Source organism: Microtus oregoni, unplaced genomic scaffold, assembly GCF_018167655.1.
Source record: "Microtus oregoni isolate MIOR12 unplaced genomic scaffold, Mior012 000029F_ref0000214, whole genome shotgun sequence".
In the NCBI taxonomy this organism is placed as follows: domain Eukaryota; kingdom Metazoa; phylum Chordata; class Mammalia; order Rodentia; family Cricetidae; genus Microtus; species Microtus oregoni.
In genome coordinates, this window is record NW_024543088.1 from 6,401,765 (window position 1) to 6,473,853 (window position 72,089).

Here is a 72,089-nt window from a genome sequence, read left to right on the forward strand (position 1 = left end):
TTATATATAAGATTTTGGACTCACCAAGATAGAAGAGATATGGAGTATTTTCTGTAAGTTGTTGAAATGCAAATGGATTAGAGATTGTGATTGTATTTATTGACTGTACATATTACATATACTTATTGTACTTCTTGTATATAGTTTTTCTTATATTGGTTATAGACTTCTTTTTTTATTTTAGAAAAAAAGGTAAATATAGTGTTATTTTATTTGTATTCTAATAAATTCTAAAATTCCTGGATGCAAGATCACCATTTTGGACTGAGGTAGAGGGAAGAGCCAGTGGTTGGCTCCTTTACTTTTCTGACCTTCAGCTTGAACCCCAATTACTTTCTCTGAGTTTTATTAATCATGTTTCAGTCAAAAATATTTTTGCCATGCTATCACCTAGGATTAAGGCCTGGCAATTTGGATTGCTGTGCACTCTGAACATATTTCTTTACTGTAACCCACTAAAATCTAAATGGTCAAACTTGTGCTTTAAACTTTAAAACTGCCTTGTAGGCAGCCCAGGTGCCTACCCCTGGTGTTTTAAAGACAAAGCAAGTTTCTCTAAGGGGCCCACAGCATTAGGCTCTGTGGAGAGACATTTCAGCTGCTTTAAAAACCCATGTGATGATTTCTCAACATTGCATAAACTATTCCTACCACTTTTCTTCCTGTTACTAAACTAAATCCTGTCCTTCTCTCTTTCTGAATAAGGATACCTGCTCCAGTCATGTTTCCATAATATAAGTGGCCACATTCAGAAAGTTGCCTTTAGCCAATCCAAGACCAAATTCTAAAGAGAGGATACTCTCTCTGATGATTTGTAAAAAGTCTACAAAATTTTTTTTAGTTCGGTTGGAGACATTCAAGATAACTCAATAAATCTTACTTTATAATGCTTATTAACTCTCTGCATCTGTCTAATTGTCTGCACTCTCCTGCACAGCTGTGTCTCTGCCCCTCCCCCTGCTCTTTCACTGATCCCCCAGCTTATTCAGATGTCAGCAACCTGCCACTCTCCTATGCTCCCGTGCCCTCCAAGCCAGTTAAGAAAAAGACCTGCTGCTGCTTGCTATTTAAATTTTAATTCTACAGTCTTTGTTTAACTCTTAAAAATTTTCATCCTAACACTAGGGACCTATTTCTCCAACTGTGTAATTGTCTTCTTATTAAGTGCCATCTACCTCACAGTTATAGATCAAAATACAGCCACCAAATATTTGTCTCTTTTTAACTAATTTTTAAACTATCTGCACTCACATGTTCTCTTCTTTTTCCTGTTATCTCCATAAGAGTTTAAAATGAACTTTTCCCCCTTATCTACATCCCTAAAGCAGCTATTTTGTTCACTTTATAATTCCTAAATTGTCTCATAATACATTGTAAAGGATGCATAATTAAACATCTTCATATATATGTATGTATATATTATATTTCTGATTAAGAATTTTCATTTCTATATTAAATAAATTCATTGTTATGTCCAGATCTGTGGGTCCCCACTAAAGCCAACAAACACCAAGTCCCATATGTACAAGCAAAGAGCCTTTATTTTAATCAAGTTTGCAAACTCGGTCTCTCCACAAGTCCAACATATTGGAATATCCGGAGAGCCCTGAGCTCAATTAGAATTGGGTTTTTATAGGAGTAAAGGTGGGGGTGAGGGGTCTCTGAGGTTCAGGACACCTGATTGGCTGACATTTGTCTAGGAGTGTCCTGGTGAAGTGCTGGCAAATATTTCTATTTACAGTGCTTGGAATGCCAGGAATTTCCTTTGAATTGTCTGCTCTTGCTGGGGTGGGGGGTCGGGTAATCTGGGCTTGCCAGGCATAGTCTCAGAGTAAACTATAGAGACAATAGAGTCCATTTAAATGTATCAATGGTCAGAGTCCCAGGCGATAATGGTTGGAGCTCGTAAAGAACTTTCTTTCTGCCCAGACTTAGATGATCATGGCTGGCCCTCACATTCATTATCAATTAACATATATAAAGCACAAGTTCCATCTGTATAAGACCAGTAACTTATAAACTTTAAACAGAAACTTTACTTAAATCATTATCTATTAACATAATTAAGAGAAATTAAGAGATACTGTCTAAAGATTAATTTTCTAAGCAATTGTTTGGATAATTTAGTTATTGTAACATTATATATATATATATATATATATATATATAAGTATATAATGTAGTCATACAATATATGATACATATAAATGTACATGGTATATGAAAATATAAATACCATAATGTCACGAGCTATTTTGTTTAGCCACTTCAATCCCTGTAAACTTCCTCAGCTCAAGGTTCTTTTGCCAGTACTGCTATGAGGACTCAATGCCATTCCTTCCAGAGATCGATGAGTAACCAGACCAAGCAAGAGAATTGTCTTTATAATGATTCTTTATTAATAGCTTCTATATCCAATGCATTAAGGGGGTTCACATTCTTAGCACATATGGGAGGACCGACCGTGATAGGCAACACAAAAAACAATTGAATATCACAACTATTAATCCTACTAATCCTAATACATTAAACCAATTCCTAACCTCCATTCAACTTATCAATTATCCATAAAATATCTCTTAACATTTCACACACTAAACATGTGCTTAAGTACAATTGCGCTCTTCTCTTATCATTAGTGCATTCATCTCAGATTTAGGAAGTTCCATACTTGTGTGTAAATAGCGTCATACAACCTGATATCCTCTCTAAGGATTCTTCAGTCCTGAAAAGGACTGTTGGGTTTCTTCAGCCCTAAAAAGGAGTTTTGGGTTTCTTCAGGCTGGATGCCTGACCACACCGGGCGCTTGACCACAAAGCTTATCTCTTGATAATTCAGGTTGTGTGGTCTGGCAATGTTGTGTTCTTCAGAGGCAGGGCATTCAGAGGATCTCCCTACAAGGCCCAGCAGCTGCAGCAGGACTAGCAGCCTGTGATGCCCCTGGGTGTGCGAGGCCATCATGATGGTGAGATGACTGCCTTGCTTCTGCCTCTCCTTTTATTCCCGTTTGAACCTGTCTCCGGTCTGATCCTTCTGATAGCCAGGTGTCCTAGGCTAACGGTATCGACTGGACAGAGAAGGGTGGGGTCCTTCTTGTGTGGCAAGATTATTTTTGTTACCAAGGTTACTCGATGCAGCCTTGGGGATGCAGGGCCTCCAAGTGGGGAAAAAATGTTCTCTTAATATTTCTCCTTAATAATTTTCTACTTTACACAGTTTTCTTACTTAATTTTCTATTTTCTATATTATACTTATACTATAGATTTCCTACTTTACCTACACTGTAGATTCCCCCTTTTTACTCATTCAGAGGGATCTGTTTCCATGCTCATTACACATAATAGTATTATTTTAAACTTTTAAAATAAATACATTTTACTGTAAATTTACAACTGATTAATAAAATTTTTTTACATAACTTATGAGTGAAAATTTGTTTGCATAATTCATAAATATTATTACTTAAAAATACAAGTTTTGACCAATCTAAATTATTCCAATATATTCAAATAATCTTTGAAAATATTATCTCATATATTGAAAACTGTATTTACAAATATATTATTGTTATAAATAATTCCATATAAGCAAAACTATGCATTTTTTTCTAGTGTCTGCTATAGAATTTATTTTAATTATGTATACTTGAAAGTCAAAAAACACCTTTATCTGTTGAAAAGAGAGGATAAATTTTCCAAGTTCCCATTTCAAAAAATAATTTCAAGGAATTTAACATCTATAATCATTGCCTCTTATAAAGCTATAGCTAGGTATACTATTTAGACACAAACTTAGTTTTCTATATTCTCTTTCAATATTTTTTAAAATATAAAACTTAAAAAAATTCTCCTAATCCTGATGGAGACTCTCTTTAATTTACACACATACAAACTTCGGGATAAGAAAGGGGATATTTCTGCCTTTAACCAAAATTATGTTTACAATTCCAAACTCATATTATCACTCAAAAATGTGTCTCTTTGCTTCTTCCACAACATGGATTTTAATATAAAACACAAATAATAATAACCTGATAAATCAAACTTTTTTGCCACTTAGGAAAGGTTCTTTTTTATTATTTTTTCTTGCTTTTATTGAACTATTATTTTTCTCCACCTCTCTCCTATCCTCTTTTCTCCCCCTCTGCCCACTCATATGGTCCCCATGATCCAAATTTACTCAAAAGTTCTTGTCTTTTTTTTACTTCTTGTGTAGATTAGATCCATGTATTTCTCTCTTAGGGTCCTCTTTGTGTTTAAATTCTCTGGGATTGTGAATTATAGGCTAGTTGTTCTTTATATATGTCTAGAAGCCACTTAAGAGAGAGTACATAAGATATTTGTCTTTTTGGGTCTGGGTTACCTCAGTCAATATGTTTTCTAGATCCATCTATTTGCCTGTAACTTTCAGGATGTCATTATCATTTTTTTTTTTTTGCTGTGTAGTACTCCATTGTGACTATGAAACACATTTTATTTATTCATTTTTTTTTCAGCCAAGGAGCATTTAGGTTGTTTCCAGGTCCTGGTTATGAAAAACAGTGGCTCTATAAACACAATTGAGCACATATCCTTGTGGTATGATTGAACACCTTTTGTGCATATATCAAAAAGTGGTATTGCTGGGTCTTAAGGTAGGTTGTTTTCTAATTTTCTGAGAAATTGCCATTCTGATATCCAAAGTGTCTGTACCAGTGTGCACTAGTACAAACAATGGAGGAGTGTTCCTTTTACCCCACTTCCTCTCAAGCATAACTTGTCATTAGTGTTTTTGATCTTGGCCATTCTTACAGGTATAAGATGGTATCTCAGAGTTGTTTTGATTTACATTTCTATGATAGCTAAAAATCTTGAACATTTCCTTAAGTGTCTTTCAGCCATTTTAGATTACTCTACTAGAGTTCTCTGTTTAGATTTGTACTCCATTTTTCATTGGATTATGTGATCTTTGGATGACCAATTTTTTGAATTCTTTTTATATTTTGGAGATCAACTCTGTGCATTGTGGGGTTGGTGAAGATCTTTTTCCATTCTGTAGGCTGCTGTTGTCTTGTTGACCATGTCCTTTGCTTTATAGAAGCTTCTCAGTTTCAGGAGGTTCCATTTATTAATTCATTTTCTCAGTGTCTGTGCTACTGGGCTTATATTTAGGAAGTAGTCTCCTGTGCCAATGAGTTCAAGTGTACTTCCCACTTTCTCTTCTATGAGGTTCAGTGTGCCTGGTTTTAAGTTGAGGACTTTAATCCATTTGAACTTGAGTTTTGTGCATGGTGATAGTTATGGATCTATTTTTATTCATCTACATATTAATATACAGTTATGCCAGCACTGTTTGTTGAATATGCTTTCTTTTTTCCATTTTATAATTTTTGCTTCTTTATCAAAAATTAGGTGTTTGTCAGTGTATGGATTGATATCTGGGTCTTCTATTTGGTTCCATTGGTCCTCCAGTCTGTTTTTATGCCAATGCTATGCTGTTTTCAGTTCTGTAACTCTGTAGTAGAGTTTGAAGTCAGGGATTGTGATGCCTCTAGAACTTTCTTTATTGTTCTTTTATTGTTTTGGCTATAGTGGTTTTTTTTTTTGGTTTTTCTTTTTTGCTTTTCCATATGAATTTCGGGATTGTTCTCTTGAGGTCTGTAAAAAAATTGCTTGTCATACATGATTTCCACTTGTTTTGTTACAGTTTCTCCAAGATATTTTATGTTATTTGTGCCTGTTGCAAAGGGTGTTGCTTCTCTGATTTGGTTCTCAGCCTATTTATCAACTGTGTAAAAAAAGGGGGGCTACTGATTTTTTCAAGATAATTTTGTATCTTGCTCCATTACTGAAAGTGTTTATGAGTTGTAGAAATTCCTTGGTAGAGTTTTTGGGATGGCTTTTGTAAACTATCATATCACCAGGAAATAGTGAGAATTTGGCTTCTTCTTTTCTGATTTGTATCCCTTTCATCTCCTTTTGTTGGTTATTGCTCAAGCTAGAACCTCGTGTACTATATTGAATAGCTATGGAGAGAGTGGACAACCTTGTCTTGTTCCTGATTTCAGTGGGATCGCTGGGAGTTTCTTTCCACTTAGATTGATGTTGGCTTTTGGCTTCCTGTATATTGCAATTATTATGTTTAGATATGTTACTTTATCCCTGCCCTCTTCAAGACCTTTATCATGAAGGAATGTTGTATTTTGTCAATGGCTTTTTCAGTATCTAATGAAATCATCATGTGGGTTTTTTCCTCAGTTTGTTTATATGGTGGACTACATTGACAGATTTTCATATGTTGAACCATCCCTGCATCTCTGGGTTGAAGCTGAATGATCATGCTTGATGGTTTTTCTCATGTGTTCTTGGATTTGGTTTGCCAGTATTCTGTTGAGTAATTTTGCATCAATATTCATGAGTGAATTTAGTGTGTAATTCTCTTTCTTAGTAATGTCTTTGTGTTGTTTGGGTATCAGGGTACTTGTAGTCTCATGAAAAGTGTTTGGTAATGTTCCTTCTATTTCAATTGTGTAACAGGTTGATTGGTTTGGGTATTAGTTCTACTTTGAATGTCTTACAGAATTCTGCACTAAAACCATCTGGTCCTGGGCTTTTTTTTTTTTTGGTTGGAAGACTTTTGATGACCATTTCGATTTCTTTAGCAGTTATAATCTATTTAATTTGCTTTTATGGTCATGATTTAATTTTGGTAAGTTATATTTATCCAGAAAATTGTTCATTTTAAAAAAATTTTTCCAATTTTGTGGAGTACAAGTTTTTGAAATGTGGCCCATGATTCTTTGAATTTCTTCCATGGCTGTTGTTATGTCTCCCTTTTAATTTCTGATTTTATTAATTTGAATATTCTCTCTTTGTCTTTTGGTTAATTTTCAGCTGTTTTGTTAACTCACTAGTGTGGGAGTTTTCCAGCTTCTTTTTGAAGGCTTTTAGAGCTATCAACTTTCTTCTTAACACTGCTTTCATTATGTCCCATAATCAATCACTGGTCATTAAAACCCTTAATATAAATGGACTTAACTCATCTATAAAAAGACACAGGCTCACAGATTAAATATGAAAATAGAATACATCCTCCCACTGCATATAAGAAGCACACCTCAACCTCAAAGACTGATATTGCCTCAGAGAAAAGGGTTGGGAAAAATTTTTAAATCAAGTGGACCTAAGAAACAAGCTGGTGTAGCTATCCTAATATCTAACGGAATAGACTTCAAACTAAAATCAATCAAAAGGGACAAAAAAGGACATTTTATACTGCTCTGAGGAAAAATACATCAAGAGGAAATCTCAATACCGAACATCAACGTCCCAAATACAAAGGCACCATCATAAATAAAAGAAACACTACTAAAGCTTAAATCAAAAATAAACCACACACACTAATAGTGAGATACTTTAACACCTAATCACACCACTAGACAGGTCTTTCAGACAGAAAATGACCAGAGAAATAAGGGAACTAAGAGATGTTATGACTTAAATGGACTTAACAAACATCTATAGAACCTTCTATCCAAACATAAAAGAATATACCTTCTTCTCAGCACCTCATGTATCCTTCTCAAAAATTGACAAAGCAAACCTCAACAGATAAAGAAATTGAAATAACATCAGGCATCTTATCAGATCACGATGGATTATATTAGAATTCAACAGCAACACTAATTATAGAAAGTCCATAGACACGTGGAAATTAAGCAGTGGTCAACTGAATCATCAATGGGTCAAGGAAAAAATAAATTAAGAAATTAAAGATTTTTTAAAATTCAATGAAAATGATCACACAACATACCCAAATTTAAGAAAGATTTTTATGAGCTTCAAGTGGTCAGTTTAGACCCTCCAACATCATCACAGGTAAATATAAACTCAAATACGTATTGTTTATCTTCAGTTTCTTTTCCCACCTCTGTAATTTTTTATTTTATTTATTTTTTTATTTTTTATTTTTTTACAGGGGAGAGAAACTTTCCCTGTCTCCCTGGCCTGGATTGCCTTTCTCTCCTCTCCTAAAATTTCAAGTATGCACATAAGAGAGAGAGTTTCTTCTCTAAGATTCTGTCACTTCATATTCTTCTATTAACATATATTTATTCCACCAGTTTTATAATCATTTGAGGTGTTAGTGTTTGCTCTTGCTCTAGCCAGGCAGTTTCCTCTCCACAGTTGTGTGCTTTGACCTCCAGCTCTCCCTGCAAGAGTCCCTTGTGCATTGTCCTGACACAGACTGCTCCAAAGCAGACTGCTGTCTCACAGAGTCTGAGCCAGCCTGTTTTTCCCTGGTCTCCATGGGTTTTCACTATGTTCCAGCCTTCAAGACAAGACCTACAACTTTGCTCCTTATCATCAGGCAGCAAGCACGAGAGACCTTCACATCCTATGTCACCTTTTACTATGTTGAACTCTAAAGCCCAGAGACTGAACCCCTTTAAAAACTATTCTGTCACTGATTGTACAGATTGTCCCCACAAGCCTGTGTTGTGTATGATATCAGAGAATCTCATTACTGTTCTGCTACAAAGATCTTGCTAAACATTTATTGTAACTCTATTGGAACTCTAGTCTCAGGATTCTTGTCTCTTCTTCAAACTTCTGTAATTACTGTGCACAAAAACATGCAAACAAAGCACACATATAACTAAAAATTTTTCAAAAAAGGTTAGGTTTGATTGCATGCTCATCAAACCTAACCTTTTTAAAAAAAAATTTAGTTATATGTGTGCATTGTTTGCATGGGAGGGGAATGGAAAGAGGGGAGGAAGTGTAAATTTTTGAATGGAAAAATAAATAAATAAATAAATAAATAAAGAAAGAAAGAAAGAAAGAAAGAAAGGTTAGGAAAAGGAAAGCATGGAATTCTCTACAGTGATGTCACAACCCTGAGACAAGAAACTGTCAGGGTTACTCATATGAGCTCCTGGTTTTGCATGGAAGCAGTTGTGGTTTTCTTCTGAGCCAGCATGCTCAGAGACTAAAGCAGTTTTGTTCTCAGGTTAACACAGATTACTAGAGCCATTGATATAATAACAGATTACTGACAGATGATTCTTCCTTGAAGCTTTCTGTGTTTGTGTTCTCTATCCTTTGTATTTGGGGAACTGTGGTATTGGTACAATCAACTTTTAGATTGAACATCATGACTGACAGGTAGAGCGGGCTCCAAAGCTCTCTGCGTTCACAGTGACTTTTACTTCATTTTCAACTAAGAACTTGTAATGCAAGATAAACTTGCAAGAGACATTTTATTATTTTTAAAATTAACAAACATTCCTTCCTGACTTTGAGATAAGAATGTCCCTAAATGTCTATGCTTTTACATTGTGATCATGTTGGTTTTGTTCAGAAGTGGATTTGTTTGCTTAGGAATTAAGAAGAACTCCACAGAAACTTGTCTAGACTCCTTAATTAAAACCCAAATGTTTTACTTGCTTAGGAAAAGCATTGATTTGCAAATAATACCCATGATCTCCTTGTCACTTGAGGTAAGAAATGTTTCTTATTTCTTCTGCATTGGCTGTTGTGATGGCTATTGTAGGTAGTCAAACTGATTACCTCTGGAATTAACTAAAACCCAAAAACTCGGGTATACCTATAAGGGTTTTTTCTTATTAAAGGTTTTATAGTGGGAAGAACCATCTTTAACCATGATTATTTGATGTGATAAGATCCACATTAATCAGCTTAGCGTTGGTACACGTGTTTAATCTGAGCATTCAGCAAGTAGAAGCAGTTTTATTTTCTGAATTTGTGACCATTCTGGTCTAGATAATGTGATCTCAGTATACACAGATAAATGATGACTCAAAAAAAAAAAAAACCAAAAATCAAGAAAACACACAATCAAACAAAAAGATCCACCTATAATCGGGATCACACCTTCTGGTAGCAGTCTACTTATATAAGAATATTGAAGAAGAAAAACCTCTCTCTATTTGCTTGCTTGCCATTCCCTTACTAGCTTTAGAACCTACTTCTTTGGAATTCTTATGTATACTGAAAATCTGTTGAGACATCCGGACTCATGGGCCAAAAAACTACTGAAATCTTTCCATTGGTAGACAGCCATTGTTGGAATAACTGGACCACAGCCTCCGAGGGATTCTCAAAAATCCACTTTCTACAAACACAAAAAGACTTAATCTAATTGTTCTGTTCAGACAGAGAACCTGGAATAATGAAAGGATTTTTTTTTTTTTTCACCTGCCCACTGAGGAAAATGTGCTGGCTCACTATGGAGCTTATAAAAGCATCATTGCTAGCTCCATTCTCTCTAAGTATTCAACTTCCCACGCAGACTACACTTTTATTATTATTCATTTCTCAAGAGTTGACTTGAAATTCAGAAATAAAAATCCTAGTGCAATGGAATCTATCATCCAGTTTTCTGTCTGCAGAAAAATCTATCATTTTGTCTGTGATCTGGTTCCTGGGTTGCTCTCGTGGACGTCTGAAGTGCCTTTGATAACAAGGTAAAAAGTACCCTCGGTTCTCCTGACATCAGACTGAAACCACAGAAATTTTGTGTCCTAAATTCTTTAATTTTAAATATTCTGGGCAGACTTCCTGCCAAGGAGGCAAAGGGGATTGTAGTTGACGCAGGAAGATTGCTGGGTCAACTATTTGAGAGAAGGGTATGCGATATTTAAATGCATATCTCTGCAAATCTGTAAAAGGTCTGGGTTTGAGTTGGAAGCCGGGTCCGAGAAACCTTGTGCTGTGTCTTTAAATACACTGTAAACCTAAGGGAGGTGTTCTTGTCACTCAAGTCTCAATAGCCAATCAGGCCTCCAAGCTGACCTGTCAGTCAAACTAAGGCAGGACATTTCCTGGCGCAAAATTACGGGCTTGATTTTCTAGCAGAGCTGGCCCCGGAGGGTTTTGTTCTGTGCTGTGAGTGCTACTGCAGGGAACTGTGAGGAGAGCATGGGTGAGCCTGGATGCCACGACTTGGTGAGCAAGGGGCTGCTGTCCCTATATGGAGAGAAGAGGATGGCGAGCCATGGGAGATGGGGCCCTCTCTGAGGCTGGGTGGGAACCTGAGGCCACAGTCAGTGTTCTCTGGGGTCCCGTGTGGTCCTTACAAATTCTCAAACCCGGGAACTGGCGTCTGAATAACTTTCTCTGTGGATTGCATCTGGGAGAAGCATTTTGAGCATGGAGCTGTGTGTGGAAACACCTTTTTAGTCAACCTCAATGTGATTTTGATACATATGGAGAACAAGTTGCCAAACTTGGAGAGGCCTTGTTTCCCTACTATCTTCCTGAAGTTCTGTGGTTTGCATTTAACATTTTGGTGTGAAATCCACGTGAGGTTAATTTTGGAGTTTGTAAAGGCGTTCTCTCCTTAGATCCCACTTCACAACCAATGTGTGAAGTAGAAGAGTAAAATTGTTAATATGAAGATTCGCCAGTGCTTAGAAGATATTTAGCTGAGGGAGGGCTACCTCAAAAATTACTCAAAAATAAGTAGTATGCTAGCTAGGCCTGTTAGAGATTTGGATGCCTGGCTACACATTTGTTCACCAGAATCGACCAAACATTTGTCTCTAAACCATGAAAAAGTAGACACCCCTGATTTACAAACAGCCACTAGGCTGATCTCCATATCAAAGAACAGGCCTCTAACAAGCTGCTCAAGGAGGGCACTATCGGGTCACTGTGCACATTAGGGCATGGTGTGACATAAAGTCCCAGTTTTCTTCTATAGAAAATTATAGTCCTGCCAGGTGCACAATATGAGACTAGGTGACAGCTATGTGCAAAGGGAGTGATCAAGCAAGACTTTCCATTTAGGTCCTCACTCATGGAGAAGGAACACAGCTCCTTCTCAAACCTAGGGACATTCATGCCAGAGCCAGGAACAGCCTAGTGTCTAAGCCTTAGGAGTTTTCCCAAGGCCCAGTGTTATGGAGAATAGAATAGAGCTCCTTCATTGAAACCAGGTTTAAGCTTGGGAGAGATGGTGATGGTCTGGAGCCAGGGAATTTGTGGAGAGGGTCTTCAGATCCTGAGAATCCAACTCTTCCCATCTCCTGGAACTACAGTTATCATTTCCAAGGCCACTGTGGGTGTAGTCCATAACATTTTTGAGATATCCTGTGTGCCCCTTGTGCTGCATTATTTGGTTAACCTTCTCCTGGGTTTCTCCCATTGTATAATAATTTCTGCTGATTGCATAGAAGGCTCCTATTTCCTTTGATAGACTCCTGGAAATAGTACACAAGAAGCTATTCCTCGTAGGAAGCTTCCTTGGAAGAAGACATAGCTTATGCAAGACTCCTCTCCCAAGGTTTTTCCTTTCCTTTGTTCTATTTTCCTGTCTTTCTCACCTTCTGGCAGCTCCACATCAGGGCCTCTCAGTAAAGTATGACCTGCTGTTTCAGGTCACTGATGTACTTATGAAATAATTATGGTAATATCTTTACTGTGTTCGTCTCCCATTTGCCTAACTGGGTAGACTTACAGTTTCCTGTCACTATTTAATTCTTCAAAGTGCAAGCTAGAGTCTGAACCTAAAAGAAACCTAAGGGATGTCTGCATATGTGGACTGTGAAATTTGTTCTAGGCTCTTTCCTCTTTGGAATTTTTCCAGAGTTGGTTTCTCTCTATCATTACAGATATTTCTCTTTATTAATCTCATAAGTGTGTGGAATGGATTCTCCCTGGAAAGATTTATCTAGAACAGCTGCACTTCCAGCCTTGTAGAAAAAAGTGTCTGAGACAAGATCTCTAAAGTTTACACAGGTGACCTTAATCCCAGGCCTTCTAGATCAATGACCTTGCTGTCTTCTTGATTACACTTGCAATATTCTTAAATTAAATAACTGTATGATCTCAGACTTTTTAAATTATCCACTTGAGTCATATACTCGAGTATCCATTACAGTTGCAGAAGGATTTGCATGTGTAACATGGTTTGTGCCTTCAAAATAGAGTAGAAAAATAGTTTATTGAGTACATTGCAGGGGGAAATGGGAGAAAATCAGCTGCTGGAGTTACTAGTATGAAACAGGACCTGATTGTGGCAATGTGGAAGTCTGAATGTAATTGGCCTGTATGATTTCATAGGAAGTGGTACTAGTACAAAGTGTGGCTTTGTGGGAATGGGTATGGTCTTGAAAGAAGTGTGTCACTGCGGAAGGCTTGGAGCCTTCCTCTGTTCTGGATACTGCCAAGCATGCCAGTTGAATACCTGTGGCCTGCATATCAAGTTGTAATACATCATCCTACAAACACCTAATGCTGCAAACCATGATGATAATGGATTTAACCTCTGGAACTCTAAATGAGTCACCCTGATTAAATGTTTTATTATAAAGGTTATGATGCTCATGTTGTCTCTTCACATCAGTAAAAATCATAACTAAGTCAGGCAGTTTTAGTAATAATTTTTAGATTCCAGAATGTATTAATTCATGTTATTAGAATGAAGACAGACCTGATTTATGAGTTTAGGAAGGTTAGCTTGAGTCAGTAATACTGAATTTCCAATTAGTTAACTGTCCTGTGCAGATGTGTTCAATCCTGCTTGGCACAGTTAATTCAGCTCTGTGGATTAGAAACAGGCCATTGACTGTAACTCTGGATGTCAGGTTCCAGATCTCAGCAGCCAACAGGGGTGCATGTGAGCAATATCAATCTGTCACTTCTTAGTGGCCTTACAGATAAAAGGGAATGACCTTCTATTTTACTAAGTAAATATCCCTGAGGTCTATCTTATTGTTATTAAAATAAATTACTTTGATATTTTCAAAAAGCTCATTATTTATATCCTTTTTCAAATGTCATCTCTTTAAATCCATTACTGTTCTAATCTCTATTTGGTTCTGTTCCCCACTGTTACCTGTTTATCAAGGATTTCATTCCTTTGTCTTCCAACTGCTCTTGATTTATATATTTCTCTTTAGAGCAATGCATTTTCTAGCTCAGGATTGCCCCCACACTATGTAGTAGAGAATTGCTTTAAACACAGCTAACTACCTCTGCTGCCCAGTCCTGGGTACATACTCCTGCAACTCCTGCCTGGCTGGGCTTTGATTGGTAATTGAGAAGGAAAACAGACCAATTAATGAGTGTCCTCCATGTTCTATATTTGGGTCTGGGTTACCTTACTCAGGATGTTTTTTTCTAGTTCGATCCATTTGCATGCAAATTTCAAGATGACATTTTTTTTTTTAACCGCTAACTAGTGCTCCATTGTGTAAAGGTACATTTTCTTTATCCATTCTTCAGTTTAAGGGCATTGAAGTTCATTCCACTTTCTGTCCCTAAAGATAATTCTGGTATGAACATAGTTGAGCAAATTCCCTTTTGGTATGATTGAGTGTTACAGCGTAAATGAACGGCAGACAGAAATTATGATAAAATATTCAGCTTTAATAAGGAAAAGACTTACAGAACCGAGGTTCCCGTGGAGAACAGGAAAGCAGAAGGGAAGGCAGGGAGCACACTGGCAATATTTATTAGTAAAAAATAACCTTAGGGACCCCGCCCTTCAAGCAAGGTGATTGGCTGGTCTTCCCCTACAACTGAGCATCCTTTGGTATATGCCCAAGAGTGGTATCATTGGGTCTTGAGGTAGGTTGATTCCCAGTTTTATTGAGAAACTGACATACAGATTTACAAAGTGGCTGTAAATGTTTACACTCCCACAGGCAATGGAGGAGTGTTCTCCTTATTGTTCATCTTCTCCAGCATAAGCCAATTTTTGTATTCAGGAAATTTACTATATTTTTATAACTTCCTTGAGGTTTTGATGGTTTGAGTGCTTTCTGTAGAGAGATAGCTTTAGTTTTCTCTTCTTGATTTTAGAGGCTTGTTTTTCATTATTTCTGTGCTATTTTGTGTTTTCCAGTTGTGGCTGTCTTCATGTTTGTGTTTTGGCTCCTTAAGTGATTGATAGGGTTAATACACTACTAGTTTTGGGTTCTTCAAACTTTTTCATATATTATTGTATCTTTGTCTTAATTAGCATCACCTGTCAACATGATGTTGCCTACAATCATCATCTGAGGGAACATCACTTGAGGGCATGCACACTCAGAATCACTGGTTACTATGCCTGTGAGAAATTGTGTTGATTGATGACGGATGTAGGAAGGCTCCTCCACTGAGTGGCAATACTCATTAGCAAGTGTGACTTGACTAGATAAGAGAGCCAGCTGAGACAGTGACCAAGTGAGAGAGAAAGCTAATAAAAACATTTTCCCATGGTTATTTTTACTTCAGCTGCTAACTTTAGTTTCTATCCTAAGCTTCCACGATGATGGATTGTGATGACGGTATCAGTCAAACCCTGAGATGCTTTTGGTTAGAATTTAATAACAGAAGGTAACTAGCAAGCTATAACAAAATATGGTAGATCAGAGTGATGTTATTACTGCAAAGAATCTGGGATTGATGACTTTTGACGGATTGTTGAAGATATTAGGGTTTTAGATGGCAAAATACCTAGAAAATTATACACAGGGCAACAGCGGTAATTCTTATGAAACTGGGAAGATGGGAGGGTTGGGAGTGATGCAGACTGTGAAGGTTGAACTCATCGGAGTTCAGTGGGAAAAACTCCATGAAAAATTAAGCTGGAGATCATTTTTATTATATTTTTGCGCTGAATAATTCTTACTTTCTCCATTATCTGTGAAATTGAATAAGCCAAAACTCAAAACTAAATGGTTGTCTTCTTAGATAAAATATTGGTTCTGTTGGATGATTATTACTGGTGACTCATTCAAGCCTATAGTGAAAAATGAAACAAGTGGGACAGAAAGAAATGAAAAGTCTGTTTGGTAGAGAAAAAAAGCACTGGGTAGTTTCAGATGGCAGCCCTGTGGAGAAACAGGCAGAAACTTTCAAGTAGATTGTCAGCATTAAAGAAAAGCCCATTGCTCTAGAGTGGAAGCCTAGCAAGGTGCTCTCAGAATAAGATTCCATTCTTCCAAATATTCAGATGATGGAAGGAGTAAGGAAAGTGATTCCTAGTTCCAGGAATCAACTTCATAAAAAACCTACTGCAACTTTTGTCCATGCAACTCTGGTAGGGTCCATCCCAACACAGAAGCCAAACTTGGCATGATTGTCCATGTTGTACTGGTTCTGGAAACAATAAAGATGCCAAATGTAAAAGTGATGGATTCTTCCTCTGTGGGTTCAGTTCAGCACTGGTGAACCCATCTGTGTTTGACAGGGTCAGAAACCTAGTGAGGAGCCTTTGAGAGTTGATAGCATGAAGCTGTGAAGATGAAGCTTGTGTTCTGTTGGGAAAATAGTATAGTGACAGACCTAAACTATGAGGCATTTGCCTTGGATAGCTGCATACAGAGAGTGATAATAGCAAATGAGACACATGAACAAAACCTTCCATGGATAGAGCTATCTAAACTCTGAGAGGAAGCCCTGATGTGTCTGAGACAGAACTACAGGATTTGGTTTATGTCCTGCTGGGTTTCAAACTTGCTTTGTTTCAGTCTTCCCCCCTTGTGTCCACATTCTTCTTTCTTTTCTTTTTAAAATTATTCTCTCATACAATACATCTCAACTACAGTTTCCCCTCCTTTTATGCCTATCAGGCTCCTCCCCTGCTCACCTGTCCTCCAGATCCCCTCCTCCTACATTGCCCTTCCTAAAAGAGAAGATCTCCCAGGGATATCAACCAAGCATGCCATATCAAGTTACAATATAACTAAGCACAAATCCTCATATCAAGGCCTGATGAAGTAATCCAATATGTGGAATAGGGTCACACGACCAGACAAAAGAGTCAGAGAGGTACTTCCCACACACAGTGTTAGGAGTTCTACAAAAACATCAAGCTACACAACCATAGCATATATGCAGAGAACATGCCTCACACCCATGCAGGCTACATAATTATTGCTTAGTTGCTGTAGACACCCATGGGGCCTGCTTAGTTGATTCTGTGGTCTGTGTTCCCTGGTGTCCTTCTTTTTGGTAAGAAAATTTTTGGCTATGATTTTTTTTTTTGAAAATATTTTCTGGGTATAAAAGTTGGAATTCTTTTCCTTCTATTCCTAGTATTGCAAGGTTTGATGTATTTATAGTCTTCCAGATTTCCCGGATGTTATGTTTGAGGAGTGTTTTAGGTTTTAAATTTTCTTCTATAATATTCTAAACACCAGAGATTCTCTCCTCTATATCTTCTATAATTTTGGTGAAGCTCGCTTCTGTAATCCCTGTTCGCTTACCTAGATTTCTCATTTCCAGTATTCATTGAGTTTATGCTTTTTCATTGCTTCTATGTCCGTTTTCAGGTCTTGACTGGTTCTGTCCATTTCCTTTGGCTGTTTTATTTCTCCTTGGTATTCTTCAAGGAATTCATCCATTTTCTGCAATATTTTATTTATCTTTTTATTGCCTTCTTTAAGGGATTTATTCACATCCTCTCTCAGGACCATACATTTGTAAAGTTTGTTTGAAGACCTTTTACTTGTGTTTCTGCTGGGTTGGAGTATTGATGGCTTGTTGTAGTAGAATAACTGGGCTCTGGTGGGAATATATTGCCCTGATTTTTGTTTGTCTTCTTAAGTTGACATCTCTGTATCTGGGTTTGGGTTGATTATGAGTCTAGGTTCCTATTTCTCCTTTAGTCTCTTTAGAATGGGTGTTTTATTCTTTGGTTTCTATTTGTTCTTCTCTCTGTTCTTCTGGTCTGTGTGGTTTATGGATCAACAGAGGTCCCCCATAAACATGTTTGGTACTAGAAACCTGGTGTCAGGTATGGCCTTTGTTTTCTCGAGGTGTCTTTGTGTGCAAGTTGGTGGCTGAGAAAATGTGAAGGGGGAATGTGAGGAGTGTAGTATTGGGGACTATGACAGAGGGAATGTCTGTGGGCAGGTAGCCTACATGAACTTCCAGCTGCTGGTGTATCTGTTGTTCAAACAGAGCATCTGCACCCATGTCAGGGGCTAAAACACAGTGATAAGGAGGCAAGTGGGATTTGGATTAGTTTTGGGGGAGGTATCCACAGAGTGGAGGAGATCCATCAGTGGGCAGTCTGCCTGGGTTTACAATAGCTTGTGTGGACTCTGTTTCATCAGGGAGTCTTAGTTTGAGTTTACCTACCTCTTCTTCAGGCTGGTCTGGCCTGTTTCTAAGCAGGGAATTTACACCCAGTTTAGGTGTGGAAATATGGCTACATGGGTGATGGTTGGAGAATTGTTATGGGATTGTGTCTGTGGGAACTGAGGAATGGGGGAGTTTCATGGACTGCTGCCCCAATTTTCTGGCAGATGTGGCCTGTATGTGAGTATGGGATGACTGCCCAAGTTGGGGCTGGAACACAGGCAGTCATGTTTCTCTCTTTCTGGAGGGGAATATATCCTGTGCTCTTGTATGTCTGAGAAGTTTACTTTGTTTGTTGATTTTAACAGATGTCACAAGATAATATTTTGTCTTGAGTATCAGAGGGGACTTTGGATATTTTAACAGTGTTGGGGCTGTTAAACATTGTGAGGATCATGAAGTTAAACTAAAAGCATTTTCATTTCTTTTTGTTTATTCTCTTTATTTATTCTTCCCATACAGTACATTCTGACCACATCCTCAACTTTGACTACCCTTCCTATTCCCCAACCTTTTCACTGCCCCAGATCCACAGTTCCTTTCTTCCCCTTCAGAAATGGGAAGCCTCCCAGGGGTATCAACTGAACATCATGACAAGATACAATGAAACTAGGCACAAACCTTCATATCCATGCAGGATTAGGCAACCCAGAAGGAGGACGAGAGTCCCAAGAGCAGGCAAGAGAGTCAGAAACAATCACACTCTTACTGTTAGGAGCCCCACAAAAGACTAAGCATTAGAACCATAATGTGCAAGGGGAGGATAGGACTCAGACTCTGCTCGATCCATAATTGCTCTGTCAAACTCTTTGAGCCCTTATGATCCTTGCTTGTTGTGTTTTTCTGGTGTCCTTGACGTCTATGGCTTCTAAAAAAAAAAAAAACCCTACAAATTTCTGCATTCTTCCAAGTGCTTCAGCTAGTGTTTGGGTGAAGTTCTGTGCGTCTGCCACAATCATTTGTCAGAGGAAACTTTTATGGTGACAATTAGGCCAGGAAGCAATCTATGATATCAGAGTAATTCTAGGAATCATTATATCGCCCATTATTTTCTTTTTCATTACTTGTATTTTGTTCTGTCTAAATCTCTGAGCCATCCAACTTCTTCTTCCTTGCCCTCCAGGCAGTCTTAGTCATGGGTTGCCTCATTTGGCTTAGGCCTCAAATTAGTCCAGGCACTGGTTTGCCTGCACACTAACTTAAGCCACCAATTCCCTGGTATATCTTCCAGACAGCACAAGTGTGTGTCAAATAAATTGTCGCTGGCTTTCTGTTCTAGTCCCACCACTGAGAGTTATATGTTATTACAGAAAATGACTGGTGCAGACTCCATATTCTTAGTTATTGGGAGCCCACACTAGGGTCACCATCATATTTTGTAGAAAGTTTCTACTACACTATGTTTCTACATCAACCCTGAAAGCTTTCCTATTCCAGTCATTTCTCAGTGTTTTATTTCCCTCTGTCCCTCCATTGCTGCCATAATGCTTCCTTGTAGTATGAGCTACGGGCTGCGTTCCTGCTGCCTGGCTCCTGGCCGCCTGGCTAGCTTATGCCCCGAAATAACAACTCACAAATTGTATTCATTTAAACACTGCTTGGCCCCTTATATCTAGTCTATTCTTGGCTAACTCTCATATCTTGCTTAACTCATATTTAGTAATTTGTGTAGCACCACGTGGTGCGCTTACTGGGAAGATTCTAGCCTACATCCATCCTGGGTCAGAGTTTCATCATGTCTGCCCCGGAGAGGAGCGACATGGCATCTGCCTCACTTCCTCCCAGCATTCTGTTCTGTTTACTCCGCCTACCTAATTTTTTGTCCTATCAAGGGTCAAGGCAGTTTCTTTCTTAACCAATGACCTACCTCCATCACTTCCTGTTGGTGCTTCCAGTCCTCCCATAAAATCTAGTCTATTTCCTCTTCCCATAGGAAATAATTGCATCTTCTGCTACAGCCATCCTTGTTACTTACCCTCTCTGGGTTTGTGGATTGTACTGTGATGATTCTTTATTCAATTGCTAATATGTATTTAAATGTGAGTATATATTATGTTTGTCTATGTGGTTCCAGATTTACTTTCTCATAATAAAGAACACAGGAAAGTAGACATCAATAACTCAAATAATCCAATAATAATGTGATACAGATCAAAACAAAGAATTTTAAATAGCTGAATTTAAAATGGTTTGAAAACACTTAAATAAATGTTTGTCCTTAACCATCAAGGAAATGAAAATCAAAACTACTTTAAGAATTCATTGTATACCTGTCAGAATGGCTAGGATCAAAAACACAAGTGTAAACTCATGCTGACAAGGATGTGGAGCAAAGGGAACACTCCTCCATTGCTGATGGGAATGCAAACTTCTATAGCCACTATGGAAATCAATATGGCAGTACCTCAGATAATTGCAAGTCTATCTACCTCAAAACTCAGCCATACCATGGTAGGAGTTTGAACATAGTTGACATCTATAATCATGTAGTGAGTGGCAGGAGTGGAAGTTGTGGCCATTTTGGTGTGGACGTGGCCTTGTTAATAGGAAGTATGTCAGATACTTCCTGTTGCCTCTGAGTCAACATCAAAGTACTCAAGGCTTCAGCATCACATCTGGGTGCCTGTTTACATGCTCCTAGACGTGCTGATAATTGACTCAACCCCTGAAATTTTAAATGATCCACCTCAATGAAATGTTTTCATTATAGGAGTTTGAATGGTCAGGGTGTCCCTGCATGGAAATTAAAACCTAATTAAAACAGACTTTGTTCCCAGGGAGTATTGTTGAGCTAGGCCTGACCATACTTTTGTTTGGAATTAATATGGACTTTGGGGCTTTGGCTTAGGAATAACATAGAATGCATTAAACACCCCATTCTGGGTCATACTAGGAGGAGCGTGGGTGACAGTGACCTCAATAATTATGTAAAATATCGGGAGCCAGTTCAAGAGATTTCAGAGTAGGATTTTAGTATATTGGTGAGAAATAAATCTTTTAATATTGTGGTGATGGAAGTGCGTGAATTTTGCTTTGTTTTAAAGAACCTCCCTGAGGCTAAAGTGAGGAGTTTTTGATTAATTGCATTGGAAGAAGAAATCTCAAAACAGCCTAGGATAGACTTTGTCATTTAAATATTAGTGGTAACTCTATGAAGATATATAATGTAAGGAGCAGCTGAGCAAGAAAAAATATTTGGGGAAAAGACCCCCCCCCCCAGTAGAATATTGCTAAATTCCCTGTTCAAGGACATAAACAAATTAAGAAATGGAATAAAGGGAGTGGGGACCTGAGGGGGTCAGCCTGGTCTACAAAGCATTGTTCAGGACCGCCGAACTTAGGCAGTGAAAGAAAGAAAGCTAGTGAAGATGTAATTAAATAAGGGACCATGTTCGAGTCCCAGTAAGCAGCAGAACCTGACAGCTTTGGTCTTGTGGTTCTGACTTAAGTCTTAAGGATTGAAGAAATGTGTTTAGATCCTCTGGTTCTGGTTATCTGGGGCTGAAGTATCAGCTGTGATGAGCAAGTTATCAGAAGTATTTAAGCAAAATTTTGCTTGACTCTGGTTGGCTAGCTAAGAAATCAGTGGTAATTAAGGGACCAGCATCACCGATGTGAAAATGTCTGGGAAGTATTTCCTAAGAGCACAGAGAAATGGTCTTTCAGAGGTAGCCAAGATTGTACCTCATGCTGGTAGATGGACTTGGTAATGTGTGTCACCCAAGTGGTACAGGTTTTGAAGGTATGGATGGATGTGAGGCATGGCACTGTGAGAGGCCAGAAAAACCATAAATGAAGGTGCAGTCTCATTGGCAGTTGAATGCCTGCCCAGGACCATAAGGGTCATGCTGGTGTGGGAGAATTGTTTGTATTCTGTCAATCATGTTTTAAATAAATGCTGATTGGCCAGGCAGGAAGTATAGGCAGATCAACCAGACAGGAAGTAGAGGCAAAGTGATGAAAACAGGAAAATTCCAGGAAGGAGGAAGCCCATTCCTCCGAGTTCTGCCCAGAGCACCGAAGAAGCAGGATGTGACCTGCCCAGCTGAAAAATGGTACCAAGCCACGTGGCTAACATATACTAGAATAATGGGTTATATAAGTTACAAGAGCTAATATGAAGCCTGAGCTAATGGGCCAGTTTATAATCTTATGCAGACTCTCTGTGTGATTTTGTCTGGGACTAAACAACTGGGGAACTGGGCAGGACAGCAATCCCGGCCCTAATGTTACATCATGCCAAAAAGTTTAGATGTGGCACCCCGAGGTGACCCTATGAGAGACTACTGTTTAAAGTGCAGCCCAGTTACAACAGAAACCCCCATTGTTTTGGAGATGCCATCACTGTGAGATGATGAGCAAGAGCGGCCGTGGTAGTGGAATTGAGTCAACCAGAGTCTAGAAGACCAGCTGTGTGGACTCCAGAGGGCAGAGTCAGTGTTTTGACACAAGACCTGTGGAGGAGCCTGAAAGACCATAAGTGGATCTTAGATATTGGAGGGATAGAATTTTTTAATTATGCAAGATATTAGAGATGCCAGGGTCATTGGCTACTTGCTGAGGTGAGCTGCTAATGGGGAGTGGAACCAGCCCAAGAAAAGAAGTGTGGCAACAAAGCTAAACAGAATTGGAGACCTAGAGAGCCATTGTACCTAGAGTTAGGTATCATTACATTGAATTTTTTTCTTTTTTGTTACTTGTAATTGAATCTACCCTAGTGCCCTGAGCCATCCATCTTCTGATTTCTGCCCATCTAGGTATTCATCCTGGCAACCTTGGGTTTCAACTAGGCCAGTCATTGGTTTGCTACTACACCAAACTTGAGCCACCATTTTCCTGGTATATCTTCCAAACACAACAAGTGTATATCATATATTTACTGGTTGCCTAGGTTTCTTAGTCGAACCACTGGGAGCTGTATGTGATTACCGAAGATGGCCAGTTCATGCTCCATATCTGAGTTACTGGGAGTCCTCACTAGAGTCACCTGTTAGCTTGTAGAAGGTTGCTGCTGCACTCTTTCCACATCACCCCTGATCCTTCCTTTTCTTGCCCTGAGTATACCCACAAAATCTACTCTATTTGTTCTTTCCCTTGAGCATCCAAGCACCCCCTGCTACAGCCATCCTTGTTACTCGCTCTCTCTTGGTCTGTGGATTTTTCTGTGGTTATTCTTTCTTCAAAGGCAATATCCAATAAGTATATATCATCTTAGTCTACATAGTTTGAGTTTACTTGCTCAGAAAAGAAAAAAAAAAACTCAAGAAGCTACACATCAGCAAATTAATTAACCAAAAGAAAATGTGGTACAGATATAAACAAAGAATTCTAAATAGATGAATCTAAACTGGCTTAGAAACCCTTAAGTAAATGTTCAACATCCTCAGCCATCAATAAAATGTAAATCAAAACAGGTTCAGAGTTCATCCTACACCTGACAGAATAGATAGGTTCAGTAACAGAAATCACGACTCATTGTTGCGAGGCTGTGGAGCAAAGAGAAGGCTTCACCATTGCTACTGGGAATGAAAATCTGTACAGCCCCTATGGAACTCAACGTGGCAGCTCCTTAGATAACTGGGAGTCTATCTACTTCAAGACTCAGCCTTACCACTGTGGCAGTTTGAATATGATTGGCCCCCATAGTCTCCTATGGAGTGGCAGTAGTAGGAGGTGTGACTGTTTTGGACTGGGTATAACCAAGTCATGTCATTATCATGAGTGTTATGAGAGACTCACATTGAAACAGGTCAGGGAGTGTTCCGGCCTATGACAATCATGAATTTAGACTAAATACTTTTTCATCATGAGATGACTGAGCATTTAGATATATGGATCAGAATGTAGTTGAATGAAGAAAAAGCTCTCAATAAGATGAAGTATTTGAACACTTCTTTTTTCTTGGTGTCCTTCTTTGTTGTATATGTGTAATATTTATTAGGAGCCTTTTGGATGAAATTTCACATTGAAGATTGGATTAACATGTTCATAGCCTCAACCCATTTCTGGTTATTTGTGTCCTGCTGTCAGGACTTCACCACCATTATCGATGGTGTCACTAAATGACAAAACATGCAGTTGAAGCAATTGTTATTCACTGTTAATCCTTTTTGCTCTCCTGATTTTTATTTTAATTTTTTGTTTTTTGCTTTGTTTTTGAAAGAATGTTTTTCTGTGTACCTCTGACTGTCCTGAAAGTAGTTCCCTAGACCATGCTGACCTCAACTCAGAGATATATATGATTCTGGCTTCTATACAGAGGGATGAATGATGGGCCAACATGTTTGTCTTTATGTATTTTTTATTGACTGGTGTTCTTGGAATGTAGATTTTTGTACATTCCAAGCATTTGCTGCTATGCTGAACTTCACTACATCTTAATTTGAAGTGTGGTAGAGGGTATCATTCTCTTTCCCTGGATAGCAGTATTCACAGCATTAATACCTGTGTCTTCTGAATCACTGAATTGAAGGTGTGTTATATTCTACCTGCCTTTTTTTTTATTCAATTCAAAGAATATGAGTTTTTTTCTATATGCATGGGTATTTACCACATGTGTGTCTGTTCCACATATTGGTCAGAAGAGGCCTTAGAACCCACAAAATTGAAGTAATGGATAATTATAAGTCCCCATGTAAGTATTGGCAATTGAGTCTACCCAACTATATGCAAGACCGTTTAAGTGCAGGGACAGCTCTCCTTCCCCATGTTATTATGATCAACATTTACAGTGCTGATGTTTTCTTTGTTTCCTTTGTAACTGTTTAAACAGGCTCTCCTTTTATTAAAATCTTACTATGTTACAGTTTAAACTGGACCACAGCAGGTTCTGGAAGATGAATGTAGATGTAGAGTGAATGCAAAACATTTTGTAGGAACTTCAATAAATCCTCTGATTTCTTTTTACATATTTTGTTTAAATGACTATTTTTGGGAGGAGACCAAGTTTTCCTAATTTGTAACTCTGAATAAAGTGTATCTCACTGCATAGGCTTTGGCTGGCACTCAATTTAATTCATCTGCTTTTCATCAAGTGCTGGTATTAAAGGCATGAGTCAATATACCCACATTTCCCATCTTTCTTATTTATTTATTTATTTATTTATTTATTTATTATGTATATAATATTCTGTCTGTGTGTATGTCTGCAGGCCAGAAGAGGGCACCAGACCTCATTACAGATGGTTGTGAGCCACCATGTAGTTGCTGGGAATTGAACTCAGGACCTTTGCAAGAGCAGGCAATGCTCTTAACCACTGAGCCATCTCTCCAGCCCCCTCCCATCTTTTTTCTAGTTAATAATTGTCCTTACTATTTCTCTGATGTGTTCTCGTTAGTGTTGTTCTGCTGGTTGTCTCTGTCTGTAGGCCTGTACATGGCCATTTCTTTCTCAAGGATGTATGCTATGTAATGGACAAAGGAATGGCATCTGAGCCTCCACATCAGTTTCTTTCTAAAGTAACTTGGTGATTACACTATAATGTCTATTTCATGAAAGAAGTGTAGGAAGTCCCAGAATTAGATAAATATATTACTGTATAAGAAGTATCCATTTACATTGTCGGGATCACACTTTGTTTTACTGTTGGTTGGATTATTCTAGAAGTCAGTGACCTATGAAGATGTGCGCATTGACTTCACTCAGGATGAGTGGGCTTTGCTCAATCCTTCTCAGAAGAGTCTCTACAAAGATGTGATGCTGGAGACACGCACAAACCTCACAGCCATAGGTGAGACTGTGAACTTCCCTTCACATTTTAAAATAAAGCGACAACTGTCTTGTTTATTGATTCTCTTGAGTAGTTTTCTATGAGAAAGAATAAGAATGAGCTGAATAACTAAGCCATGGTTAAGATATTAAATTTTGCACAATTTCCAATAATATACATTTTCCTGTTACTATATTTTAGGCTACAGTTGGGAAGACCATAATTCTGAAGAACATTGTCAAAGTGCTAGAAGACACAGAAGGTAATTTTCATGTGCAACTTGATACAAATTTTCCTTGAAGAAATTGTAATGTGTCCTGGCAGATTTGAAACAGAGCAACAGTGAAAATAAGAACAGCTAGAGATATATTGATCATTATCAGTTTCTCACAGAATCATATACCTCCATGTCCGGTAGCTGTTCTGTGTTTCTAAAGCATTCCTCTAAAAAAAGAAGACAGGAAAACAATGCCTTAACTGATGCCACCACTTAAATCATAGCCCCAAGAGATTTTGCTATAGAACTGCCAATTCATTTAATTTCATACCACTCAAGGCATATACATTGAATAGATGATAAGTATCTGACCAAATCTGTCTAAATAACAGTCTTTATTGAAGCAAGTATTTACTCATATACTTGTGACTTTGCTAACTTTATTGAAAGTGTGAGTTTATGAGTCAAAAGGGCTCTTGTGAAGAAATCTTAATCCATATACCACATGCAAGAGAAACATTAAGTCAAACTGTGTGAATTGAATGGGAAAAACATTTATTTGTTCTTCCTTTAATAAGTATATCATATGTCACTCTGAACACAAGCAAATGAGCATATGGATATGGAAGGAATGATTGGAACTCTCTCAGAATAACGAGAAGGTATCAAAGAAATTTAGTATTTCAACATTGAGTATTCTTGTTGAATGTGATACAAGGTTATATTTAATTGGTTTTCCAACTTTATTGGGAAAAATTCAACAAACTCTCATTGAAGAAAAGCCCTATGAGTGTTGGACTGTGTACTTACTTTTGTTTGCCCCAGTACACTTTCTCATTCAGTATGTATTATAGTATAGGAAAACTTAAGAATTCAGTAAGTATGGTAAAGTTTATTCAAAACTGAGTTCATCCAGTTCCTTTCAAATATGTAAAAATCTCATAAAAAATGATGTTATAAATGTGGGCCATGAAATAAAGACTCTTACTATCACAGGTTCTTCAAAGACACAAGACACCCCATAATGAAGGAGAATACCGTAAACATGAAACTTAAAATCTGCTTCCTCTTTATAATTAGACAAAATTACAAAATTAATTCATACAGATATTAAGATTCATCAGAGCAATGCATGTGGTAAAACTTTTACATGTGCCAATTGTCTTTGCAGGCATGAAAGAAGCCATAATGGAGAGAAACGCTCTGAATATACTCAATGTGGTAAATCCTTTGCATGTTACAGTCATCTTCAAAGGCACAAAAATAACCATTCTGCAGAGAAACCGTGTGATGTTATTCAATATGATGAAGCCTTTGCAGGTACCAGTTGTCTCCAAAAACATGCTGGAGAGAAACAGTATGAATGTAACCAATTCAGTAAAGCTCTTGCCAGTCATGGTAAGCTCCAAAAACATAAAAGAAAATATAGTGTAGAGAAGCCCTTTGAATGTAATCAGTGTGATAAAGCTTTTTCACAACCCTCTAAACTCCAAAGACATAAAAGAACACATAGTGGAGAGAAACACCATGAATGTACTCAATGTAGTAAAGTCTTTGCGAATCAATATGATCTTCATGTACATAAAAGAACACATACTGGAGAGAAACCCTACTCATGTAATCAATGTGGTAAAGCCTTTTCACAGAAAAGTCATCTCCGAGTACATGAAAGAACACATACTGGAGAGAAACCCTATGAATGTACTGAATGTGGAAAATTCTTTGCAGATCACAATAATCTTCAAGTTCATAAAAGAACACATACTGGAGAGAAGCCCTTTGCGTGTAATCAATGTCATAAAACATTTTCACAGAAGAGTAATCTTCGTGTACATCAAAAAACACATACTGGAGAGAAACCCTATAAATGTACTAAATGTAGAGAATTCTTTGAATATCATAATGATCTTCAAGTACATGAAAGAACACATTCTGGCGAGAAGCTTTTTGCATGTAATCAATGTGATAAAGTCTTTTCAAACAATAGTAATCTCCGCTTCCATCAAAGAACACATACTGGAGTGAAGCCCTTTGAATGCAATCAATGTGGTAAAGCTTTTTCACGACGCTCTAAACTCCAAATACATGAAAGAATACATACTGGAGAGAAACCCTATGAATGTACTGAATGTGGTAAATTATTTGCATATCTCGATAATCTTCAAGTACATAAAAGAACACATACTGGAGAGAAGCCCTTTGCGTGTAATCAATGTGATAAAGCCTTTTCACAGAAGAGTAATCTCCATGTACATGAAAGAACACATACAGGAGAGAAGCCCTATGAATGTAATCAGTGTGGTAAAGCCTTTTCATATGTTAGTGTTCTTCAATATCACCAAAGAACACATACTGGAGAGAAACCTTATAAATGTAATCAATGTAGTAAAGCCTTTGTATCTTGTAGAAGTCTCCACATCCATCAAAGAACACATGCTAAATAGAAACCCTGCAATTATAGTCAATGTGGTAGAGACTTTGTATGTGTCATCAGGCTTTAAAATCTTGAGAAAAAAAAATCATATTGCAGAGAAACTTTTTTTTTTATTTTTTGGTTTTTCAAGACAGGGTTTCTCTGTAGCATTGAAGTCTGTCCTGGACCTCACTCATAGACGAGGCTGGCCTTGAACACACAGAGATTTGTCTGTCTTGTCTCTGCCTCCTGAGTGCTCGATTAAAGGGTGTGCCACCAGTGTCTGGCCAGAGCAACTCTTTAAGTGCAATCAGTGTGGTAAAGTTTTCCTCCTCTTGGTAGTCTTTATACAAGAGTAAAACTTTTAGTGTTTGATACATCTATTAAAGCCTTTGCATATCACAGTACAATTTGAGGTACTGAGAAGATTTATACTGAAGGGACTGTGACTATAAATGTTTTGGAAATATCTTCAGCCAGCACACATTTACTTACATAAGACTGGGAAGGAAAAAACTCTACAAGTGTCAAATCTGCTCAAGCATCATAAGGTTTCTCTTTTATTTGCACCTACAAAATCATATGGACAGAAGTCCTGTGAATTCAATGATAAGGTAACTTTTTGATTTCACACTTTTCTTCAATTACATAAACAGTTATCCAAATGAAAATTTTGTACATGTGTATGAGTGCCTCTTCTTTGTCTGTGTTATTGCATAATGTCTAAGTCAGTTTATGAAAGGGTTTAATGTAACCCTGGTTTACAGATGGTTACAGGATTACCTTGAAAGTCTCATGGCAAAAAATGTCAAACACGGCAGCTACTTTAGGAAGCCAAGAACTCACATCCTCAGCCTGCGGCATAAACCAGGAGTAGGAACTTGAAATGATGTGTGGATGTTCAGTCTCAGGCCCAACCCCTGTGACATATTTCTCCCAGGAAGACTGTATTTCCCAAATCGTCCCAAATGATGCCACCAATTGAGAAGAATTAATTTCTATAACTTAAGTCTACATGCTTGCTTTCTCTTCCATGAGCCCATTCTTGATGCAGAAAAACTCTGTAAGTAAGCCTTTAAATGCCTCAACACCTGGGTTACAGCAATGAATACCTATAGGAGAAAAACATTCATGACTGAAAATTTGTTTGGAAAAGTTTTGATTTCATTTGAATTATGGATGTCCATATGTCTTTGTGTGGTATGCGAATGTTCATGCTTCTTAGCAAATAGGATAGACCCTGTGTATTCCTCTAGCAGGAACTGCAAGAAGTTCTCAAAAACCTGACCCCCCCTTTTTTTGCAAATGAACTTGACATACTGCTTGTCCATGTTTTGAGTCCTGTAAATATTTTAAAAACCTATTTTATCATCTTGATATTAGGTAGCAGGGAAGAACTCCTGCAAGAGAAAAAAATCTTCTTCTTGTAAATGATTTGGTAAAGTCCTTAGATATCACAGTTGGCTGTTGTTTCAAGAAATATTTATCTCATGTTTTTCATTATGAAGAAAGTTAATTATTTTCTTTCTTTTTTTTTTTTTTTTTTGATTTTTCGAGACAGGGTTTCTCCGTAGCTTTTGGTTCCTGTCCTGGAACTAGCTCTTGTAGACCAGGCTGGCCTCGAACTCACAGAGATCCGCCTGCCTCTGCCTCCCGAGTGCTGGGATTAAAGGCGTGCGCCACCACCGCCCGGCAAGTTAATTATTTTCTATCTTCACTCAAGACTGATGGTGGAGATCACTGCATTGTGGTTTTCACTTTGCAGTATTTGAAGTAGATATTTAAGTGTTCTATACATTTAACAAATCCATTGAGTTAAGTTTATTTTGTGGTCTTCGTATTCCTTCTGTGACTTTTGTATATCTCCTACGGTGTTTTCATTTAGTGATAGGTATTTTTCTGCTGAAATGTTAAGAATCAGATGCCCATCATCTAAGTGTTACATTGCTTGTTAAAGTATCAGGCAGTGTGTGATCATGCTTTTCAAGTAAGGCTGTCTGAATGGGTACAGGATTGTTCCTGGTTTTGTTTTTCATATCTTTACAAATTCCCTTGAGATGTTTGTTACCCAGCCTAGCTTGTATGTCAGTAATTAGTTAAGGATATATTTGAACTGAGAAACCTCAAGTCTTAGTCTCTTGAGTGTAAATCTAATGGTACATGATGTACTCAAACATTTGCTGTTTTGTCAACATATTTTAACAAAGTTAATGTTAACATGCTTAATAGAGAATATAAAAAACTTAAATACCTCAAATGTGGATTCAAACCAACCTCTACATCGGACTGGTAGAGATGTAATAATGTCGGGTGATCAGTCATCAATTGCATATTTCACAGTACAGCTTGAAGTCCTAATGGAATTGCTTTCTTCTGAGGGAATTATCTATAGATGCCAGATAATATAATATCAATAAGATGTATTTGAAAAAAAAAGCTTCTATTACATGTATGTGTAATATGATTATAGAATTTTAGGCCTGACAGATATGTGGAGACCATAAGACAACATTGTGTGGTTGATTTTTGTCTCACTTCATATGGTGATCAAGATTAGGTTACCAGCTTTGTACACCATACACATTTCCCATTGGGCCATCACCCTGATAAGTTGAAACATTAAATCAGTAAAATATTGCCTTCTTTTCAGATTGTAAACATGTTTTCTTTGCAGGATAGAAGAAAACAGAATTTGAATAATAAAATCTAACAATTCAAAGTGATAAACGAGTATCTCTTTTATATTCTTTTGTGTGGAATGTGTTATTTTGTGGGCTAAACACTTGTTCATAATCATTTCTCAGAACCCCAAATTAATGCTGTAGTATTGTCTCAGGGGATAAAGTTTGTGGCTGCTAACCCTGATGACTTGAGTTTCTCAGTGTATATACCAAGTGGATGCCAGGTATCAGTGCAGCCACAAGAGGGCATTTGTAAGTGGAATTAAAGAGAGTAGTAAGCTGTCTGGTGGTTGTGGGATTCAAAGTCCGGCCCTGTGGATGAGCAGCTGAAAGACCCGAATAAATTCAGACCCCTCTAGCAGAAAGAGTAGAGCCAAAAAAACATAGCAGGGAGAGAAGAACCAAAAATCTTGGTTAGCCAGTTCAGTGACTCTGTTCCAGGAAGTAGCTGACCATAAAAGTTAGATTATAATCTTGAGAAACAGGGAGTTACCCCTTGTGATCATCACTAGTATTTTCAGAACTTTTTAATGATGCCTTTCCACCCCCTTTGGGTTACTTCCCTTAAGTACCCCTTCTCCCAGCTACTCGGGGTCGAACTCTACCCCTGCGTGGGAAATGAGTTTTGGTCCCAGTGCACTTGTTCTTGTCCTGTCAATAAACCTCATGTGATTGTAGCAAGGATGGGCTCTCGTGAGTTCCTGGGGGGAGGGGGGGTCGTGTTATCCTAAGACTTGAGTGAGAGTCTCCCCACTCTGGGGGTCTTTCACATCCAGTGTTCTCATCTGCTGAGCCATCTATTCAGCCAAGTGAACATGTCATTGTAGCAGTGAGGTGTGAATGGATGATCCTGAGTTCATCTCTACCTCACCACTTGTAAGCCCCCCCCCCCCAATAAATACAAGATGGAAAATAGCATCATAAACTAACTTAGACATGGTACAGAAAGATGTCTCTGAGCCCAAATCTCCACAAAGCAAGGGAAGAGTATGAAATTCTCGAGGAGAGAAACTGACAATACAAGTCTTTAAAAAGTGACTGATACTTGATAAAACCACAAGACTGAGTTTTGCCCCAAAGTAGTAAATAGTCAGCCATGGGAGAGCACAAGGACCCCTGCTGGAGTTTACACCTCCTGTAAGGAGAGAAAGGGAACTTGCAAGCATGAAGATTGACTTTTCTGAATGTGGTCATAGACTGCTTCCTTGATGACTCTAAAACTCTCAGTTAGCACATTTGAACAGTGGTGACTCCCAATGAGATGCAGATTTTTTAAAGAAATTCTGGGACTTAAAGTGAAATCCCTCTAAGACTTGGACAACCAGGCATTTACAGAGAGCTGTGGAGCATTGTTAGTGGGGCTGCTTTGCACATGGAAATCAGATCAAATGGCCAGAGGGCAATCAATGCTTGTGGTGTACCTGAGGACAAGTTCGCTCTACTGTTCTCTTTGAATCCTCTCAGCTGTGGTGGTTCACCCCTTTCAGATCGTCTACTTTTTTTTTGACAACTATATTTAGCTATCATTGACAGTTTCCTACAGACTGATACTTTCAGGTCCCCACTTGGAAGATAAAGTTCCAAAGACCTGATCATTTCAGTCCCTATAATGTGCCTGCCTCCAAGGACTAAGAAAATTCTGAAGAGACAAATCTCTCCCTATGGCCAACAACTAGTAAAACTGTGGACCCCTTGAAACTCAAATTTGCCTAGCCTCATTCTGGGAAAAGACCAAGTCATCACAGTGAAAATTTCCCGACTGAAGAAATATTTACTCTTTATCTGACCTCATTGCGGGGGAGACAGGAGGAGAGAATGCGGGAGAGATTGCAGATGGGAATAATCATTGTATGGCTTCATTAAATTACTTAGATTTGCATCTATTTTACTTTCTATCTAAACCTGTAACCTAGGGTACCCTTGTTACCTTACCTTTTTATCACTGTTTCAAATTAGTCAAACTAAATAAAAATCATGCTTTTAATTGTAATTAATAGTTTGCTTTTGTCTTTTCTACTCTTTTTAGTTTCCAAAAACTTCTTACTTGAATTTTTTTTCATTTGACATACCAACACAGTTCGTTTTTTCTCTCCTCATCCTGCTTCCACCCTTCTTCCCTCCAACTCACCTCACATCCACTGCTCCTAAAGGGTGAAGCCTCCTTTGGAGATGCAACAAAGCCTGGCACTTTAACAAGCCCCTCTCCCTATGTCAAGGCTGAGTAAGGCATCCCACCATAGGGAATGGTTTCCATGGAGCCAGTTGATACACCTGGGATACATCCTGGTCCCACTGCCAGGGACCCCTCAAACAGACCAGTGCACACATCTGTTGGCACATGCAGAGGGTCTAGTTTAGTCCCATTCAGGCTCCCCAGCTGTTGGTCTGGAGTCCACGAGTTCCCATTAACTTAGATCAGCTGTCTCCATGAATTTGCCCATCATGATCTTAACAACCCCACCCTCTTGTTAATATAATCTTTCCTGCCTCTCTTTGACTGGACTCCCAGAGCTCTGTCTGGTGCTTGGCTGTGGATCTCTGCATTTGCTCCTATCAGTTACAGGATGATGGGTGTGTGATAACAGGGTCATCACCAGTTTGGTTACAGGGTAAGGGCAGGTCAGGCACTCTCCCCACCATTTTAAGATTCTTAGAAATGGGGGTGGGGTAAATTTTGTGAATTGCTGGGAATTTCTCTAGCCCCAGATGTCTCCATAAACTCATAATGGCTCCCTCTATGAAGATAACTCTTTCATTGCTCTCCCACTCCATTCCTCCCCAACTTGACCATCCTTTTCCATCATGTTCTCATCCCCTATCTTCTCCTCACTACCTTGCCCATGTCCAGATTACCCAGGAGATCTCATTTGATTCCTCTTCCAAGGGCAATTTATGCATCACTCTGAAGATGCTCCTTGTTACCTAGCTTATCTGGATATATGGATTGTAGTCTGGTTATCCTTTTGCTTTACATTTAGTATCCACTAATGAGTGAGCACATGGTGTGTTTTTCTTTCTGAATATGGGTTACCTCACTCAGGATGATTATTTTCTAGTTCCATCTAGTTTCCTGCAAATTTCATTTTGGCATTTTTGACAGCCAAGTAATATTCCATGTGTAAATGTACTACCTTTTCCTTAAACATTCTTTGGTTGACGGGATTTTTTTTTTAAAGATTCTGGATATTACGAATAGTGCTACCATGAACATAATTTAGCAAATGTCCTTGTGGTATGATTTTGCATCCATTGGCTATATACTCAAAGTGTCAATATTGGGTCTTTAGGGTAGATTGATTCACGATTTTCTGGTATACTGCAGTAGATGATTTCCAAAGTGGCTGTACAAATTTGTACTTCTACCAGCAATGGAATTGTGTCCCCCTAACTCCACATGTTTTCAAACAGGTGTCCAGTCTTTTTGATCTTAGCCATTCTGACAAGTGTAAGATTGTGTCTCAGAGTCCTTTGATTTGAATTTCTCTGATGACCTAAGATGTGGAGCAATTCTTTAAATGTCTCTTGGCCACTTGAGATTTTTCTCTTGGGAATTCTCTGTTTCAATCTGGACCCTATATTTAAAAGAATTACTTTGTTGTTTTATGTTTACTTTATATATATATATATATATATATATATATATATATATATATTTAAGCAATAGTGTGACTATGAATTTCTGACAGTCCTAACATCAGTCTGTAGACTAGACTGACATAGAACATCAGAGAGATCTGCCCACCTTATCTCTAGAGTGTCTGCATTATTGATGGGCCCATCACAACTACATGACTTGTTCTTTTTGTTGTCTTAATAGGGAAGAGTGGCTGAACTGGGTGGTTAGGGTGGCCAGGACATAGTCTCTGTTTCTAACTGTTGTAACAAAAAGGCAACTATCAAATACAATCCTCCTGCTGTAAAATCTAGTCTTCCATCTATGAACAATATAGTTTTCCTTTATTATTGTTATAACCCATCAAGGGACTTGGGCACAGTTCTGACTTTATTCTATAAATGGTGAAACCCAGGCTCATAGAGATAACTCCTTTTTGAATAAAGTTAAGCGTAATACTGTTTTTGCTCCTTTAAAGAATGAGGAGCTGAAGTAATCTAAGTCAGGTATGGTGGCACAGACCTGTAGCCACGGCACTTAGAAAGTAGAGGCAGGAATTTCGGGATTGTTAATTTTTCTGAGGTGAGAATGGTTAATTGGATATGGAGGGAGACCCAGGTTTCCAAGGATGATTGTGATTGATTCAGGTCAGAGTCCAGAGTGCTCCCTGAAACTCTCATAGGCAAAAGCAACCTTTTTCAAAGGTTAGAAGAGCTCAGCACGTCTGTTTGTTTAATAACAGCTTTCACAGTGATGACAGGGAATGTTTCCTTGACTTTTTTTTCTGTATTTTTGATCTTTGCCTTTCGTACGTGTGAGAACTGTGACAGTGATACATCTTTTAAATGTCTTAGTGCTTCTTTTAAATGCAGATCATAATGTTTGATCTAAAAGAAAGATTTGCTCTCTAAATCTTCATTGTTCTGGGTGCCTAGACTTGCAATCTCCTTTCCTTATTTATATTGTTCAATGTATATCTTAAGATCTGAACCTAAATAAAGACATAAGGATGGCAGCCTATGTGGAATGCAAAAGCTGTTCTAAGCTGGCCCCTCTTTTAGCCTTAACCAGAGCATGATGTTATTATTGAGATTTTTATTTGTTTGTCTTTGAAGTGTTTAACTTAATTTATTTCTGGGAAGGCATATTAATTCTACAGCAGCTGTATACCAAGTCTTTTAGAGAAATATTTTTTAGACAGGCTCTCTTATGTTGACACAGGGAGCCTTGATCCCAATCTGTTACTCTCCCCAGCAATGACCTTTCTGTCCCTTTGATTAATACAATTCTATTTTAAACATAGCCTGTACCACCACAGAGTTTAAATTAGCCATCCTAGTCATCTGGTCGACTGGCCTTTGAACTAACAGGAAAAGGATTTGCATATGGAGGACGGTTTCCCTTTCAGATCAGAATAGGAGGAACAGTTTATTGAGTACACCACAGGGGGATACAAGGAAGGCAATCACTTTCTGAAGGCAAAATTATGAAAAAAATTACTGATTATGGTAAGTAAAGTGAACAGAGTCTTTTATTGTATCAGCTCCTCAGCACTCTTCAGGGTCCAACTGAGGCCTTACAGCTGATGAAGGAAATTTCTAAGGGTAAAGAAATGACTCCCCTCTCATATGGTTTTTCCTCAGCATGTCTCTATTGTTCTCTATTTCTTGTTCTCCCCCTGTCCACATCCAGAATTTGTTCTAGTTCTCTGGGAATAGTGGGTTACCATTGCCTGGTCTGTAAGATTTATCAGTTGGGAAATTTTACTCTCTGATCTTAAGGCAAACTTTACTTATTAGAAAAACAAATTAAATGTCAGTTCAACCACTGAACTCTAAAATAAATCACACACAGAGACATCTACTCTTATAAATATCTGGACTTATTTTGGCTTGTTTCTTGCAGTTTTCTTAAATTAAATTATCCCAACTATCTTTTGGCTCTGGGTTTTGATCTTTCTCTTCTGTAAATGTTACTTTCACTCTTTCTCCGTGTTTTACTGGGTAGGTAGGTGACTGGTCCCTGATATCTTTCTCTCCTTGTTCTAGCTTGCTCCTTCCTCCTCTACTCCAAGATTTATCTTTATGTTTATTCTCTCTCCTTCTATCCCCATCTGTTCTTTGTCCTGTCTTGCTATTTACCATTCAGCTCTTATTTAGACCTTCAGGTATTTTAGACAGGCAAAGAATCACAGGTTCACAGACTTAAACAAATGCAACATAAACAAATGAAACACTATTTTTTTCCATCATTAAAACAAACATTCCACCACATAAAAATGTAACAAACCTTAAAATAATAACCCACTATAGCTGACAGACTTACTGTTTATGGCTTGCCCTGCTCACTTTTTTATACCATCTAAAATAATCACTGCAGGGGTGGCAGCACCCTTAGTGAGCTGTCCAAGAAAAATGAAAGATTGAATAAGAAAATTCTCTACCTACTTGCCTTCAGGCTACTCCGATGGAGGTAACTGGTCAACTACGGTTCCCTCTTCCCAACTGACCATTCCTTGTTACAAGATGAATAAAAAAGTGAACTTCCAGCATATACAGTAACAAATACCCACAGCCTTGCCATTTTCCAAAAATATGCATGGTGGGTTTCCATATTAGGTCCCTTCACTTTCTCAGCAGGCAGCAAAGTGACAGCTGTCTCTCTATCACAAATCTCTATTGCTTTCAGGGTATATAAATCCTGCATAGGGACATTGACATAAGCATTTTTACTGTTGTTGATGGTAACTGAATGGAATGTGCAGATGAATTCCTTTGTCAACAGTTGAAAATGAAGGTCTTTTAGCCCAAGAATCTCCCATTTCTGCATTAATTGACTTTCCTTGATTTTTAGGTACAAGTTATAATTTCTGCCATATGTCCTATTAATTTTTTTTACATTTCATTCAGTATTTCTGCAGAGAATATTACATAGAATGTGGAGAACAGGGGACAGACCAGTAACAGGATCCATAACATCTTAAATGGCTGGATCTGCTTCTTTTCCTGCTGATATATGGCTTCAAGTTGATACTCTTATCTGGAGTTCTCCCTGTGCATGGCTGCTGGGCACTTGTGTGGATAGTTCCTTTCATACGATGTGTGTTGGCCTTTCCTCTGTGACTTTGTTGTATTTATCTGTTTGTTCTGATAATGGTCTGTGAATTCCTCAAAGATTTCTACACATATTAATTGGTCATTATGGTAATTTGATAGAAATTGGCACCCCTTGGGTGTGACTTTAATAGAAGGTGTAGCATTTTTGAGGTAGATGTGGCCATGATGAAAGATGTGTGTCACTGTAAAGGGGGGCTTTAAGGACTTCTTTGCTAAAGCTATGTTAAGTGTGACAAACAGTTTTTTATGCCACCTTCTTATCAAGATATAGAACTCTCAGCTCCTTCTCCAGCAACATATCTGCCTGCATACGGCCATTGTATCTCACCATCCTGATAATACCCTAAACCTCTGAACTGGTAATTACCCCAGTTAAATGTTTTCCATTATAAATTTGACATTGGTCATCTGTCTGTTCACAGCAACAGAAACACTAAGACAGGATTTGGTAGAGAGGATTGGGGTATTGTGATAGACCAGGCCATCATTTTGTTTTCAGAAATAGGGACCTAATGGTGACCAAATTGAAAAGTCACTATCTTGATGACACCTTTCCCTTAATAGCTGTAGCAGATGAATGGGTCTATGGGCCTCACATGTAATTCAGAGATAGATTACTTACCTAATTGCGTAATGTCCTAGATTTGAACCAAGTATTTCAGGATGAAAAAGGATATAAAATTAAATCTGTTACATCCTATGGAGTGGCACACAGCAAAGCAACAGGTTTTACAGAAGCTTCTAAATCTATGCAACCTCCATTTCTTCCCTTTAGTTGAGTGTAGTAAAGGATTCTACTTAGAGGATTCAGTTACCAAATCTCCTCTCCTGAGGGAAATGAGCTCTTAAGATAGAAATGGAGCCTCACCAACCACCACTAGGATTTTTTTATTGTTCAAGGAAACATCCTTCATTTTCCTGGGTCATTTGTCTCTAAATGAAAATGGGGAAGGCATTGTACATAATTGACAGTTAATCTGGGACACCTAGACAATTCCAGGCAGTGAGCAGGAAGCATCCACAAAGTAAAAAGGCTCTAATGATCCTAAAACATGGTGGCAGAGATCAAACTTGGTTTCTGCCACTAGCCTGACTTCCCTTTTTCTGATTGAAACCTGTGGCTTCCAATGGACTAAGAAATAGTGAGTAACATAGTAAAGGGGATGAACCACATTCTTCCAAGGTATCCTCTGATCTCTAACCTGCCACCTGAAAAAGATATCTGTAGAAGGAGCTGCAGGCCGCTTTCCGCCACACAGCTCCTGCACGGTTAGCTTAGCCCCGGAAATAATAAAACAGAAACTGTATTCATTTAAACACTGCCTGGCCCATTAGTTTCAGCCTCTTATTGGCTAATTCTCACATCTTGCTTTTACCCATATTTAGTAATCTATGTAGCACCATAAGGTGGTGGCTTACTGGGAAGATTCTAGCCTACGTCCATCTTGGGTTGGAGCTTCATCACATCTGCCTCACTTCCCTTTTTCCCAGCATTCTGTTCTGTCTACTCCACCCACCTATGTTCTGACCTATCAGGCCAAGCAGTTTTCTTTATTAATTAACCAAGGAAACAACAGATAGATAGAAGACCCACCTACATTAGATATCTTTTGGGGCCCCCACAGCAGTGGCAACCATGATAGGGAAAACAAGACTTTGAGTAATCTGTCATTACTTACAGAGACCCTGAGGACAGAGGTATAGCTGTGAATTAAGCTCCAGGAATAGGTCACTTCCACACTGTGCTACGAGAGAAGGTGTCACCCTTGCCATTCAGGTAGTGACCTAGTCCAGAAACTTGTTCCCCTTAGAGAGCTGCAAAGGAAGAGGAGCCTAAAGGCTGGAGTAACCTTATAGGATGCTTGTGGGAGGAGCTTTCTCACCCAAGATGTTGGTGGATTGTGGCAGCCTTTGTAGTAAGAATGAAGGTCGATTTCCATAATTTGTTTACCAAAAGTTCTATTTTATTATGCTGATGGTCAGCACATAAGGTTCACATACTAAATTTTTAACTAGTTTCCTAAGTCTGTCTCCCCAAGGTTGCTCACTTGTGCAAAATATATAAAGATTGGTTCAGTCTCTAACAGAAGTCTCTAATTTCAGGACTGGGAGAAATGCTCTAGCCCCAGGGCAGACTGAGGTGGGATCTCTCCAGATGTGCAGATCTGAGCACTGCTCTTGGTCTCTGGTTATAGACTTCCCAGTGGCCATCATGCATACAGTTTCAATGCTGTTTCTGGTTATCTTGAGGAAGTCGTGTTACTACCTTCTTGTTATCACATGCAAACGTGGCTGCAGTCACTTTCCTGACTAAGCTGTTTTTACATGTCTAAAACGCATTTTACTATGTTCAGTGTCGTAAGGATTCTGAATTGTATTTATGCTTTGCCATGGATACAAAATAATAAACCAGGGTGCCTTGAAATAATAATCGTATGGCTTTTCACAGGGAATCTGCAACATTGGAAAACTGAAAACTTTCTGGGTACAGGTTGTTGGATACAAAGTTATTTATCGATGACTTGTGGGACAGACTCCAGCAATAGGGCTCAAAGGGAAATCCAAAGTTGGTGTGTACTGGAATTTTCTCTTTGAGGGATATTAGGGGAGAGACACTCACACTTTCTACTGATGGTTTCCTTCTCTATTCTCTATTCTCTCTGTTCTTCCACACTCTTTCTACTGTATGCATTTTGTTTTCTTTTTTTTTTTTTTTGGATTTTCGAGACAGGGTTTCTCCATAGCTTTTGGTTCCTGTCTTGGAACTAGCTCTTGCAGACCAGGCTGGCCTCGAACTCACAGAGATCCACCTGCCTCTGCCTCCCGAGTGCTGGGATTAAAGGCGTGCGCCACCACCGCCCGGCTACTGTATGCATTTTGTACAGATTCTGTAACCTAACAAATTTTTCAAACAACATGCAAAGCGCAATGTGGTGACATTGTGTTTTTCAGTGACTGACTGTAATGAATACAGTCAAAAATATGTTTTTTTTTTTAAGTCTTCCTTACATGAGTAAACATTTCATGTTTTACAGGTGAAAAACAAATTATCCTAAGGACCCTCATACATTCATACCCAATCAACTTTTTATAATTCAACCATGTAAGCAAGCAAGGTATTCTTTTCAGTCAGGGCTCTTACTGACAGGCTATACTTTGAAGTTACAAAGAAAGCACCAATTACTTTATTACTTTTTGAAAGGAATCTTTTAAGAATTTTTTAAAAAATAACTAATCAATTGGGCAGTGGTGGTGCCCACCTTTAATCTCAGCAGTTGGTGGGCAGAGGCAGGTGGATTTCTATTAGTTCAAGGCCAGCCTGGTCTGTAATGTACTCTCTCAGTACAGTTCAAACGCCACTGTACCATTAGTGAGCCAGGCAAGGGCCTGGATTAAAGAACACACAAGAGACCTAGATCATTCGATAAGGAGATTAGCCGAATGCCGTTGATTCAAACTTAGGAAAAACCTTAAATACCTGGCTGCTGCACAATGAGATATCCCCCAGGCAGGTGGGAAAATACCACGCCCAAGGTAGAGTAAATAATGGCCCTATAGCTAACCAACTGGTGATGCAGAGGGAGCACAGGAGCAAACAGGATGTTTAGCTGGTTGGCCAGAAACTGTCCTTAAGATGAAACCCGGGAACAGGGATAGACCTATGGGCCCTATACTGATCTACAAGAGCTAGTTCCAGGATAGGTTCCAAAGCTACAGAGAAACCCTGTCTCAAAAAAAAAAAAAAAAAAATTACCACAGAGAAACCCTGTCTCGAAAAAAAAAAATTAACTAATCTAAACTTTTATATATGAAAAATCATCTGTTAGCTCAATTTAAATCTTTCTTTCTAAATTGTTGTTATTGCATTGTTTAAATCTTTAGGGTGCATACCCATTCATCAGTAGATTATTTTATATCAGGAGATTTAGGGTAAAATTGGTATAAGGAATTAATCATCACCTTTGGTAATCAACCAGTCTTAACAAGAAAGGCAGGTCAGGCTACTTTGTACTTGCTCCCTCACCTTAAAGAGTTCCTCCCTCAACTCTGTGCCTTTTTAAAACTTTAGATTGTCTTCTTGAGAATTTCACCTCAAAGGTGTTTGAGAAAACAGCTTAATCTTAAGTTTAAATTATTTTTATAGCTTTGTTTTAGCTATGTTGAAACATGTGAAAAATCTACCAATATTAAGGTTAAAAGAATTTAAAATAACTAACTGGGCTAATTGGGACTCAATTGTTTTTCTTAATTATGTCCCTATGCCACAGTCTATACATGTCCTCAACAGAAACTAATGTGTTCTAGCTGTGTGACACTTATTTATATTTTTTTTCATCAAAACTATTTAAACTAACATTATTTTCAATTAGACAGTACAACAAAAGAAGAAATCATCTTCATGGTAATCCACAGGTAGTAATTCCAATAGAATGGGATGTTTTCATGAGCAAAACACACTACATTACAGGCAGTGGTTATCTCCCTACACCCATTCACACCAAGCCAGATACCAGAAAAAGATAGCAACAGCAAACATGTAAAGACACAAAAGAGGAAAAAGACCTGGGATCCCTCATCTAGGGACCTTGCTTATAAAAGATTGTCCAATCAGAAATTCTCTTTCTGGTGGGCTAACTTCAATTGTCACCTATTGCTCCTCTAATAAGGTGATGGCAGATATTAAAACAGGCAACTCAAGAAAAACAACTGGTTAGGAAGGTGGTTTTATACATGTTTGTTCCCAGTACCTGGGAGGCAGACGCAGGAAGATCTCTGTGATTTAAAGACCAGTTTAATCTACAAAGTGAGTTTCAGAATAGTCAAGATTTTCACACTATGTAAACCTGTCGTGAAAAACAAAATTTAAAAAGCTTCACAAAAGAAACCATAACTTGTATTAAGGAAATATCTCACTTTCTTTTCTGTCCAATGGGAAGACAAGAAACAATCTTGTCATTATTCTTACATTTTGTCAAATGTAAACTGATTACTTCACATAATCTATCCTGGGGCCTTAAGAAGGTGCTTCAAGATTTGATGATTTTCCATCCTGATTTCAGCCTGGATGTTGTCTGATCAATTGTTATTATGCTTAGATTCATTCATTGGGAACAAAAAATGTTGCTCCTGTGCCACTGCACATTGAAAGGAAATGTCTCCTTTAAGCATAAGGTAGCATGTGGTCAGATAAAATGTAGTTGTCATTGTCTAAGAGATGGAGAAACCTGTTGGTAAGATGAGAATGGCCAACATAGCCCCATATTTTCAAATAATTGTTTCCCTAGTTGATAGAATTTTTTAGGAATGAGTAGTGTGGTGGATTTTTGCAAAGGGTGTGCTCAAGTGCATGGGCTTTGAGTCTTCGAAAGCCTGGAATCATACTGGTATGTACTTTACCTCCTTCTTGAGGTTGGATTCTCAGCTTTTTCTTCTTTGTTTACAAGGCCATCAATTCCTTTCTAGAAACGTAAGCCCAATATAATGCTTTATTCCATAAATTGCCTTGGACATGGTATATTTTATACACAAGAGTTTTGTGGAGCAAGAACTCATTTAATGGTATCACACAGGGCCCTACATTGGGTTGTGATGGGGCAGAGAAGTGTGGGATGGGTTGAGGCAGAGTAAGTAACAAGGGCCAATAATACTCTGCCACGCTAGTGGTGGCTGGGCAGAGGTGGCCACCACTATATTATAGGCAGAGGCTGGGGCCACACTTCTTCTGCCGAGTGTCTCACCCCTGCCCCCCTCCGGGGTGGGGTCCACCTGGCACTAACAGACCGTGAGGCTGCTGCTTGTGACTTGCTAGGCTGGCTTGTGTGCGCACGCATGCATCAGCACTGCAGGAAGTACTAGAGACCTAGAGAGGGCCAGCTCTGCAGGTAACATTGGAGGAGGAGGGGAGGAGTGCTGCAGGGCCTGCTGGGAATCGGGGAGGATCCGTCTATTTTAGTTCTGCACCCAGTCAAAGTCATTCCCAGGTGGGACTTGGAAGGCTGAAGTTTGCAACATCCTACCAGCCTTGATGCACGCCCTCAAACACAGGCAGAGAGGCCAGCCGAAAACTAGGTGCCGGGCCCCTTGTCCTTCTGTCGCTGTTGTCGAAATATACTTTATTGATCCCTGAGTACTCCCCCTAGACCATCACCTCCAGGAATCACCTAGTCTCCTCTGGGCCTGACTCCTCCCCTATTTCATAGCCTAGCTCCAGCCCTATGTCTTCAAAAGAGGCTGCCCTGTCTCTTGAGTAGGTCAGATCTCCTTTTTATAGCATCTCATTTATAGCATTTCCTTCTCCACTCTTTTCAGAACCACAAATTAAGATTTATTTGATGATTATCCACCTCCTCCACTAGAATGTACATTCCCAGGGTAAGAATTGCATCCTCCTCCTCATCACCCCCCCCCACATTTAGTCTTCAGATAGAGTTGAAAAATATTACTTGGATGGCTAAATAATACTAGGAAGATTCTTGATAACAATTTGACACATAGGAAAGGTGAGGGCCTAATAAAAGGAAATTACTAAATTCAAAGTTTTCCTTCTACAGCTGGCAATGAATAGATCTATTCCACATGAAAATGATTCCTGGATTCAGACCTCATGAAAGTGGGAAACTTCCAGAACCATCTCTTGCTTTATTCCGTCTCACCAATTCCTGGGCATTAGTGGAGTATCTTCTATTTAGTGGATGCTACCAGAATGTACCAAGAATGGGGATGGGGAAGGGGATGGGTAGAGTACTTGCCTAGAAAACATCAGGCCTTTCTTAGCCTCAGTTCCCAGCACTGGGAGAGAGGTCAGGAGAGGGGGCACAGAACATGACCTAGTACCTGCTAAAGACAGCAGCCTGTAAGCAGTGTCCCCTGGGAACCTCAGGACTCTAAGAGCAGGGATACCTGGCTTTGCAATTGGTTGCTGCTGTGTGGCTTGGGAACGAGCGAGTACTGTTTTCCTCCTTAAACATAGGCAGCATCTAGAGCTGTTTGAAAGTCTTCATCTGAAGTATGCTTTATAGAAGGTGTTATTAGCTAGCACAGTGCTTTCTGGGGTCACACTTGACCCAAGCAGTAAGAGTTATATGAACCCTGTCAGGATGAGAGACCTGGGGACACCACATCAAAAAACAGCATAAGCAGGACATAAGAGAAGAAGGCACCAATCGCCCGTCCAGTTTTTCTGCCTGCCCACCTTCTGAAATACCTGCCTACATTTGGAAAATTCCTACTGACATCTAGGGACCTTTCATTGTTTCAGCCCTAATAAGAGATGCGGCATCTCCCAGGGAACCTTGAGGCTCTCACACACTTCCCCGGTCTGAGGGTACGAGCACAAGTCATGAGCTCTGCCAGTGAGGTGCCATTGGTAAGTGGGACTTCAAATCTGGAGCAAAACAGGGAGAAGAGAAGGTGGATAAGATTTTCTTTCCCTGTGGTGCAGGTTGCCATGGGGCTTGCAGCGGCCTCTTGCGCCTGAAGGAGGAAGTGTCCGTCTCCATGTTGAAGGCAGAGGATCATTGCAGCAGAAAGAGGGGACCTTTGGTGCTGCTGCTGCTTGCTGGGGTTTGACTGCCAGCCCCTGCACTTACTGAATCAATGTAAATGCCATACGCTGCTAATTTGAGGGTAATTTCAGGAGAGGGAAATGGTTTAGTATGGGGCTTGGTTTTTTTTTTTTTAAACTTGCTTGATTTTGTTGTTGGTTTAATTTACTTGAGTTTGCTTCTGCTGTTTGTGATAGGAGCCCCAACTGGCCCAGTGGTCAAGGGCCTATATTTGGTTTAAGCCAATCAAGTGTAAGTACAGTTCTCCAAAATCTTCCAAGTGTTTGCTATTTTCTTCTTCTCTTCTGTCAACAGACAGTTGAGATATACCTACCAGATATGTGAAATTAAGAAGAGAAAGGCCAGGGCCATTGAAGTGGTTCAGGGTAAAGGTGCTTGCCACTAAGCCTGATGACCTGAATTCAATGCCTGGGCCCCACAGGGGAGAAGAGAACCGGTTTCCACAAATTGTCCTCTGATCTCCACTTGATGTGCGAGGGCTCAGGTGTGCCCACAGGCAGAAACACACACACAGCACAGATGTGATTTTCAGCACTGAAGAGGAGAAAACCTGGGTGTGGTGGATTGCAGCTACAGCCTCAGGCCCTTGGGAGGCTGGGGAAGGCAGGCAACCACAAATTCAAGGCCAGCCTAGGGGAAATCAGGGGTTGGGGAACAGCCTGGACTGAAGACTGATTCCCTGTCTAAAAAACAAGCAAAAAAAAAAAAAACCCTCTATCAGTCAAATGAATAAGAATGCAAGAAGAGTATGTGGAGACCCAGAGTCTGCGACTGAAGGAGACCAGACTGGGCTATGTCACAGAAAGGAAGACAGAGACGTTTATAGTTAGAACTTGTGCTCAAGGGGATTAGATTTTTTCACAATATAGATAAACAAATACCGAACGAATATCATGAAACCTACCTGGCAGAAGCAGATAAAGGCTTAACATTTGTTTGTTCACAAACCCAAAGAATTTGTAAGACGAGCTTCTTTTTAAAAATTTAACACTGGGGACACTGGAGAGGTTCCGCAGTGGTTAAGTGTGCTGGCTGCTCTTCCAGAGAACCAAAGTTCAATTTCCAGCACCTCACACCTGCCTGTAACTCCAGTTCCAGGGGATCTGACTCCCTCATACAGACATACTGGCAGGCAAGCCACCAATGCACATAAAATACAAATAAATGAATTATTCTAAACAAACCTTAATCCTGGGGATTAAACCCCAGGCTAGCACACCTGCTAGGTGAGTGCACTTGCTTTCTAGCACTCAGTGTGATTTTTATAAATCTTTTCTCCAGTGGGGCGGGGATTGTCAAAGCAGTGTCCAAGAACGGAGATGTGTGAGGTTTCCAAGTCCTTGTGAGAAAACACGAAACCAAGCCAAGAGTCTCGTGAACTCAGTTTCTTCAAATGACTGATTTTTTTCCTTGGGTTATGCTTTCAAGCCCCTCCCAGGTGTAGTGCATAGGAGGGAGTTTGCTTCAGGTGATTCATTACAACCGGCTGTGGTTTTTAGTTTCTATGCCTCTGCGGAAAGACACGTTTCTGCTGAGTTTGGCTTGTCAGCCACGTGTGCTTTGCCCTCGTGACTGCATGATTGACAGTTTTCAAAAACTTTAACATTCTGAAGGCAAGGCTGTGACCGTGGCTAGAGTCAGGCATTTATAGTGGGACAGCTGATAAGAAGTTGTTATCTGAAGACAATGATATGGGACACAACAAAATTGAAAGTGTAGCATTTGATAGAGCAAAGCCAATTCTACAAACTTGTGGTTATTCATATATGCAAATAAATATGTTCAAGGACAAATGCATTCTTCTTTTTCTTTTTCTTCTTCTTTGTTTGCTTTTTTCTTTCAAGATGGAGTTTCCCTGTGTATCCCTGACTGTCCTGGAACTCAATCTATAAACCAGGCTGGCCTAGATAAATTCAAGAAACATCTCTAAGTCTGACATAGATACATGAACACCATGAGTTTTCAGCAAATGCTTAAGCATAGACAGAAATGGAGAAGAGTTTGCTTGTCGCATTACTCTGTAATTTCTTACATTGTTATCTGGCACTTCTAACATTCTTTCGGGGTCACTGTTCAGGCACCAATTGTTGGGGACCCTTCCCCAATTTCCTCGGTTATGGATGACCCTGGGTAGTGCTGCAGAAATCAGGACACAGACAACGCAGAGTAGGAGATACAACTGCATACTTGATGGCAAAGCCAGTGCTCTTTTATAATACCCAAATCATGATTCAAACTAGGTTCCCATAATACGTGAAAATAGTTTCATAAACTAGTACCTTGGTTGCAAATAATTTTAAGAGCTTTGTGCCCTAGTTAATCTAAACAAAAAACCTGGTGTTATGGGAATATCCTTTGCTATAATATAATATATAAAAACACCTCATCAGAAGACAAACCACAACCTAATCAGAACCTTTGAACTAGAGTGTGCATCTGTGTTCCCAAGGACTGACCATTGGCAAGGCATTCTACTGATGGGAGAGGTTTGCCTCCTCCTAACTTGGTTTGCCAAACATGTCAGCCAGAATAATACCTCAAGTCACCCTTGCACAGAGGTTTTTCTGCAGTTCAAAAATGACCCTCCATGTCTTCCTCCTTTTCCTTTTATAATATGTTAGTTTGTTAATCCACATATTTAACAGCAATTCTTACATGCTCGACTGATGAGGCTTAATAAGCAGTAAATAAAACAGTTGCATGAGCAAACCCATAACAATAACTACTATCCCTATACCGCCAGCAGTGTGGGTCAAACTTTGAACCCAAGCCTTAGCATCTAACAACTCTAATTTCTTACTTATCTGTTGAGCAATATCAGCATCTGTCATTTATGGAAACTTCTGCATGAATGTAGATTCAATATCAAAATGCAATCTTTCAGTTTCCTTTCTTACAGATTTGTTGCCCCAAAAATAATTTCGTATTTTCCCCTGGCTAACACGGATTCATTAAAAGTTAAATCAGTAATGAAAAATATAGTGGAATTCCAATCACAATGTAATCTTTGTTCATTTTCTAACATTATACCCTTTTCTCTAGGATACCATCTGTTTTAAGGCATCAACTTCATTCTATAATCTGGCATCTATTCCAGCTCGCTGGGACCGAAGTTCATGAGAATCTTTATGCCAAGCTTCAACATAATGTTTAGTCTGCAATGAATGACTATTCCAGATACTGTGGCTAGCATCACAACTGATATTAGACTTAATAATTCAGCAACAACTGTCCCAATAAATCTTTTACTACAAACAAGCAAATTCTTAAAAGAAATAAATAAACTCTACTGTTAACTGATTTAAAGAATTAGATGACCAAGGTCTATTTAATTTTACAGGTAACCGATGTAGAGTCGCTGTTTCACAATCATGATGGACAGACCATTTAAAGGAATAGAAATATTTAAGCAGGTGGATAAGGTACAGTTGACACAAGAAATATTTCCAGAAAAAAACAAAATTCCCAATTAACAGTAAATAAGGCAAAGGAACACAAGCTGTAACATTCCAGCTTTTATACATAGTGAAATTATACACAGAAGCACTGGAAGCAGTTCCAGAAAATGATCCATTATAGAAGTACACAGTCTTTAAGGCAGCAGCAGGCTTCCAAATATGCTTCGGAACAGTGTCAGAAAATTGTAGCGTAGCCATCCGAGATCCACTTACCCCTTCGTCTCCCCAGGCCATAAGCCAAGAACTGTTAACTGTCTCATTATTCCTCGTGGCTGGAGCCATCCTAGTAACATCAAACAGATCACAGGCAGTACTATTCCATTCAGAATATGTATTAATAAACATCTCATATGGTCCCCAATTAATCCAAGTGTTATTAATAATTTTTCCAAATTTACATAAATACTCTTTCCAAATAAAATGTTTATATTGCCAAGAAATGTAACTGAAACCTTTGCATAAGGTGAAATTGAAAGATGATTCATTTTGCCACATCTGGTTAAAAGAGTAGGCAGACAACTTCTGTAACTGTGTTCATGATGCAGTGACGTTAATACCAGGAGCTTTAACAAGGAGGACTAGGACGTTTTCTGGCCAATGATAGATAATTGGGCCATTACTGCCACTGGAACTTCAAGATTGTCCTCATTTCCTCTCGATGTCAATCTTTTCTGCACAGCCATTTCAATTGGGCCTTCAGACCTTGATCCAATGGCCTGGAATTACTGCTCGGGGCCAACCTGAAAAGACACAAGACCATACCGCCCCCTATCTACCAACAACTGTGCTTGAACTCATTCAGCCTCAGCAGAAGTTTTTGCCCAAATTTCCTTAAAAGAGGCTGGCTCCAAAGCCTGAAACTTTTCAGACACAAAATGCTTCTCAGCTCTAGTTAGAATGTCTCCCTGTGGTAAATTCAAAAAGTTTAAAATAAATTCTGATGCATAATAGCTCTAGGATTATTCTGTAAAGCCCAAATGTCTTTCATACCCATGTCTTGCATTTTTTCCCTTATTAGTTTATTAATTTGTTGCTTCTAGGTAGAGTGGACTCTTTCTACAATGGCTTGACCTTGGGGTTTATATTCGATGCCAGCCACAGGTTTAATATTGTTCACAAAATTGCTGACATTTTGCAGAGGAGTATGCAGGCCCATTGTCTGTCTTTATTATGGTTGACATCCCCAATACTGCAAAAGCTTCAAATAAATGGGTAATGACATGATTAAGTTGCCTCTCCAGATAATGGCATAGCCAATATCATGGAGGAGAATGTATCTACGGTCACATGAACATAAGATAACTGGCCAAATTCTTTGTATATGAGTTACATCCTTCTGTCAAATATGGTTGGAATCCAACCCCCAAGGATTGGTACCAGGGATATTTTGTCTTAAATGTAGGGGACAGCAGATAAGACAGTTAAGAATAATATACTTAGCTTGTCTGTAAGGAATTTTATATTGAACATGTAAATGAAAAGCATTGGTGTGCAAATTCTGATGCTCATCCTCAGCTGAAGCAAAGTTTACAAGAGCATCAGCTAGATTATTTCCCCTTTGTTAGGTATCCAAATAAATACTACATGATTTCATTTTTGCAGCAGCTTTTGTAATGTTAAGAATAACCCTTGCAGAATAGTATTGTCAACATGAATAGAAGGAGTGTAAATGGTCTTTACAACCCCAACTACATATTTGGAATCAGCCTCTATATTAAATGCTTCAGTAGGAATATTCCATAATACCTGGAGGACTGTTCATAATTCATTCTATTGTATCAATGTATAAAGAGATAATTGTGACCAAAACTTTGATTCAGTACAATAAGTGGCATGAGTTCTAGAACCATCAATAAAGATAGTTTGAGCTCGTGAAAGGGGCAGTTCAGCTAAAAGGTTCTTTTTTTTATTTTTTTTTAACTTTTTTTTTATTGAGAAAAGAGAAAAAAAAACAAATTTCCTCCTCCTCCCAGCCTCCCATTTCCCTCCCCCTCCTCCCACCCTTCTCCCCCTCCCCCCACTCCTCTCCCCCTCCCTCTCCAGCCCAAAGAGCAGTCAGATTTCCCTACCCTGTGGTAAGTCCTAGGTCCTCCCCCCTCCGTCCATATCTAGGAAGGTGAACATCCAAACTGGCTAGGCTCCCACAAAGCCAGCACATTACGTAGGTTCAAAACCCCGTGCCATTGTCCTTGGCGTCTCATCAGCCCTCATTGTTCGCCATGCTCAGAGAGTCCAGTTTTATCCCATGCTTTTTCAGTCACAGTCCAGCTGGCCTTGGTGAGCTCCCAATAGATCAGCTCCACTGTCTCAGTGGGTGGGTGCACCTCTCGTGGTCCTGACTTCTTTGCTCATGTTCTCCCTCCTTCTGCTCCTCATCGGGACCTTGGGAGCTCAGTCCAGTGCTCCAGTGTGGGTCTCTGTCTCTGTCTCCATCCATCACCAGATGAAGGTTCTATGATGATATGCAAGATATTCGTCAGTATTGCTCTAGGATAGGGTCATTTCAGGTTGCCCATCCTCAGCTGCCCAAGGAACTAACTGGGGACCTCGGCTTGGGTATCTGGGAGCCACTCTAGGTTCAAGTCTCTTGCCAACCCTAAGGTGGCTCCCTTAACTAAGAACCGTGCTTCCGTGCTCCCCCATCCAACCTTCCTTCATCCCAATCCTCCCCCTTTCCCAAGCTCCCCCCCATTCTCCCCCTCTCCCCCCTCTCTCCCCATCTCCCCTTACCCCCATCTCACCCCACCCCCAAGATCTCAATTTTCTCCCCGGCAATTTTGTCTACTTCCCATAGCCAAGAGGACAACTATATGCTTTTCCTTTGGTTCACCTTCTTACTTAGCTTCTTTGGGATCACCAAGTGTAGACTCCGTGACCCTTGTTTATGGCTAGAAACCAATTATGAGTGAGTACATCCCATGTTCATCTTTTTGGCTCTGGGATACCTCACTCAGGATAGTGTTTTCTATTTCCATCCATTTGCATGCAAAATTCGAGAAGTCATTGTTTTTTACCGCAGCATAGTACTCTAATGTGTAGATATTCCACACTTTCTTCATCCATTCTTCCATTGAAGGGCATCTAGGTTGTTTCCAGGTTCTGGCTATTACAAATAATACTGCTATGAACATAGTTGAACAAATGCTCTTGTCATGTGATAGGGCATCTCTTGGGTATATTCCCAGGAGTGGTATTGCTGGGTCCAGGGGTAAGTTGATCCCGAATTTCCTGAGAAACCGAAACACCGATTTCCAAAGTGGTTGCACAAGATTGCATTCCCACCAGCAATGGATGAGTGTTCCCCTTCCTCCACAGCCTCTCCAGCAAAGGCTATCATTGGAGTTTTTTATTTTAGCCATTCTGACAGGTGTAAGATGATATCTCAAAGTTGTTTTGATTTGCATTTCCCTGATTGCTAAGGAAGTTGAGCACGACCTTAAGTGTCTTTTGGCCATTTGAACTTCCTCTGCTGAGAATTCTATGTTCAGTTCAGTGCCCCATTTTTTAATTGGGTTAATTAGCATTTTAAAGTCTAGTTTCCTGAGTTCTCTATATATTTTGGAGATCAGACCTTTGTCTGTTTCGGGGTTGGTGAAGATCTTCTCCCAGTCAGTAGGTTGCCTATTTGTCTTGGTGACAGTGTCCTTTGCTTTACAGAAGCTTCTCAGTTTTAGTAGGTCCCATTTATTCAATGTTGCCCTTAAAGTCTGTGCTGTTGGGGTTACACATAGGAAGCGATCTCCTGTGCCCATCTCCTGTAGGGTACTTCCCACTTTCTCTTCTATCAGGTTCACTGTGTTCTGACTGATAGTGAGGTCTTTAATCCATTTGGACTTGAGTTTTGTGCATGGTGATAGATATGGGTCTATTTTCATTCTTCTACAGGTTGACATCCAGTTATGCCAGCACCATTTGTTAAAAATGCTTTCTTTCTTCCATTGTATACTTTTGGCTCCTTTATCAAAAATGAGGTGTTCATAGATTTGTGGGTTAAAATTCGGGTCTTCTATACGATTCCATTGGTCGACTTCTCTGTTTTAATGCCAGTACCACACTGTTTTCATCACCGTAGCTCTGTAATAGAGTTTGAAGTCAGGGATGGTAATGCCTCCAGACAATCCTTTATTGTATAGGATTGTTTTGGCTATCCTGGGTTTTTTGTTTTTCCATATAAAGTTGATTATTGTCCTCTCCAGATCTGTGAAGAATTTTGATGGGACCCTGATGGGGATTGCATTGAATCTATAAATTGCCTTTGGTAGAATTGCCATTTTTACTATGTTGATCCTCCCAATCCAAGAGCAAGGAAGGTCCTTCCATTTTCTGGTATACTCCTCAATTTCTTTCTTCAATGCCTTAAAGTTCTTGTCAAATAGATCTTTCACTTCCTTGGTTAGAGTTACCCCAAGATATTTTATGCTGTTTGTGGCTATTGTGAAAGGTGAAGCTTCTCTGATTTCCCTCTCTGCTTCCCTATCCTTTGTGTATAAGAGGGCGACTGATTTTTTGGAGTTTATCTTGTATCCTGCCACATTACTAAAGGTGTTTATCAGCTGTAAAAGTTCTTTGGGGGAGTTTTTGGGGTCGCTTATGTACACTATCATATCATCTGCAAATAACGAAAGTTTAACTTCTTCCTTTCCAATTCGAATCCCTTTGATCCCTTATGTTGTCTTATTGCTATTGCTAGAACTTCAAGTACTATATTGAAGAGGTATGGCGAGAGTGGACAGCCTTGTCGTGTTCCTGAGTTTAGTGGGATGGCTTTAAGTTTCTCTCCATTTAATTTAATGTTAGCTGTCGGCTTGCTGTATATAGCTTTTATTATATTTAGGTATGACCCTTGTATCCCTAACCTCTCCAATACTTTTATCATAAAGGGGTGTTGAATTTTGTCAAATGCTTTTTCAGCATCTAATGAAATGATCATATGGTTTTTTTCTTTCAGTTTATTTATATGCTGGATTACATTGATAGATTTTCGTATGTTGAACCAGCCCTGCATCCCTGGGATGAAGCCTACTTGATCATAATGGATAATTTTCCTAATGTGTTCTTGGATTCGGTTTGCCAGTATTTTGTTGAGGATTTTTGCATCGATGTTCATGAGTGAGATTGGTCTATAATTTTCTTTCTTGGTTGAGTCTTTGTGCAGTTTTGGTATCAGAGTAACTGTAGCTTCATAAAAGGAATTTGGCAATGACTCTTCTGTTTCTATATTGTGAAATACATTAAGGAGTATAGGTATTAGGTCTTCTTGGAAGTTCTGGTAGAATTCCGCATTGAAACCATCTGTTCCTGGGCTTTTTTTGGTAGGGAGGTTTTTGATAACCTCTTCTAATTCTTCGCGACTAACAGGTCTATTTAGATTGTTCACCTGGTCCTGGTTTAACTTTGGTATATGGTATTTATCTAAAAAAGTGTCCATTTCCTTTACATTTTCCAGTTTTGTGGCATATAGGCTTTTGTATTAAGATCTAATGATTCTCTGAATTTCCTCTGTGTCTGTGGTTATGTCCCCCTTTTCATTTCTGATCTTATTAATTTGCAAATTCTCTCTCTGCCGTTTGATTAGTTTGGATAGGGGTTTGTCAATCTTGTTGATTTTCTCCAGAAACCAGCTTCTTGTTTCATTGATTCTTTGGATTGTTTTCTGTGTTTCTATTTTGTTGATTTCAGCCCTCAGTTTGATTATTTCCAGTCTTCTACTCCTCCTAGGTGAGTCTGCTTCTTTTTTTTCTAGAGCTTTCAGTTGGGCTGTTAAGTCTCCAATGTGAGCTTTCTCTGTTTTCTTTAAGTGGGTACTTAGTGCTATGAACTTTCCTCTTAGGACTGCTTTCATAGTGTCCCATAAGTTTAAGTATGTTGTTTCTTTATTTTCATTGAATTCCAGGAAGACTTTAATTTCTTTCTTAATTTCTTCCTTAATCCAGGTATGGTTCAGTAGTTGACTGTTCAGTTTCCATGAGTTTGTAGGTTTTTTGGGGGTAGCATTGTTGTTGAATTCTAACTTTAATCCATGGTGATCTGATAAGACACAGGTGGTTACTAATATTTTTTTGTAACTGTGGATGTTTGCTTTGTTACCGACTATGTGGTCGATTTTTGAGAAGGTTCCATGAGCTGCAGAGAAGAAGGTATATTCTTTCCTATTTGAGTGGAATGTTCTATAGATGTCTGTTAAGTCTAATTGATTCATTACCTCCATTAATTCTCTTATTTCTCTGTTAGGTTTCTGTCTGTTTGACCTGTCCATTGGTGAGAGAGGAGTGTTGAAGTCTCCTACTATTAGTGTGTGTGGTTTGATGGCTGCCTTGAGTTTTAGCAATGTTTCTTTTATGTACTTGGGTGCTTTTAAATTAGGGGCATAGATGTTCAGAATTGAGACTTCATCCTGCTGAACTGTTCCTGTTATGAGTATAAAATGCCCCTCTCCATCTCTTCTGATAGATTTAAGTTTGAAGTCAACTTTGTTAGAGATTAGTATGGCCACACCTGCTTGTTTCTTAGGTCCATTTGCTTGATAAGCCTTTTCCCAGCCCTTTACTCTGAGTAGGTGCCTGTCTTTGTAGTTGAGGTGGGTTTCTTGTAAACAGCAGAATGTTGGATCCTGTTTTTGTATCCAATCTCTTAGCCTGTGCCTTTTAATAGGTGAGTTGAGTCCATTGACATTAAGTGATATTAATGACCAGTGGATGTTAACTCCGGTCATTTTTTAGTCGTAGAGTTTGTGTGTTTCCCTTCTTTGATTTGTGTTGGTGAAGGGTCTCTAGATGTCTGAGTTATTGTGGTCATTGTTGGACTCCTTGGTTAGTGATTTTCCTTCTATTACTTTCTGTAAGGCTGGATTTGTGGCTGCGTATTGTTTGAATTTGTTTTTATCCTGGAAAATTATATTTTCTCCATTTATAGTGAACGAAAGCTTGGCTGGGTATAGTAATCTGGGCTTGCACCCATGGTCTCTTAGTTTCTGAAGTACATCTATCCAGGATCTTCTGGCTTTCATGGTTTCCATGGAGAAGTCAGGTGTAAGTCTGACAGGTTTACCTTTATAAGTAATTTGGCCTTTTTTCCTTTGCAGCTCTTAATATTCTTTCCTTATTCTGTATGCTTTGTGTTTTGATAATTATATGGCGAGGGGATGTTCTTTTTTGATCCAGCCTATTTGTGTTCTGTATGCTTCTTGAACCTTCATAGGTATATCTTTCTTTAGGTTGGGAAAGTTTTCTTCTATAATTTTATTAAATAGATTTTCTGGACCATTGAGCTGCACTTCTTCTCCTTCTTCTACTCCTATTATTCTTAGGTTTGGTCTTTTTATTGTGTCCCATATTTCCTGAATATTTTGTGATGAGAGTTTGTTGGACTTGCTGTTTTCTTTGATCAGAGTGTTTATTTTCTCTATGGTATCTTCAGAATCTGAGATTCTTTCTTCTATCTCTTGTATTCTGTTGGTTATGCTTGTTTCTGTAGACTCTGTTTGTTTACTTAAATTTTCCATGTCCAGCCGGCCCTCTATTTGTGTTTTCTTCTTTGCCTCCATTTCAGTTTTCACGTCTTGCACTGTTTCCATTATCTGTTTGATTGTTTTTCCTTGGTTTTCTAGGGTATCATTCACTGATTTATTCAGTTCTTCAAACTTTCTGTTATATTTCTCATCCATTTCTATAAGGGCATTTTTTACATGCTGTTTAAGGGCGTCAATCACTTTCATGAAGTCAACCTTTTCTACTTCTTCTTGATTAAGGTGTTCATGTCCTCCCGTTGTGAGGTCGCTGGTTTCTGGTGGCTTCATGTTGCTTTTCAGCTTGTTGGGCGAATTCTTGCCTTGGCGTCTACCCATCTCTTCTTCCAAATGCTCCCTTATGGATCTTCTTTACCGGATCAGGTCTCCTTGCCTACCCAATGCTGGATCTCCCCAACGTTGTCTCTCCCCAATGCTGGGTCTCCCCAAGGCTGGGTCTCCTGGCGCCGAGAGATCAGGCCTCCGTGCTGATGGGCAGGTGGCAAACAAAGCGCCTACCCTGCTTGGTGCAAGCAGGCCATAGAAACAAAGAGACTCCAGCCCGCTTGGGTGCCCCGATGATTCGGACCCAGTGCCCAGACAGGCTGGGCTGGGTGATGTTATGTGCAGAAAGAGGGCGGTGGGGCAAATTGGGGAGGGTTCTGGATGGAAGCTGGGTGGGCTAGGAAGAAAGAGGAGGTATGCAGGGAGTGGGGGCCCTGCCGAGAGCTCAAGAAGGATAGGGGGCCAAGGAAGCTCTGAACTCCCCTTCCCGGGCTGGCGCCGCAGGGTCAGAAACTCACCCCAACGCTGGGTCTCCTGGCGCCTAGAGCAGCTAAAAGGTTCTTAATGACAAAATGCTGTTCTTAAAAAAGAAATCCTTGCTCCTGCTTAGTACATCATCTCAAATCCTTGAGATGAATTTATTCCAGAGGCTGATATTGAGATTTTAGTAACTTTAGTTAAAGGCACACAAATAGAAATTATTGAAGTATTGTTTTTTGAGGGCATTAATGACCAAAATCTCTGTGATGACTGACAGAGAAATTTCCCTTTTATCTAACACTCCAGGGTGGTGGTAACCGGGATGATATGTTCATTTCTGTAATTACTTCCTGCTGACCTTAGGATGTTTTCCTCAGAGCCCTGGAAGGCTAGAATTTTTGTCAAAAGCAATGAGGGAACAAAGAAGAATCTGGCTCATTGACAAGCTGAAAAAAAAAAAAAAACAGCAATCACATTGGCTAGATTGGTCCACATCAGGTTTCAGCAAGTTCAGGACTCAGTCATTTGGAGCAGGTTGTTATCAGCAATTGATGCTTGGATGAATTTGTTAGCCAAGTGGAAACCTGGTAAAACAGATACAATTTGGGAACAGAGGTTAAATTTATGGACTCATTTGAAGTTTGTTTATTCATATTCTTAATAATTAAGGAAGGGGAAAGAAGTCTTGTAATTTTATATTTACATCGAAAACCATTATTTCTTATAAATTTTATATTTTTAGAATATTCTCTAAGACCCATATAATCTCCAAGCTTTTATGCCTTCAAATCCTTACAACCTGTATTGATGTTCTCATTTTTTTCTACTTTTATTGTGAGTTTGTAATACAAACTCACAATAAAAGCATCTTGTCCTTTGACTAACTATCATTGGAGCAGTTAGACTGCAGTTTTAATTTACCGACCATAGATGTGATGTTGAAGTTTTTAAGAAACATGTTTGGACTTCTCTATGGAAGTCTGAATAGAGAAGAGCTTTGGTCTTGTTATTTTATAGGAGGCCAATCATATAGAACCCTGTAACTCAGAGGATTGCTTGTAGTATGATGATTAATTATTAACTTGTATTTAGGACCTCAGTCTTCCTTTTACCTTAAAAGAAATCATATTGCATATTTAACATGAGTGTTCTTCAGTGAAGAATCACCAGCCTTATTAATGGAGAACTAACCAATCAGGATTAGCACAACATAATTAAATATTTAGAATTTTTATACTTTTTCTTAAAACTCATTATTGTCCATAGATGAGTTTTTTCTATATCATTTTAGTCACTTTTCCCCTGTTGTCCTTTAGACAACATGTAAGGCTCCATGAATGTCTCCTCTCATGAGTTTATCCAGCAGTCCAGAACATTGCATAGATACATTTCAAACAAAACCCAAAATATTATACATACACACACATATTGTGTGTGTATCACAATAACTTAAATTTGTGTTGATATATAAATACCTGTACTAATATGAAATTTTGAAACTAGAAAGTAGCACTAACTTCTTAATTTTAACCAACAATAATTTGTATCCAATTTCCTTTAAAGGTGATAAGTAATTGTAACCCACTGGATCTAAATTATTAAAACTCATATTTTTTTGTGAAAACAAAAACATAATTTCCCCAAACATAATGCATCTTTAACTATTACTTTAAATCAACACTTTCCAAAGTACATAGGTTGGTATAACTCAAAAACTATTTTTTTTTATTGAGAAAAGGAGAAAAAAAAACAAGTTTCCACCTCCTCCCAGCCTCCCATTCCCCCCCTCCTCCCACCCTTCTCCCCCTCCTCCCACCCTTCTCCCCCTCCACCCACTCCTTTCCCCCTCCCTCTCCAGTCCAAAGAGCAGCCAGGGTTTTCTGCCCTGTGGTAAGTCCTAGGTCCTCCCCCCTCCGTCCATATCTAGGAAGGTGAACATCCAAACTGGCTAGGCTCCCACAAAGCCAGCACATTACGTAGGTTCAAAACCCCGTGCCATTGTCCTTGGCGTCTCATCAGCCCTCATTGTTCGCCATGTTCAGAGAGTCCAGTTTTATCCCATGCTTTTTCAGTCACAGTCCAGCTGGCCTTGGTGAGCTCCCAATAGATCAGCTCCACTGTCTCAGTAGGTGGGTGCACCCCTCGTGGTCCCGACTTCTTTGCTCATGTTCTCCCTCCTTCTGCTCCTCATTGGGACCTTGGGAGCTCAGTCCAGTGCTCCAGTGTGGGTCTCTGTCTCTATCTCCATCCATCACCAGATGAAGATTCTATGGTGATATGCAAGATATTCGTCAGTATTAATATAGGATAGGGTCATTTCAGGTTCCCTATCCTCAGCTGCCCAAGGAACTAACTGGGGACATTGCCTTGGGCTCCTGGGAGCCACTCTAGGTTCAAGTCTCTTGCCAACCCTACAGTGGCTCCCTTAACTAAGAATTGTGGTTCCGTGCTCCCCTGTCCAACCTTCCTTTATCCCAATCCTCCTGTTTCCCCAAGGCCCCCCCCTCCTTCCCTTCTAACTTTTCTCTCCCCATCACCCCTTACCCACATCCCACCCCACCCCCAAGATTCCAATTTTCTCCCCGGTAATTTTGTCTAGTTCCCTTAGCCAAGAGGATAACTATATGTTTTTCCTTGGGTTCACCTTCTTACTTAGCTTCTTTAGATTCACCTATTGTAGACTCCGTGACCCTTATTTATGGCTAGAAACCAATTATGAGTGAGCACATCCCCTGTTCATCTTTTTGGGTCTGGGATACCTCACTCAGGATAGTGTTTTCTATTTCCATCCATTTGCATGCAAAATTCGAGAAGTCATTGTTTTTTACCGCAGCATAGTACTCTAATGTGTAGATATTCCATACTTTCTTCATCCATTCTTCCATTGAAGGGCATCTAGGTTGTTTCCAGGTTCTGGCTATTACAAATAATACTGCTATGAACATAGATGAACAAATGCTTTTGTCATATGATAGGGCATCTCTTGGGTATATTCCCAAGAGTGGTATTGCTGGGTCCAGGGGTAGGTTGATCCCGAATTTCCTGAGAAACGAACTGACTTCCACAGTGGTTGCACAAGATTGCATTCCCACCAGCAATGGATGAGGGTACCCCTTTCTCCACAGCCTCTCCAGCAAAGGCTTTCCTTGGTGTTTTTGACTTTAGCCATTCTGACAGGTGTAAGATGATATCTCAAAGTTGTTTTGATTTGCATTTCCCTGATTGCTAAGGAAGTTGAGCACGACCTTAAGTGTCTTTTGGCCATTTGAACTTCTTCTGTTGAGAATTCTCTGTTCAGTTCAGTGCCCCATTTTTTAATTGGGTTAATTAGCATTTTAAAGTCTAGTTTCTTGTGTTCTCTATATATTTTGGAGATCAGACCTTTGTCTGTTGCGGGGTTCGTGAAGATCTTTTCCCAGTCAGTAGGTTGCCTTTGTGTCTTAGTGACAGTGTCCTTTGCTTTACAGAAGCTTCTCAGTTTTAGTAGGTCCCATTTATTCAATGTTGCCCTTAATGTCTGTGCTTCTGGGGTTATACATAGGAAGCGATCTCCTGTGCCCCTCTGTTGTAGGGTATTTCCCACTTTCTCTTCTATCAGGTTCAATGCAATCCCCATCAAGATCCCATCAAAATTCTTCACAGATCTGGAGAGGACAATAATCAACTTTATATGGAAAAACAAAAAACCCAGGATAGCCAAAACAATCCTATACAATAAAGGATCTTCTGGAGGCATTACCATCCCTGACTTCAAACTCTATTACAGAGCTACAGTAATGAAAACAGTGTGGTACTGGCATAAAAACAGAGAAGTCGACCAATGGAATCGTATAGAAGACCCGGATTTTAACCCACAAACCTATGAACACCTCATTTTTGATAAAGGAGCTAAAAGTATACAATGGAAGAAAGAAAGCATCTTCAACAGATGGTGCTGGCACAACAGGATGTCAACCTGTAGAAGAATGAAAATAGACCCATATCTATCACTGTGCACAAAACTCAAGTCCAAATGGATTAAAGACCTCAATATCAGTCCGAACACACTGAACCTGATAGAAGAGAAAGTGGAAAATACCCTACAACAGATGGGCACAGGAGATCAAAAACTTTTTTTTTTTCTAATTTGCTATTTTTATTCATTAATAGCCTACAATCTCTTAATCCAATGTTAGCCATTGTCTAATATTTTATTACTATAGTTTCAATACATAAAAGCAGTGTTTGTAAATACATCTTTCTTTGCTTAAATTTGTCTTTTGTCCTTCAAATCTCCCCAAATCTTATTTTTCCTCTTCTCTTTGGCTTATATTTCTTTCTTTTTTTTTTTTAAATTTATTTATTTATTAAGGATTTCTGCCTCGTCCCCACAACCGCTTCCCATTTCCCTCCCCCTCCCCCGATCAAGTCCCCCTCCCTCATCTGCTCGAAGAGCAATCAGGGTTCCCTGACCAATGGGAAGCCCAAGGACTGCCCACCTCTATCCAGGTCTCGTAAGGTGTGCATTCAAACTGCCTAGGCTCCCACAAAGCCAGTACGTGCAGTAGGGTCAAAAACCCACTGCAATTGTTCTTGAATTCTCAGTATTCCTTATTGTCTGCTATGTTCAGCTAGTCCGGATTTATCCCATGCTTTTTCAGACCTAGGCCAGCTGGCCTTGGTGAGATCCCAATAGAACATCCCCATTGTCTTAGTGTGTGGGTGCACCCCTTGTGGTCCTGAGTTCCTTGCTCGTGCTCCGTCTCCTTCTGCTCCTGATTTGGACCTTGAGATTTCTGTCCAGTGCTCCCATGTGGGTCTCTGTCTCTGTCTCCTTTCATCGCCTGATGAAGGTTAATATTCCTGAGGATGCCTATGTGTTTGTCTTTGGATTCACCTTATTTAGCTTCTCTAGGAACATGAATTATAAGCTCAATGTCCTTTATTTATGGCTAGAAACCAAATATGAGTGAGTACATCCCATGTTCCTCTTTTTGGGTCTGGCTTACCTCACTCAAAATAGTGTTTTCTATTTCCATCCATTTGTATGCAAAATTCAAGAAGTCCTTGTTTTTTACTGCTGAGTAATACTCTAATATGTATATATTCCATACTTTCTTCATCCATTCTTCCGTTGAAGGGCATCTAGGTTGTTTCCAGGTTCTGGCTATTACAAACAATGCTGCCATGAACATAGTTGAGCATATACTTTTGTTGTATGATAGGGCCTCTCTTGGGTATATTCCCAAGAGTGGTATTGCTGGATCCAGGGGTAGGTTGATCCCGAATTTCCTGAGAAACCGAAACACTGCTTTCCAGAGTGGTTGCACAAGTTTGCATTCCCACCAGCAATGGGTGAGTGTACCCCTTTCTCCACAACCTCTCCAGCAAAGGCTATCATTGGTGTTTTTTATTTTAGCCATTCTGACAGGTGTAAGGTGGTATCTTAAAGTTGTCTTGATTTGCATTTCCCTGATCGCTAAGGAAGTTGAGCATGACCTTAAGTGTCTTTTGGCCATTTGAAGTTCTTCTGTTGAGAATTCTCTGTTCAGCTCAGTGCCCCATTTTATAATTGGGTTGATTAGCCTTTTACGGTCTAGTTTCTTGAGTTCTTTATATATTTTGGAGATCAAACCTTTGTCAGTTGCAGGGTTGGTGAAGATCTTTTCCCAGTCAGTGGGTTGTCTTTTTGTCTTAGTGACAGTGTCCTTTGCTTTACAGAAGCTTCTCAGCCTCAGGAAGTCCCATTTATTCAATGACGCCCTTAGTGTCTGTGCTGCTGGGGTTATACATATGAAGTGGTCTCCTGTGCCCATGTGCTGTAGAGTACTTCCCACTTTCTCTTCTATCAGGTTCAGTGTGTTCGGACTGATATTGAGGTCTTTAATCCATTTGGATTTGAGTTTTGTGCATGGTGATAGATATGGGTCTATTTTCATTCTTCTACAGATTGACATCCAGTTTTGCCAGCATCATTTGTTGAAGATGCTCTCTTTTTTCCATTGTATACTTTTAGCTCCTTTATCGAAGATCAGGTGTTCATAGGTTTGTGGGTTAATGTCAGGGTCTTCTATTCGATTCCATTGGTCGACTTCTCTGTTTTTATGCCAATACCAAGCTGTTTTCAATACTGTAGCTCTGTAATAGAGTTTGAAGTCAGGGATGGTAATGCCTCCAGACAATCCTTTATTGTATAAGATTGTTTTGGCTATCCTGGGTTTTTTATTTTTCCATATAAAGTTGATTATTGTCTTCTCCAGATCTGTGAAGAATTTTGATGGGATTTTGATGGGGATTGCATTGAATCTATAGATTGCTTTTGGTAGAATTGCCATTTTTACTATGTTGATCCTCCCAATCCAAGAGCAAGGGAGGTCTTTCCATTTTCTGGTGTCTTCTTCAATTTCTTTCTTCAAAGACTTATAGTTCTTGTCAAGTAGATCTTTCACTTCCTTGGTCAGGGTTACCCCAAGGTATTTTATGCTATTTGTGGCTATCGTGAAAGGTGATGCTTCTCTGATTTCCCTCTCTGCTTCCTTATCCTTAGTGTATAGGAAGGCAACTGATTTTTTGGAGTTGATCTTGTATCCTGCCACATTACTAAAGCTGTTTATCAGCTGTAGGAGTTCTTTGGTAGAATTTTTGGGGTCGCTTATGTACACTATCATATCATCTGCAAATAACGAAAGCTTAACTTCTTCCTTTCCAATACGAATCCCCTTGATCTCCTTATGTTGTCTTATTGCTATTGCTAGAATTTCCAGCACTATATTGAAGAGGTATGGAGAGAGTGGACATCCTTGTCGTGTTCCTGATTTTAGTGGGATGGCTTTGAGTTTTTCTCCGTTTAATTTAATGTTAGCTGTTGGCTTGTTGTAAATAGCTTTTATTATATTTAGGTAGGACCCTTGTATCCCTATTCTCTCCAAGACCTTTATCATAAAGGGGTGTTGAATTTTGTCGAATGCTTTTTCAGCATCTAGTGAAATGATCATGTGGTTTTTTTCTTTCAGTTTATTTATATGGTGGATTACATTGATAGATTTGCGTATGTTGAACCAGCCCTGCATCTCTGGGATGAAGCCTACTTGATCATAATGGATAATTTTTCTTATGTGTTCTTGGATTCGGTTTGCCAGTATTTTATTGAAAATTTTTGCGTCGATGTTCATGAGTGAGATCGGTCTGTAATTCTCTTTCTTGGTTGGGTCTTTTTGTGGTTTTGGTATCAGGGTAACTGTAGCTTCATAAAAGGAATTTGGCAATGACTCTTCTGATTCTATATTGTGAAATACATTAAGGAGTATAGGTATTAGTTCTTCTTGGAAGTTCTGGTAGAATTCTGCATTGAAACCATCTGGTCCTGGGCTTTTTTTTGAAGGGAGATTTTTGATAACCATTTCTAATTCTTCGCGAGAGACCGGTCTATTTAGATCATTCACCTGGTCTTGGTTTAGCTTTGGTATATGATACTTATTTAAAAAAATGTCCATTTCTTTTGTATTATCCAGTTTTGTGGCATACAGGCTTTTGTAGTAAGATCTAATGATTCTCTGAATTTCCTCTGTGTCTGTGGTTATGTCCCCCTTTTCATTTCTGATCTTATTTATTTGTGTGTTCTCTCTCTGTCGTTTAATTAGTTTGGATAGGGGTTTGTCGATCTTGTTGATTTTCTCCAAGAACCAGCTTTTTGTTTCATTGATTCTTTGGACTGTTTTCTGTGTTTCTATTTTGTTGATTTCAGCCCTCAGTTTTATTATTTCCAGTCTTCTACTTCTCCTGGGCGCGTCTGCTTCTTTTTTTTCTAGAGCTTTCAGGTGTGTTTTTAAGTCCCCAATGTATGCATTCTCCGTTTTCTTTAAGTGGGCACTTAGTGCTATGAACTTTCCTCTTAGCACTGCTTTCATTGTGTCCCATAGGTTTGAGTATGTTGTCTCTTTATTTTCATTAAATTCAAGGAAGACTTTAATTTCTTTCTTGATTTCTTCCTTGACCCAGGTGTGGTTCAGTAGTTGACTGTTCAGTTTCCATGAGTTTGTCGGTTTTTTGGGGGCAGCGTGTTTGTTGCCTTCTAACTTTAATCCATGATGATCTGATAAGACACAGGTGGACACTGATATTTTTTTGTATCTGTGGAGGTTTCCTTTGTTTCCGAGTATGTGGTCAATTTTTGAGAAGGTTCCATGAGCTGCAGAGAAGAAGGTGTATTCTTTCCTATTTGGGTGGAATGTTCTATAGATGTCTGTTAAGTCCATTTGCTTCATTACCTCCAATAATTCTCTTAATTCTCTATTAGGTTTCTGTCTGATTGACCTGTCCCTTGGAGAGAGAGGTGTGTTGAAGTCTCCTACTACTAGTGTGTGTGGTTTGATGTCTGCCTTGAGTTCTAGTAATATTTCTTTTACATAAGTAGGTGCTTTTATATTGGGGGCGTATATATTCAGGATTGAGACGTCCTCCTGATGAATTGTTCCTGTTATGAGTATAAAGTGACCGTCTCGGTCTCTTCTGATTGATTTTAGTTTGAAGTCAGTTTTGTTGGAAATTAGTATGGCCACACCTGCTTTTTTCTTAGGACCATTTGCTTGAAACACCTTTTCCCAACCCTTTACTCTGAGTAGGTGCCTGTCTTTGTGGTTGAGATGTGTTTCTTGCAAACAGCAGAATGTTGGATCCTGTTTTCGTATCCAATCTTTTAGCCTGTGCCTTTTTATAGGTGAATTGAGCCCATTAATATTAAGTGATATTAATGACCAGTGGTTGTTTACTCCGGTTATTCTTTTTGCTTTTGGTAGTAGAGATTGTGTGTCTCCCTTCTTTGAGATGTGCTCGTGAAGGGTCATTAGATGCCTGGGTTATTGTAGGCAGTGTTGGCAGTGTTGGATTCCTTGGGTTGCGATTTTCCTTCTATTACTTTCTGTAGGGCTGGATTTGTGGCTACGTATTGTTTAAATTTGTTCTTATCCTGGAATGTCTTGTTTTCTCCATTGATAATGAACGATAGCTTGGCTGGGTATAGTAGTTTGGGTTTGCATCCATGATCTCTTAGCTTCTGCAGAACCTCTATCCAGGACCTTCTGGCTTTCATAGTTTCCATCGAGAAGTCAGGTGTAAGTCTGATCGGTTTACCTTTATAAGTTACTTGCCCTTTTTCTTTTGCAGCTCTTAATATTCTTTCTTTAACCTGTATATTTTGTGTTTTGATTATTATATGGCGAGGAGATGTTTTTCTTTGATCCAGTCTGTTTGGTGTTCTGTATGCTTCTTGAATATTTAAATGAATATCTTTCTTTAAGTTGGGAAAGTTTTCTTCCATAATTTTGTTGAAAATATTTTCTGGGCCTTTGAGCTGTGACTCTTCTCCTTCTTCTATTCCTATTATTCTTAGGTTTGGTTTTTTTATTGTGTCCCATAGTTCCTGAATGTTTTGTGTTGAGAATTTGTTGGCTTTGCTGTTTTCTTTGATCTCTTTGTTTATTTTCTCTATGGTGTCCTCAGCATCTGAGAGTCTTTCTTCTAGCTCTTGTATTCTATTGATTGTGCTTGTTTCTGTAGACTCTGCTCGTTGGCCTAGATTTTCCATATCCAGCTGGTCCTCAGTTTGTATTTTCTTCTTTGCCTTCATTTCAGTTTTCAATTCTTGAACTGTTTCCATTACCTGTTTGATGGTTTTTTCTTGGTTTCCCAGGGTATCATGTACGTATTTACTCATTTCTTCAAACTTTTTGTTATACTTCTCATCCATTTCTATAAGGGCATTTTTTACATGTTGTTTAAGGGACTCTATTATCTTCATAAAGTCAATTTTTTCCACTTCTTCTGTGTTAGGTTGTTCAAATACTTCTGTTGTAAGATCATTGGGTTCTGATGTTTTCATGTTGTTTTTCGGATTATTGGGTGAATTCTTGCCTTGGCGCCTGCCCATCTCCTCCTATTGATCCTATCCAATGGGTCCTTTAAAAACCGGATCAGGTTTCCCTGCTGGCCAAGGGCTCCGCTTACAAAATGCCCTCACTCTCTTTCGTGGTTCCTGCTGCAGGCCAAGAACCCTCTCACCCCTCCGAAGGATCTTCAGGACAGGACCAGGCTCCCCTTGTGCCAGTGACCTGGCCAACCAAAGGCCTACCTCTTTGATTCAATTGTAGTAGGGCGATCTGCTCTCCTTATTGCATGCCTGTCCCCGCCGCTTGGGTCTGCCGCTGTGCTGGTCCCCGAAATCCTCTTCCTGTATGCGGTGTTGCTCCGCCGCGTCTGGCCGCCGCCGCTCCGCCGCGTCTGATCAAAAACTTTTTAAGCAGTATCAAGACAGAGAAGGGTTAAAATGAGAAATTGCTGGTCAGCAGAAAAGACCTTGAGTGTTATCACTGTGAAGAAGAAGTTGACATAGGAAAGAAAAAAGGAAGAGCAGCACTGGTAGTCACAGAATGTGTCCTGGCTGCCAGTATTCCCCCCAAAAATTGTTAACTTCTCTAGCCACCATCAAAGATTCTCTGTTACACATCTGTGCAGTTTTTAAATTGCAAGCAGTCAATTCTCCGCTGTCCCTAACACAAGCGCACATCTCCCTGTAGTATCTCTGCTCACCTGAGCATGCACATGCACCCCCTGCCCTCTGTAGGAGCCTCTGGCTGGCTGTGGGCCAGAGAACAATGAAGGTAGGTGGCCAGTGTCATGACTCTCCTGAGAGAAGTTTCTCCTTTGGGACCCAAAGTCCTGGAACAGATCTAATAAAAAATGCACAGGAGTGTAGAAGTAGAGGCAGCCTGCTTCCTCTCTTCCAGGATAACAAAGAAGGTCAATAGACAACAAAGAGTAATGACAGACAGACAGGTACAGGTACCACTTAAACTTTTCAAAGACATGAACACATAAAACAGCAACATAGTAATAGTCAAAATATAGACCAAGACAAAGCGTGCTCATTCGTTCACACGCACCTTTTTAAATCTCTAGATTCATACTCCCTTTTGCAGGGAACCAGGGGCACACATCCTTTATACATTTCAAAAACTAAAGCAGTTGTTGTTGTACTTTATAGTATAATATATTTTTAATATTATAATATGTAATAATATTATAAAAATATAATTATTTGGGTAGCCAGTGACAGGTCTCTAAGTGTAAGCTAGGCTCATGAAGTTACACTAGGCCTCATGCCAACTCAAGTTAGTCTCAGGAAGTTACACTGGGCCTCATGCCTGGGCCTCATGAGGCCCAGTACCTCCCCCTTTTATTTTATAACACCCCCTCTACTCTGGTCACCAGGCCAGAATAGCCCACTGGGGAGAGAGTACGGGTCAGGGCCACTCCTATCCAGAGTTTCATCCTGGACACCCTCAAATATAGAGTTATCCATGGGGTGATATATATCAAGCCTATACTCAAAGAGCCAAGAACCTGTTGCATCTGGTTTTGGAATGCTTGTTTCAGCCTTTGGTGTATAAACAGCAAGTCCAAGCTTCGCCTCTAATTCTGTCCAGGCCAGTCTGCACAAATTCCCAGGAAGAACAATAGTAATCAGGAGCCACCCTGCAGTTTCTAAAACTGGAGCCAGTTCTGTTGCTTCCTATGCATACATAAAAGTGTGTCTGCAGGAGGGCAGGTTTCCTAAGGACATGAAAACACCCAGGCTCTTTAAAGTAAGATACCTTGGATAGAGTGCATCCCCAAGACCTCCACATTAAGGTGTCCCTTTAATCCCCGGAATCCATTCTCCAATTTCCCAGCTCCCACGTGCCAAATTGCAGAGGTCAAACATCAGGTTAGACCACCACGTCCAGGGTGAAATCATCTAAGAAGTCTGGTTTAGGATCCCTCCAGTGCCAGCACTCTGAAATAGATAAACAGGCAACACTCTCCCCAAGCATCAATCTCCCCTGGGCAGTGGTGGTTTTTCTTTTCTTGTGCTTGAATTTAAGGGTTGTCCACCATAATCTCTTTCTTCCTTTATTGCTCATCTTGGTCTTCCCAATTGTCTTGAGGGGAGGAGAGAAAGTTTAAGTTATGAGCAGGTAAACCACACAGGCATGTCCCCTCTGTTTGGGAAGACACATTGATATCCTTGGCCCTGTGTCAACAAAGGATCTGGGCCCCTCCCTTGGTTAGTCAGAGGATTATTCCACCTGACACTTTGACAGGGCCTCATAGGTAGGGAACCCCAATATTTCTAAAATCTATTTTGCTCATCTGATTTTTGAAAATTTAAAATATGGATGGTTAATAACACCTTTTGCAGTTGTACATGGGGGAAGACTTGTAATGATTTCAGTTACATAAAGCTGATACTTCCAGATTCTGGAGCTATGCACATGAAGACGGGCTCATGGGTGGAGGTGCCTGAATGTAAATGGACCCCGTATGGCCCACGTGCACACATGTATGGTTACGTCCACCATGACTCAGATAAGCCCTTGCACACATGCATGATTACGTCCACTATAACTTAGCTAAGTCCTTAAGTGCATGTGTGAGCCTATCATTTGTGTCATCTGCTTATGACATAGTCACACCAATCTCCTGTGAGAATGCGCTAGGCAGCTTTTAAAAAGCTGGACGCCCCATCTCTCTCCCACACCCTCCAAAAACCTCCTAAGTGCATTTGTTGCATGTTCCATGTTTCCTTCTCACTCACATCCAGGTAATTTCATTGGTGCTGTGAGACTCAGGAGGCTCTCCCGCCCCAAGTCCCTCTCCCAGGGTCCGGATCCGGAACCTGGTATTTTCTCAACAACAACTACATGTTCCATATGTCTAAGTGTGGTTTTTCTGAACAACACCAGCTTCAATTAGTGAGTTTCCTCATTCTGGTTAGCTTAATTGTTTCTTCAAACCCTAGGAAATCACCATTGAGCTCTGGAAATCTTCTGGGGTTCCTAAAAATTGGGGGACTGCCCCAACCAAAGTCTTCAAGGCTATGGTTGAGCCCTTTGCTGACATTCCTCTCTGGATTGTTTCACTTGTTGAAATTGTATTGGGAATGGCCTGGGGCTGGTCCAACAATGACTCAGATTCTTCTTTCTCTTTTTTTCCCTTTCCTTTTCTTCCCTCATCATGAAAGGCTGCTCAGAGTGGCCTCTGGCCCTCTGGTGTCTGAGTCACCACTGCCAGGTCCATCAAGGCTATAACATCCTACTTATGGGCAGAGGACACTCTCCCATGGGTCCTGCGATGTTTTGTGCACCGATCCACACCTCACCCATAGTCGAGAGATGTCTCACCATTTTTCGTGGGTTTTCACTGCTTCAGTTATGGATAGCAGGCCATCAAAGCCCATCAATCCAGCCTCCCCTTTGAGATGCCTTTTAGAGGCCCTAAAACTCCAGGTTTTAATGTCCTACCTACAGATTTCCATACTTTTCCATCTTTGTTCAAAAAATGGCCTTGTTACAATTTAGATGGCAACCCAAAAGCAACCGCCTAATGGCACCTATGATCCCGATATTTTTCGGGAGCTTTCTAACTACTGTCAGCACACAGGCAAGTGGAAGGGGTTTTCTTACATCCAAGTCTTTTACTATCTAGGCTCTAAGCCTAACCCTTCTGTTTTTGCCTGCTCACATGTTCCTGGCTATGCCATTTGTACTGGAAGAACACTCCACTTCCACTCTGTACCCAACTAAGGAATCCCCACCATTTTGAACTCGGGAGCAGACACCCCCATTTCCTCAGTCACTGCTCCTGTCCCTTTAGTTGCTACCACACTTCCTTCAGTCCCCACTCCTACTCTGTCCCTTTAGTTCCTACCACTCTTCCTTCAGGCCCAGTCTCTACCCCTGCTTTTTTAGTTCCTACTGCTGTTCCTTTAGCCCCAGTCTCTACCCCTGCTCCTTTAGTCCATACCACAGTTCCTTCAGTCCCAGTCTCTAGCCCTGCTCCTACCGATCCTATCACTGTTCCTTCAACCCCATTCCCTACCCCTGTTCCTTTAGCTCATACCCTAGTTCCTTGAGCTACTGCTCTCGACGCTGCTAAGCAATCCACACCTTCACGAGCTCAGCAGACAGATACTTCCATTCCTTTACTCCCCACTGCTTCGCCACCCCCCTCCTCTCGCTCTTCAGCTCTCTCACCCCCACTAACTATACCAGCAGTCCCGCTGAATCATTGTTTCTCTCCAGTGCCTTGCTGCAGTAGTTGCCCAGCACTGGCACCCACATTTATCCTCTTCTTACAAGCTCACGTGCTGCTATGGAACCCAAACCAAACCAACCCAAACCCACTGCATTTCTCCCATTGTGAGAGGTGGTTGGCATAGATAGATTGATTAGGGTACACGTTCCTTTCTGACTCTCAGAACTCGACCATATAGAACAAAAATTGGGGTCCTATACATCTAATTCTACCACATTCATAACACAATTCCAATGCATTACCCAGGCTTATAATTCCACCATTCATGATATCTATATGATCTTAACAAATAACCTACTTCCAGAAGAGCACAGGCAAGTTTGGGAACAGGCCACACTGCAGGCCAGATTTACCAAACTCATGCAACCCTCCCTCCGGGGGCACAGGTAGTCCCTGAGTAGGAACCTCACTGAGACTATAATACTGGGGGTGGGATTTTAGCTAGGGACCAGTTTTTGACTTGCCTCCTGGCAGGTCTCTGTAAGGCTGCCCCCAATCCAATAAATTATACTAAGCTCTCAAAGGTCATTCAAAATATGAAGGAAAAATCTTTCCACATTTTTGGAACGCCTTACTAAAGCTCAGTTACAATCTACTAACTTAGATCCAGAAACCACAGAAGGCAGACAGTTCCTCACGACTCCTTTTTTTTCTCATTGCTACCCTGACAGTAAGGCTAAACTTAGACATTTGGAGAAAGGCCCATTGACACCACAGGCAGAAATCTTAGAGTTGGCTTTTAAGGTGTACCATGTGAAGCAGGACAAAGCCCACAATCACAGTCATGGCCTCTCGACTGACCGAGGTGACAGACTACCTGATCTGTGTTGTCCATGCTTCTCCCTTGCCCCCAGGCTT

The 72,089-nt window shown here is 39.6% G+C and overlaps 1 protein-coding gene across 1 annotated transcript; it reads left to right on the forward strand.

Annotated features, from left to right (window-relative positions):
* Positions 1 to 25,491: 25,491 nt before the first annotated feature.
* On the forward strand, positions 25,492 to 28,546 carry LOC121464644 (zinc finger protein 431-like). The gene is made up of 4 exons (XM_041677677.1): positions 25,492 to 25,539; positions 25,685 to 25,811; positions 25,992 to 26,052; positions 27,251 to 28,546. The coding sequence occupies exons 1-4, from the start codon at positions 25,492 to 25,494 to the stop codon at positions 28,449 to 28,451; spliced, it is 1,437 nt and encodes a 478-aa protein (XP_041533611.1). The 3' UTR covers positions 28,452 to 28,546.
* Positions 28,547 to 72,089: the final 43,543 nt, after the last annotated feature.

What these genes read in the sequence shown, in the direction of transcription:
- LOC121464644 (XM_041677677.1), top strand. Translation starts at nt 25,492, where the DNA reads ATGGACAAAGGAATGGCATCTGAGCCTCCACATCAGTTTCTTTCTAAA. An exon ending in CACAAACCTCACAGCCATAG is followed by an intron (nt 25,812 to 25,991) that starts GTGAGACTGTGA and finishes ACTATATTTTAG; the next exon opens with GCTACAGTTGGGAAGACCAT. An exon ending in AGTGCTAGAAGACACAGAAG is followed by an intron (nt 26,053 to 27,250) that starts GTAATTTTCATG and finishes TGCATGTTACAG; the next exon opens with TCATCTTCAAAGGCACAAAA.